Source organism: Cupressus sempervirens, chromosome 3, assembly GCF_028749045.1.
Source record: "Cupressus sempervirens isolate cs-2001-9-10 chromosome 3, ASM2874904v1, whole genome shotgun sequence".
Lineage (NCBI taxonomy): Eukaryota > Viridiplantae > Streptophyta > Pinopsida > Cupressales > Cupressaceae > Cupressus > Cupressus sempervirens.
Window position 1 is genome coordinate 11211118 of NC_143120.1, and position 72089 is coordinate 11283206.

The following is a 72089-nucleotide window of genomic DNA, read 5'->3' on the forward strand; positions in this document are numbered from 1 at the left end:
TGTTAAATTTGATAATGATATTCCATGTATTGTAAAAGGTAATGGTTTAATCCAATTGATTGATAAGTTCAAATGCAACAATGTTTACTAGGTTGAAGGACTTAACTATAATCTATTGAGTGTTTCATAGCTGAACAAATTAGGATACAAAGTTGAATTCCATCTTAGGAAGGCCAATATATATGATGCTAATGGTAAGCTAATTGGAAGTGGTGATCAAACAAGAGGTAACTTGTTCTATCTAGATTTATCTAATGAGACATATTTGTTTGCACAACAAGATGTTTGGTTATGGCACATGAGGTTATGTCATGTGAATTTTGACAATTTGATGAACATTAGTAAAATGAAAAAAGTAAGAGTGTTGCCTAAACTAAATAAACCTAAAAATACTATGTGTAAACAATGTCAATTCGGAAAATGACCAAGTCTAGTTTCAAGAGAAAAACATACACTTCTAGTGATATTTTAGAACTGGCTCATACTAACCTATGTGGACCCATTGATGTTCAAATCTATCATGGAGATAAGTATTTCATTCTATTTGTTATGACCATTCTAGGATGATGCTGTGATGTTCCTTAAAGTTAAATCTTATGCTTTTCAATTATCTAAGTGATATTTAGCCAGAGTTGAAAAAGAAATAGGAAAGAGTCAAATGTGTTTGAGATCTAATAGAGGTGGTGATTTCATTTCCAATTAGTTCAATACATTCTACAATGACAGAGGAATCAAAAGATAGATGTTAGAACCAAGGATCCCTCCTCAGAATGGGGTAGCTAAAAGAAGAAACAAATCAATAATGGATTGTGCATGAATATTTATGATGGAGAAGAATGTATAAAATAAATATTGGAGAGAAGCCATATGTATTGTTGTCTATACCCTGAATAGAGTACAAGTTATGAAAGGTTCAAATGCTACACCTTTTGAACTATGGTATGGATATGCTCCTAACGTGAAATGTTTCAAAATCTATGGAAGTAAATTCTATATACTCAAAGATAATAGGAATGAAAAACTTGATGCAAAATGTGATGAAGGTATGTTCTTAGGGTATTCCACTAAAAGTAGAGCATAAAAGTGTTTGAATTGTAACACTAACAAAGTTGTGGAAAGTGCAAATGTGAAAATTGATGAGTTTTTAGAAAGAAGTGACCTTACATGCAACGATGAATCTCAAGACTAGAGTACATTCATCTAGATTGAAGATGGTTCTCCCAACACTCTAAATGAAAAGACAAATCAAGCCACAATTTCCCAATACATAGGAATTTATGCAATTCAACAACAAGTTACTGAGCTATAGATCATGGGTGCCAAGAAATAGAATTAAGATGACGAGTCATAGATAGGAAATGCCAAAAATTAGAGAAATAATGCCAAGCATGCAGAGTTTGGACCAAAACTTGAACAAGATGAGCGTAAAATCATTTTTCAAGATAAGCCTATTGAAGAACAAAGAAGGAAACCACCTATGCTAGCCAATTTTGTAAGAAGACATTAAAAACCTAAACAAATCATTGGTGATGCTAAATCAAGTGTTATGACAAGAAAAAGACTCAAAGATGATACATGCTTTCTTTGTGAAATTGATTCCAAATTAGTAAAGGATCTTCTAGACAATGAAGATTGGATTCAAGGAATGAATAAGAAAATTGAACAAACTAAGAATAATAATACTTGGACCTTATTACTAAGACCTAAAGACAAGAATATTATCATAACAAAATGGGTTTTCAGAAATAAACTAAATGAAAATGGTGAAGTTACAAGGAAAGAGGCAAGACTGATATGTAAAGGATATGCTCAAGAAGAAGGATTTTACTATGGAGAAATCTTTGCTCCTATGGCAAGAATTGAAGGATTTAGAACCCTACTTGCATATTAAACGTACAAGGATGTTAAGGTAAATTAGATGGATGTTACATCTGCATTTCTAAATGGTATCCTTGAGGAAGAAGTATACGTTAAACAGTCTGAAGGATTTGTGGATCCAAAAAAGAATAATATGGTATGTAAATTGAATAAATCTCTTTATGGATTGAATCACACCCCAAGAACATGGTATGAAAGACTACATAATTATCTGGTGAAGCACGGTTTTGAAGGAACAAGTGACAACATTAATCTATATTCAAAGATTGGTAAGAACAATGAAGTATTGCTATCTGAAATTTTTGTTGATGGTATTATATTTGGCGGCAAAGAAGCATTTTGTAAGTCATTTGCTAATGAAATGAAGAAGGAATTTAAAATGTTTATGTTTGGTGAAATAAAATTCTTTGTTGGATTGCAAATATATCAAATGAAGTTTGGTATTTTCATTACTCAATCAAAATATATCAAGCAAATACAAAAAAAAAGTTTGGAATAGAAGAATCCAGACTAGTGAGCACACCTATGTCTACAAGACATAAGTTATCTAAGAATGATGAATCTGCTGATGGGAACCAAACATCATATAGATCAATGATTGGAAAATTGAAACATGTTTTTCATAGTAGACCTAATATTGCATTAGCAATTGGGATAGTTGCTAGATTTTCAACAAACCCTAAAGAAAATCACATGATGGTAGTGAAAATGATATTGAGATATCTAAAAGGTATAGAAGATTATGGATTATATTACAAGCAAAGTGATAGATTTGAACTAAAAGTATTCATTGACTCAAATTGGGAAAGAATAATTGATGACCAAAAATCCACTAGTGGAGGTGAATTCTTTCTAGGAAAGAGATTGGTGTCATTGACAAGCAAGAAACACAATTGTATTTCCCAATCAATAGCTGAAGTTGAGTATGTGGATTTTGTAGTCAACTATTGAAACATTATGTGGATCAAGAAATTATTGAAAAGAATGAAAGAAGAGATTATAAATCTAGTGGTTATCTATTGTGATAACACAAGTGCTATGAACATTTCAAAGAATCCAGTGATGCACACTAAGACCAAACACATTGCTATCAAGTATCACTACTAGAGAGAACTGGTTCAAGACAAATAAGTGATGTTGGAATATGTCCACACCAAAGAAAAAATTAATGACATATTCACTAAAGCCTTACCCAAAGGTGCTCATGAATATCGTAGAGGTAAATTAGGGGTGATTCCCCTAAACAAAGCAACTTAAAGAGTTAAGGTGCATTGTGTCAAATGTGCTAATTAAAATCTCCAACAGATTGATGTATGTCATTCTACTTTAGGAGATGCCTAAGGTAGTGAAGTTAAGAAGAAGATCAATATAATAGACTAGTCATAGATAGATGACAGAGAATTTAGCCAAACATGCAAATATCTACATAATTCAAATGTATGAAGTGATTGAACTTAAGAATGCTACGTGTCTTTGACATTGTTGTCAAAGAGGGAGAGATACACTATAAAAGAGGGAGAGATATACTAAAAAGACAAAGGGAGAGAATTCTATAAGAAGTTTTTGAGCTTGTAGAGATGAGAATCAGAATGAAACTAAGAAATTTTTTGTATTGCATGGTAAGAAAGAAGAAGATTGTATTCCTGCAAAGATATGAATTGTAAGATACATTAATATATTGAGGTGTTTCCATCAATACCAAAGAGGGAAATTGTTGGAAACTTACAATTGGAAAAATTATTGTTTTGTCATTGATGTCAATTCTATTTCTAAGACATGTTTCTATCTAATCTAAATGTCATATCTATCTGATTGATAAAGTGGATCTGAGAGTTTTCTCATAATAATAGCACCCAAGAGGAAAGGTTGAGTTATGAAAAGGAAGCTACAATGGACATTTGATTAGTTAGACTTTGATAATACAAATTGATTGTTAATATTAGAGATATAAATTTTATCTGAGAAAAAGAGTAAAAGATTAAGGAATGTCGAGTGATGCTAGTGTTAATCAAGTTTTAGTACAAGTCAAGAAAATCTAGTGTTCACTGAGAATCAATATTGACCAAGTAAGATAGTTGATGCCTAGCCAAAATTTATACAATAACCAAGTGATCAAGTGATGACCGAGTGTCACAACTTAGTGATTGTCAAGTAACAATATTTTGAATGTATTCGAGAAATCATGATTTCCAACCAACTCAGTTGATTTCTTGGGATGTGTAAACCATGTTGAGAATTAGATTGACAAGTTAGATCATTAAATTCAAAGAGAGGATTAGGTAAATACCTAATAGATGGATTCTAGAGAAGTTTCTAAAGGAAGATCAAGAAGGTGGATAGATACAATGAATCGTGTTTGTAAAACCCTAAGATCTATGGTGATTGTGGAAAATGACAAAGTAAGAATTACCTATTTAAGGAGGTATAGAGTTAAAGGAAGAGTGTGAGAGTGTGTGAAAAAGCATGAGTAAGAGAAAAGCAAGAGAAGGAATTGCTTGTGCAGATTCTATTGAAGTTGATAAGTGAATCTGAGTAGAAGGCTTAAGTTTGAGAGAAGATTCGCTACTTGAAGGGTTGCTAAGAAAGTTGAGGACAAAGATGGTAATGGGGAACTTATCAATGAACCAACACATGAACCAAATAGTGATGTGAACCTACAAAAGTGAGTTGTAATCATATAGATCAGACCTTACTATTTTCTTTCTAATAATTGTAAATAGTTTGCATTGAAATCCTTTTAATAGAGGTTTACCTAACAATCATTTGAAGGACTTAAGAGTCTATGTAAATTCTTTAGCAAGGTCACATTCTAAATGGAAAGGTCAAATTACACTAACAATAACACTCCTAATAGGGTGATTAAATCCTCTAACTAGGTCACATTTAACAGTGTGTTTTTTAACCTTTAATAGGTTGGCTCCTTATAGAGCTCACTTAAAAAGAGTGAAAAAGTAGTGACATGTTGTTGGTGGGTTTTCCCAAATTTGGTTTCCATGTAAAATTCCTAGTGTCAAAACTTGTGTTGAATGTTTTATCCCAATTTACATTTACAGCTTATATTCAACAAAGTATGTTATGTTTGAGACAATAATTTTATTTATCAGTACAATAGAGATTGAGCAACAACAAGATAAATAGAACAATGATGTTTTATTGTTCAAGTGAAACTTATGGACCTTAAGTAACTGATTCATCCCCACCACCCCCCCCCCCCCCCCCCCCCCCCTCCTTAGTTATTCTCAACATTTCTAACATACCCCAATTTGCTCCTCAATATGCTAGAACACACACTAACATACCCTACCGATGATGTCACTTGTGTAATCTACTAGGAGTTCAAGCAAAGTTTATATTCTTTGTGGGTACAAAATGATACTTCCATTGTGTCTAGTTGGGTAGGTTTACCCTAGGAGTGGTCCTATTTTTCCTCTAAACATGCTATAATACTTTTTGATATACCCTACCAACAAGATTCCCATGTGCCCTAAGTGCACAAAATTGGCAAATTTTGACATTATATTTCTTGCAAATTGGTGAACCTGTACATGATCTATTTGAACCTATGGGAACATGTTATATCTCCTTACACTATCCAACCTTGAGATTTGAAGAATCATATTCATTTTTGTAGGACATCAACTTTTATGTTGATATAAAATTTGTTAGATGCACTTAGTAAAAAGTGACTAGCTAGCTCATTTCACATTTTCCTTAATATAGGCATGAATTGACATTTTTATTGTATATGATTGAGAAATTTTACCTTACTTGTATGGTGTGAGTTTTCCTCTAGGCATGATATAATGCTCACCGACATACCCTACCAACAATGTCCCTTATATGCCCTAAGTGCAAAAAATTGCCAAACTTTGACATAGTATTTTTTGTGAACTAGGTCATCTATACATGGACCTATGAGGATTATGTTAAAACTATACTAACATTTTTGATGCAATTATCAAGGTGTTTGGGGACAATCATCCAAGTTATGTGCAAATTAGCTTGTGAAAGGTGCATGACAAGGAGCGACAAGTAATCAATTGAGAGATTTGTCAACATGATGGTTAATTTTTACGTTGTATTATGTTTAGATATGTTAGGGGCACAATGAGAAGTCATTTGGTTGGGTCTAGAACTGACTAGAGGCCTATTTTTGAAGAAGCACTATCTATTAAAGGCATAAATAGGGGTTTTCTTGAGTTAGACCCCTAAAAGGGCATGAATATGCAAAAAAATGTCATATCTTGAGGTTTGTAGTCAAACTATGATGTTTTGCAAGTTTTCAAAATTTGGTTGCAGGTTTGAAAGGTAGTTGCTTTCTAAAAGTGGCCTAATTAGGCCTAATTTTGTAGAAATCAACATTGGTGTGAACATATTGTCCAAAAAAGTCATATCCCATTTTCACATATTCCTTTTAATATAATCCAAAAGGGTATTTGCAACACCATTTTTTTGGGGAAAATTTGGAGAAAAGGGCAAAAATTAGGTTTTGTCATCCTTAGCACTATCATGTGCATTAATGAATGCTATGTGCATAAAGTTTTACACTTGTGTATAGTTTAGTACATTTGTTGCATTTCATTTTGAGGTTTTAGTCTACAAATTCAAAAATGTAAAAACTATACACAATAGTACCCAAGGGAAAAGTGTCATTACACAATGTGAATTGCCCATCTAACCATCTAGCTCTATGTGTATGATGCATGTACTATAAAATATCATCTTATAATAAATTCACCCATCATATTATTTACATATAGACTATCGACAATGAATTCTCTCGATGACTTAGGAGGTACTTATAGATGAAATTCTTGCAAAACATTATTAGTGTGCAAAGTGTAACATTTATAATGATAAATATCATAGTGCATAGAAAACATAACATGGACCATTCAAAACCATCTAATACGCGTATGATTTATTTTAACATAGAATGGTTTTATCATCTCAAAAAATATTTGGCTGATATTAATTTGAGCTTTTGAAAAACATTTCATAATTCTAATTCTCCTTTTCACAACATCCTTTTGGTTTGGTGAAGCCTTTGTGTTTCCACTCCAAAATTTTTAAATTAATATTCATAGTGTATCAATAACAACCTTATCCTTGTGCAAGGTTCTACTGAGAACGACCAAAGAGAATTATTATTAGGATACTTAATTTTCTCCCGCATCTCTAACACTCTGTGAAATTTTGTTCTACTTATCCTTAGTGACTTCTCCTTTTTCTTATTATATGAGATTTTACCATACACCCTCTCCTATTGTTATTGATGTGAGGAAAGATCGAGTGACATTCCAACATCTTTTGATGTGTTATTTTGAACCAATGGCTTATTGAAATATATAGATGCAATACACAAGAAGAAAATAGATAAGAGAAGAAGAACTAGCAACATGATATTATTGAATAATGGGAGCCTATTTATACAATAGAATGAATAACCTACATTCCTAAAATATTGTAAAAGAGATTGACAACAAACTATTAAGAGTTTGACAATGCATTTAGAGGATTTGACAAGACAACAAGAGTAATGTACAAGTGGAGTACTCTAGATAGCTAACAAGATCTAAGGGAAATATCTATGGTTATTCATTTGTTCAAACTAGAACTCTATAACAGGACTACAATTAAACTAGACTCTCTCAAACTTTAATTGCCACATGTGTAGCTAGTTATTCATTAGTCTAACATGGCTTGATTTATATCAAAGATATTTCTCACAAAGATTTTTTCACTACTATTTCTAGATGTTCTTATCCCCAAAATTCTCATTGTCTCTCTAAATTTTATAGTTTTAATCATTTCAACAACAACTTGACATCTTCCACTTTGATTTATTTTATCTAAATAGTTATTACAAATATTTTTAATATTTGTTCTACAATTTCTTTCAGACATTTTGTCATACATTTGCCTCAAAATATTTTCATCAATGTCAATTAGAAACTTTGGTTTTCTATGTATTATTCTAGGAGTTGTTAACATATGTGCCTTCTCACTCTTTTCATTACTTCCATTACATCCACTTATCACATCAAATTGAAATGTGATATTGGTTGAATTAGGTGTATTTGTCAAAATTATTTTAATTGATTTATGTTGAACATTTTTTATTTGTTGAATTAGGCACATTTCTCACATCAATATCAATTAGTGCATGCTATTGATTTACATTTTCTGTATTAGGTACATTCATCATATTAATTTGAATTTTTATATTTGTATCACTTACATTATGTCCATTTGATGATGTACCTTATTGTAATCTCCTCATATGCTCCCTTTGTTCTTCCTTTTCTACCTTTTATTTTTTAATCATTCCACTCTTGTTGTTTCCCAATGTATAGTGTTGATTGTCCTACAAACAATATCATGATCAACATATCCAATCAAATACAAAAAACAACAACTTTGCATCATTAAGTTACAATATAAGATGTAAATCAATAGTTTTCTTAAAATTTCAAGTTAAAACAATATAATAACATGAAGACACCAAAAAATAGACAAAATTATCATTTCCGAGAAAATGTGACAAAACATATGAAAATTGTCAAGCATAAAAATATGTGATACATCAGTGGGAACTTCAAGAAGACAAAATGATAGTTTTTGGGCCATTGGAACTTTGCAAAAGATTAAGTGGAATTTGTAAAATATTAAATATAACTATGTACTTTGTGCAACACACAAAAATAAATATATTATTTTTTTCTAAAACAATTAGGAGCAATTTTTCGTGTGTGTGGAGTTTGACCAACTTAATCTTATCCAGTATTTTTTTTTTAGTAGTTTAGAAACTACTTTCATGGTACTACAATTTTTATTTTTTACACATCTTGTCATTTTGAGTGGTGGACCCTCAAATGTCTCATCCAAGTTAAAGTTTACTTCATTTCAAAAAAAAGTGTCCACTTATACCTCATTTTTGTTCACCATCTTGGTGCACTTAACCCTCTAATGTATTTCAATTTATCAACCATAACATCCTTATGGTTATCATCTCCAAGGATGAGTTCCTACATTTTTTTGGATTCTTAGGCACAATTTATCACAATCTCTAGATAATTTAAGTGTTCATATGCCTTTTGAGTAGGTTTACCTTTGAAACTACTAATGGGATTCAATAACTCTTTAGCTGTAGGGCTCAAGTTCACAGTATAGCTAGCAATAGATTTATGAGGTCTATTGGCTTTACCTTTATTCCACAGAGGATAATTTTGTCTTCAATTGCCTTCTCTATGGTAGATGAAGAAAGCAACGAGGCCTGCAAGGATTTCAATTGGCAAAGAACCATATTCATCTTCCATATCAATTCTTAAAACTTTTTGGATATCAACTCCCATGGCTGACAACAATTAGAAGCCTAACATCCATGTGAGGAAGAAGGACATTGGACTCTTTGATTCTAATAAATTTGCCAATTATTTCTAGGGTTTTATGCATAAATTTTCACAAAAATGGGAGAACACATTTGATTGTGACCCATCTAGGGCATGAAAGTGCTAATATTTGTTCTTTGTTTGTATCTGAAGACTAAAATATTTCCCTAAAATTACATGGGTCTATATTCCAAAATTGGTGCTTCACAATTTCCTTAAGGGAATAAGGGCTCTTGGAAAAATCTATGAACAACACTCTTGAACCATCCTATAGAAGGAATATTGGAACCCTAGCCTCAAGTTCTATGTTTTATACAACTATTCATTGAAGAAGCCACCACAGGGAAATTTGGAAGTATCTTCGAGTGCAAAAAATATAAATGAATCTCTAAGTCTATATTTCTCAACATAGATTACTTTAAACATAAGCAAATTAGGTTTAACAAATAATTTACTAAGAGATGAGCCCTTACCTCATTCAAATAATCTACAATAGAAGAGGTCACACACAAAGAAGAGGTAGGAATGAAACTAGTACTCATTGTAATCGACAACTCCTCCACAATGACTTCTCTAAAGGATTTCCTATCACTAACACTACCTTCAAAATACCTTGCCACGATGAAATGATGTGATTGTAATGGCCGTCACCCATAGCTCCTTTACATGAAGGACAAATAATAGACAAGGTTGGCCTCCCTACTGGTCAAATGACCACTCACATACATGTATATGGAAGGCCTTCTTAGAAAAGATTTAATGACCTTGTTACAGAGTGAGTCAAAATATCTATATTTATTAATTACATAAAAATGAATCTCACAATAAATATTATTATAATAATTATAATAAAATTTATTTTCCTTTCTTGAAAAAATATCTCTCTTTAACTTAAAAATTCAAATAAAACCTCAACCATTCCTCTTGAATCAAATACTTGCACATTAAACTTATAATCCCTAGATCTAAGACTTTTAAATGATTTTTCTTTTGAAGAATAACCTCTCCAATTTTTATTTTTTTTAAATTGACGAACTTTTAGCATACAACTAACCTCCATCGAGAATTTCATTGGAATATGACGGTCGTAAAAGTGCAAAATAATTGGTCGTCACTATTAAAGTCAAAGATCAACTAAATTAAATCTATCGCCAACCATAAGGCATCATGGGAAAAAAATTAAAAAATCCAATGGCATATATCTCTTTTCATGGTGCCTGCCACCTTTTTATTCCTAAAACACCATTCTGAACTTCATATTTTTGTATTTCTCATCAATTTTGTCTCCATAGACTTGCAACCCCTACTTTAGTTCTGAACAACTTTAATGAGAGGAATTTTGGTAGGCAGCCCATCCAACTAAATAATTTATAAATTAAAAATTTGGGTAGAATACATTTGTCAAGGTCTTCTTAGTTAATCAATTTTAGAAAGAATAATTCTCACAATGCAGTATTTGTCGAAGGTCTTGCTAAATAGTTTGTGAGGAAGATTTTTGAAGGAAGTTGTTCTACCAGCCTCTTCTTAAATAAATTAGTTTCTAAATAAACAATGGGAGTAGAGAAAGTACTAGGACAAGGTCAAGATCATATGGAAAAAGTATTGTATACAATTGCAGGTGTGTTTGACAAATTGTCAAGCATCGTAAGTGATAATGATCTAAAGGTGCTTCAATTTGTGGAAGTTGTCTCTATGCTCTCAAAACTATATGGATGTTTGGGTGTGGCCTTTAAATTTGCGGCAAGGTGACTTGCATAACTTGGTTGTCTATGCTATGAATTTTATTTTATCAAATTTTTTTCAGTCTTTACAGCAAAGAGTTTTAACTTTTTAATACTTCTTTCGTTCAATAATTCATCCTTTTCATAAGTAGTTTTTTTAGAGGAATCAACTACTCTAACTTATATGTGGCCTATTTAGATTAGTTTATACCTGGGTTGTAGATATGACTACTTTAAATGTATTGAACCAGTGATGTTTTATTGTTCACGTGGTACTTGTGGATCTTTAGGAACTAATTCATCCCCCCTCTCAATTATTCTCAACATTTCTAACATACTACCAATTTGCTTTTCAATATGCCAGAACACACACTAACATACCTTACAAATGATGACACTTGTGCAATCTACTAGGAGTTCAAGCAATGTTTATATTGTTTGTGGGTACAAAATGATGCTTCCATTTTGTCTAGTTGGGTAGGTTTACTCTAGGAGCTGCCAAAAATTGGCAAAATTTGACATTATATTTCTTGCAAATTGGTGAACCTGTACATGATCTGTTTGAACCTATGGGGTCATGTTATATCCCCTTACACTATCCAACCTCGAGTTTTGAAGAATCATAGTAATTTTTGTAGGAAATCAACTTTTCTGTTGATATAAAATTTGTTAGATGCACTTAGTAAAAAGTGACTAGCTAGCTCATTTCACATTTTCCTCATCGTAGGCATGAATTGACATTTGTATTGCATATGATTGAGAAAGTTTACCTTACTTGTATGTTGTGAGTTTTCCTCCAGGCATGATATAATGCTCGCTAACATACCCTACTGATAATGTCCCTTATATGCCCTAAGTGTAAAAAATTGCCAAACTTTGACATAGTATTTCTTGTGAATTGGGTTATCTACACATGGACCTAGAAGGATTGTGTTAAAACTCTACTAACATTTTTTATGCAATTATCAAGGTGTTTGGGGATAATCATCCAAGTTATCTGCAAATTGGCCTTTGAAAGTTGCATGACAAGGAGGGACAACTAATTAATTGAGTGATTTGTCAACACGAGGATTAATTAGATATGTTAGGGACATGATGATAAGTCATTTGGTTGGTTCTAGAACTGACCAGAGACCTATTTTTGAAGAAGCCCTAGATCAAAGGCATAAATAGGGGTTTTTTTGAATTAGACCCCTAAATGGGCATGAATATTCAAAAAATGTCATATCCTGAGGTTTGTAGTCAAAATATGATGTTGCACAAGTTTTTAGAATTTTGTTGCAAGTTTGAAACGTAGTTGCTTTGCAAAAGTGGCCTAATTAGGCCTAATTTTGTAGAAATCAACATTGGTGTGAACATATTGTCCAAAAAAGTCATATCCCATTTTCACATATGTTTTTTAATAGAATCCAAAAGGGTATTTGCAACACCATGTTTTTGGGGAAAATTTGGAGAAAAGGGCAAAAATCAGGTTTTGTCATCCTTAGTGCTATCATGTGCATTAATGAATGTTGTGTGAATAAAGTTTGACACTTGTGTACAGTGCAGTACATTTTTTGCACTTTATTTTGAAGTTTTAGTGTACAAATTCAAAAATGTAAAAACTATACATAATAGTACCGAAGGGAAAAGTGTCATTACACAACTTGAATTGCCCATCTAAACATCTAGCTCTATGTGTATGATGCATGTACTATAAAATATCATCTTATAATAAGTTCACCCATCATATTATTTACATAGTATATTGACAATGAATTCTCTCAATGATTTAGGAGGTACTTATAGACCAAATTCTTGCAAAACATCGTTAGTGTGCAAAGTGCAACATATATAATGATAAATATCATATTGCATAGAAAATATAACATGGACCCTACAAAACCATGTAGTACATGTATGATTTATTTTAACATAGAATGGTTTTATCATCTCAAAAAATATTTGGCTGATTTTAATTTGAGCTTTGGAGAAACATTTCATAAAATTGTATTTGAGTTGTATCCAAACAATGTTTTTCATGCGGCTTGTGGTTTCTAATTCTAATTCTCCTTTTCACAACATCTTTTTGGTTTGGTGAAGCCTTTTTGTTGCCACTCCAATTTTTTTTAAATTAATATTCTTAGTGTATCAAAAAAAACCTCATCCTTTTGTGAGGTTCTATTGAGAATGACCAAAGAGAATTATTATTGGGATCCTTAATTTTCTTCCTTCTCTAACACTTTGTGTAATTTTGTTCTACTTATCCTTAGCAACTTCTTGTTTTTCTTTTTATATGAGATTTTACTATACATCCTCTCCTATTATTTTTGATGTGAGGAAAGATCGAGTGACATTCTAGAATCTTCTTGAAATCTAATTGAAAAGATCATTATTGAAGAAGGAAAATTGTTTGCAAAGAGGGAGATTATTGATAAAGAATGTTTTCAATCATTGTTTTGTTACTGATGTCAAACCTACTATTTGCTGGAATGACAATTGCTTATAAGATCTAAGTACTATCACTTAGTTTATTGATGAAGGGGATTTAATCAATAAGATGTAATAAAAGAACCTAAAGGAAAGGTTGAGTTATGGTTTTGTATTGAAGTACAAGGATCAGTTAAGACAATGGTAAAATGATGTATTGATAATATACTTGAAGATATAGAGGTTGGCTACACTTAGAAGAATAATTTGTAACAAAGCTGTCTAGAAAGCTTGACAAAGCTCATCAGTGAGTGCCAAGCAAGCTAATTCATGCTGAGAAAATTATCAGTAAGAGTTGAGAAAATGCAAAATCTAGTGTGTGCTGAGTGAAATAGAAGAAGCCGAGCAAGTTCAAGTGCTAAGCTAAGTAATAGGTGTCAAGCATCAGTAAAAACTTAGTTGATGTCGAGCATCAATAAAATACAGTAGGTGCAAAGTAACACAGTATGTGCCAAACATCAGAATTTCAATAGTGTCAAGCTACTAAATTATATGAAAGCTCAAAGATTTTCTAGATCTGAGCTGACAAGTTTGTTACCTTAAATTTTGTGAACCAGATGGAGGATAAGGATGATGAGCTGATGGTATAGAATTTTAGGTAAATCATTTTTGGGTGAATACACATGGATTCTTCATGATGTTTCTAGAAGAGATAAGATAAGGGGTAGATTCATTGAATCTTACCTAATCCATTTGAACCAAAATTAAGAACAGAAGGATTAGAGCAGGAAAAGTATTCCAGACTTCTATTTAAGGAGTTACAAGTCAAGAAGCAAGAGTCACCAAGTTGAGTGGTTGGTTGCATGTCAAGGTGAAGGCATTGAGAGGGAGGAATAGAGTATAGAGACTCCACTTCAATAGGTGACCATAGAGGTGAATGCACTGGTACATCGAGCATGGAGACTTAAGGAGATGAAGCTTAAAAGGAGCAAGTTGTTAGTGCTGAGGGACTAAAAGCCAGGCAAATTTGTGAGCTAAATTGAGATATGAAATCTGCAAGTTTGTTGTGAGTTGTGTCAAATCAAAAGCCCTTATTGTTACTCTCTAGCAATTGTATCAATTAGGGTAAAAATCCTATGGACTTAAGTTGGTTTAACGACCATTTGTAAATCTTTAATAGGGTGGCATTCCAAATGAATGTTCTAAATTCCTCTAACTAGGCCCACTTCTAATAGGGTGGTTGAAATCCTTTAACCAGATCACATTTAATAGTGTGTTGTACCCTTTAACAAGGCAAGCCTTTCATAAGACATCACTTCAGAAGAGTGAGAATTGAGTATCATGTTACTAGTGGTTTTTTCCAAATTGGGTTTCCACATAAATCACTATGTTATGTATTGATCTTTCATGTTTTATTCCTACATGTTGATTTTCAGTAACTTGCTAAGTAGAATGTTTAGCTTGGATGCATGATTAGTTAAATGGGCTTACTATAATTAGTGAAAAAAATTTTATCAGGACATTTGGACCTTGAATAACTAATTCACCCCCTGCCCACCCCCCGCACCCCCCCCGCCTCAGTTATTCTAAAGCATTTCTAACAATTGGTATTAGAGCCATTTTCTAATTTAGTTTAAAGGTAGTAGAAGTAGAAAGATCAAGATGTCCAAGAGAGAAGTTCCCAAGCTCAATAGAGATAACTTTGCTGCATGGCAAAGTCTAATGAAGCTACACCTTGGATCAATAAGTGATCATGCACAAACCTCAATTGAAGTGGAACATGTTGATCCAGTTGTCCCCACTATAGAAGATATGAAGAAAAAGAAGGAGCACAATCAGGCAATGCTGGAGATTGCCTCTGCCCTCAACTATGTTGAATTTGATGACATCAAGGGTTGTGACTCTACATTCAAGATGTGGAAAGCCTTGATAGATATTTATGGAGGAGATCAGAATTTCTAGAGAGCAAAAAGAGAAAGCCTCAAAGGAAAGTTTCATGACATGAGAATGGAGGAAGGTGAGAACATTGCTCAATATGCCTCTAGAATAAAGGAAGTAGTAAGTGCAATAAGAAATTTTGGTGGTCATCTAGATGATGAAACTATTAATAGAAAATTCTTAAGAACCTTGCTCCCCATCTATGTTATTAGAGTGTCATCAATCCAAGAGTTAAGATGTGTACTAGGAAACAAGTTAACCCTTGAAGGTATAGTGGGAAGACTCACTGCATTTGAGTTATCCAACTTTGATAACTACAAACTTAAGAATCTTGAATCTGCTTTCAAGGCCAAGCTATTGTTTAAAGACAATGAAGAGGTGCAACCAAAGAAGAAGAAAAAGGTAAAATATGCATCCAGTGACAACATAACAGATGAAAAAGATGTGGAACAATTGGAAGCATTGCTGGCTAGAAGATTTCATAGAGGAAAAGGTAAATTAAAAGGTAAGCTACCTATCATATGTTTCAATTGCATTGAAGCAGGACATATTGCTACAAGATGCACACAAAAAAAGAACTATAGAGAAGGCAAAAAGAACAAAAATAGAAGAGAAGATGATAGCAAAGATTACAAAGACAAAGGTAAAAAGTGCTACATTGTTGAAGAAGAGGATTCTAATAAAAATGATGATGAGGTAGTCTATGTAGCCATGAAGGATGAGTCAAATGAAGATGAGGCAACAACACTGGTAACCTATGTGAACAAAAATGATAGGTGGGTCATAGACAGTGGATGCTCACATCACATGACAAGAGACAAAAGTAAGTTTATTACCTTTACTCAGTATGATGGAAATAGCATTAGATTTGGAAATGATGCTCCATGTCTAATCAAAAGAAAAGGTTCTATTAAGCTTACAAAGAAAATTTCAAGTGACAATGAATACTATGTTGAAGGATTGAACTACAACCTGTTGAGTGTGTCACAATTAGGCAATATAGGATGCAAAGTAGAATTTGGAAACAAATCTGCCAAAATCTATGACACTGATGGAAATCTAATAGGAAAAGGAGAACAAACTAGGAGTAATATGTTTTACCTAGATATGGAAGATACATCCTATCTTATTGTTAGATCGTATGATGTGTGGCTACGACATAAAAGGCTATGTCATGTCAACTTTGATAATCTAATCAACATCAGCAAAATGAAGAAAGTTAGAGGTTTGCCTAAACTGAAGAAGCCTAACAATACAATGTGAAAATAGTTTCAACTAGGAAAGATGACCAAGTCAAGTTTCAAAAGAAAAACCTACACTTCCAAAGAAGTATTAGAGTTGGTCCATACAGATTTGTGTGGCCCAATAAAAGTGAAAAGCTACAAAGGAGACATATATATAATGTTGTTTGTTGATGACTACTCTAGGATGATGACTGCCTATTCTTAAAGAAAAAATATGATTCATTTCAAATGTTTAAGTGGTATTTGGCCAGGCTTGAGAAGGAAACAGGGAAGATCAGATAGAGGAGGAGAATTCACATCAAAAGAATTTGAGACATTTTGCAATGATAAAAGAATCAAGAGACAAACATTAGCACCTAGAACTGGCCCACAAAATGAAATTGCAAAAAGAAGGAATAGATCAGTGATAGATTATGCCACAACATTAATGATGGAGAAGCATGTTGCTCTAAAGTACTAGAGAGAAGCTGTTAGTATTGTTATCTACACCTTGAATCAAGTACAAGTCAAGAGAGGTACAAATGCAATACGTTTTGAATTATGGTATGGTCACTCACCCAATTGCAACATTTCAAAGTGTTTGGTTGTAAATGCTATATTCTTAAAGATACTAGAAATGGCAAGTTTGATGCAAAGAGTGATGAAGACATATTCCTTGGTTACTCAACTTGAAGTAAAGCATATAAGTGTTTGAATACTAACACTAAAAAATTGTAGAGAGTGCAAATGTAAATTTTGATGAGCATGCAGAAGTTTCAGTTGATGAAACCAAGAAACCAAAAGAGTATAGATCCTTTGTATACTTCTATGAAGGAATATCCGATGAAGAAGAAGCTACCAATCGAGTTGGGAATCAACAACAAGTTTTAGTATGAGCCAAGTCACAACTAATGAATGTTGAGCTGTATTCAAAAGCTGAGTTGCAGAATGAAGACATTGCACATTTTGATTCTAAAATCAATACACATGAAAGAGATGATGAGATACTTGAAAGAGATGTGCACAGTAACTCTGAAACTGAAGATCAAACTTGGAAATGAGGAAAGATCCAAGGCTATCTAAGTATGTGGAAAGACATCATCCTGCTAAAAAAATCATTAGTGATAAGGAAGCCAAACCAATGACCAAGAATAGACTAAGAAATGAATCATGTCTGCTAAACAAGATTGAACTCAAAACAATGAAAGATGCACTGCAAGATGATAATTGTTGTAAAGCTATGGAAGAAGAGATTGAGTAGATAGAGAAGGACAATACTTGGACTTTAGTTCCAAGACCAACTAATAAGAATGTGATTGGTACCAAGTGGGTATTTAGAAACAAGTTAGATGAAAATGGTGAAATCACAAGAAAAAAGCCAAACTAGTCTACAAAGGCTATGCATAAGAAGAAGGACTAGACTATGGAGAAACATTTTCCCCTGTTGCAAGGATGGAAGGAGTAAGAAATTTACTTGCATATGCTACTTACAAAGGTTTTTAAGTCTATCAAATGGATGTAAAGTCTACCTTTCTGAATGGTATACTAGAAGAGGAAGTCTACATATAACAACCAAAGGGATTTGTTGATGACAACAACAAGGATATGGTTTGTAAACTACATAAAGCACTCTATGGTTTGAAACAAGCACCTAGAGCATGGTATGAGAGGCTTCACAAATATCTAGTGAAGATAGGATTTGAGAGAATAGATGACAACAACAACCTATATATCAAGGAAGAAAAAGGTATAGAGATTTGGATATCTAAAATCTTTGTTAATGATATAATATTTGGAGGAAAAGATGCCCTATGCAAAGATTTTTTTGACTAGATGAAACATGAGTTTGAGATGTCAATGTTTGGGGAAATCAAATTCTTTGTTAGATTGCAAATAAATCAACTGAAACATGACATATTTGTGACCCAATCAAAATATATCAAGGAGATACTCAAGACATTTGGCTTAGAAGATTCAAAACTAGTCAGTACACCAATGGTAACAAGACATAAGTTATCCAAGAATGATGAATCAGCTGAAGTAAATCAAACAATGTACAGATCAATGATTGGAAAGTTGTAGTATGTTGTGCATATTAGACCAGACATTGCATTATCTGTTGGAATAGTGGCAAGATTTTCTACTAACCCAAGAAAAAATCACCTTATGGAAGTAAAGAGAATAATGAGGTATCTAAAAGGAACTGATGACTTTGGATTATACTACAAGAGGATTGAAAAGTTTGAATTGAAAGCCTACACTGATGTAGATTGGGGAGGTAATATTGATGATAGAAAAAGCACTAGTGGAGGAGCACTTTTCTTAGGTAAAAGATTGGTCACTTGGATTAGCAAAAATAAAAGTTGTACCTTACAATCCATAGCTAAAATTGAGTATGTTGTTGTTGCTATCAACTGCACCAATATTGTATGGATCAAACATCTGTTGTAAGGTATGAAGGAAGAGATGAATGAACCTATGATACTCTATTGTGATAACACAAGTGTCATCAACACATCAAAAAATCTTGTGATGCATGCCAAAACAAAGCACATTGCAATTAAGTATCACTATGTAAGATAATTGGTGGAAGAAAAACAAGTAAGGATGGAATATGTCAATTCAAAGGAACAAATTGCTGACATCTTCACAAAACTATTACCTAAAGATGCATTTGAATATCTTAGAGTTAAGTTAGGGGTGATACCCCTATCCAAGGCTATTTGAGCAACAACAAGACTACCCTGCATCAAATGAGTTGCTTGCTAAAATGATATAAATTGATGTAGAGGATACTTACTCTAGGTTTTTCCCTAAAGTAATTAAAATACTAAAATTCCAAATCAGTCACAAGCAAGGTAACAGAGGGAGAAATTGGAGTTCCTACAAATGCTACACTTGCATGACAAGATGCTCAAATAATGTGTCTTTAGCATTATTGTCAAAGAGGGAGAAATAGTAGAAATTGATCAAATCTACAAAATCAAACATGTAAAGGGAGAAATAGTAGCTAAGAGGAAGAGCAAACTAATCAAAGTGGTAAGCTACATAAAAGAGGGATTCATACAGAAATTGATCAAACATGTAGACGGAGAAATAGAGGAGAAAGGAAATAGCATCTCAGAGGGAGAAAACAATGCAGACAAGAATCAGTCGAGAGAGAGCAGAACAAAGAGGAGAAGACAATGTATCAAGAAAATAGAATATCCCTAATACTTTGAAAGAGGGAGTTACTTACAGAATTCAGAGGGAGTCACAATCTAGTTCAAAGTTGTTGATAGAATGAATAGTTTTGGATAAAGTTTTCTTTTTGGCATTTAATTTACTAACCTAGTTAGCATTTTGATAACTTGGTTGATCAATTTAGTTTTCCATCAATGCCAAAGAGGGAGATTTTTTTTGAAATTAAAAGCGACCAAAAACAAGGGGGTTGACCCTTAACAGTCAAAAGGCCGGTAACCAGCACATTACCAACCAGTAACAAAAATAGACAAAAAGAACAGGAGTACCAACAGTCAGAAACAAAAACCAAAAACTAGAGAGCTAGAACCAGAAAGGAACCCTAGCAACTGACCAAAGTCCAACAAGGCACCCAAGCCTTATAAAAACTTAAATACAATTGATAACCAACAAAACCATAACTACCATAATAGTATATAAAGTATTTGGATCCTTGGACCCCATAATTGAACATAATTAAAAAAAGACTTAGATTTCTTTTTTCCCTTTTCCTCTTACATGAAGAAGAATTTGGGCCCAGTCATCGGCAAGAAACTTAAAGAGTAATTTGTTGTCCTCCATGTCCAAGCCAACTTCCTCCTTCTCATGTGCCAGCAATTGGAGGGTAGTTGCAGCAACATGAGTAACTTTAAGTCCAAACTTGGAGAAGGTGAAAAACCCCTCCTCAAAAGCTTTGACCCTTTCCTCCAGGTTCATGTAATGCTCCTCCACCGTCACAGTCTCGTCTTTATGCTCCTCAACCTTCTTAGCAACAACCTCCTTCATTTTCTGTCCCTGTGGTTTATCCTACAGCACCCATGGGTTAGAAGAAATCTTCGAATTTTCCTTAACAAGGGAAGAAATGGTAATTGGGGAATTATCCTTTTTGCTCATATCATCACAAAAAGTAAAGGGTTTAAGTGAGAAGCTAGTTGAAACATGGGTTGTCTCAGTATTCCTTTCTTTGCCGTCCGACACTTGAGTTTGAGTGTCATCCATCAAAATGTTCCCAGAATTGAAACTTTTTTCCTCCTCCTCATTACCATCATCCTTTTTAGAGTTGGAAATACTTTCCTCCTCCCTTCTGTCACTATTATTGTCTGAGCTATCTTCTTCAACTTCCTCAACAGGGTATTTGATTGACTTTTGCTTACCCCTAGCTTGCAACTGAGCTAACCTACCAGACCTTCTTCTTTCTTTTCCCCCAATATCTTCACCAGAATCCTCTCCAACAACCTCAACCACCTTATCAACTTTAAATTTCTTTTTTCCCTTTTGTTCTAGGGCTATTGTTAAAATTTGATTGAAAAGATCATTATTGAAGAAGGAAAATTGTTTGCAAAGAGGGAGATTGTTGATAAAGAATGTTTTCAATCATTGTTTTGTCACTGATGTCAAACCTACTATTTTTTGGAATGATAATTGCTTATAAGGTCCAAGTACTATCACTTAGTTGATTGATGAAGGGGATTTAATCAATAAGATGTAACAAAAGCACCTAAAGGAAAGGTTGAGTTATGCTTTTGTAATGAAGTACAAGGATCAATTAAGACAATGGTAAAATGATGTATTGATAATATACTTGAAGATATAGAGGTTGGATACACTTAGAAGAATAATTTGTAACAAAGCTATCTGCAAAGCTTGACTAAGTTCATCAGTGAGTGTTGAGCAAGCTCGTTCATGCCAAGCAAATTATCAATAAGAGTTGAGCAAATGCAAAATCTAGTGTGCACTGAGTGAAACAAAAGAAGCCAAGAAAGTTTAGGTGTTGAGCATCAACAAAAAATTAGTTGATGCCGAGCATCAGTAGTAAAACATAGTAGGTGCCAAGTAATATAGTATGTGTTGAGCATCAAAATTTCAATAGTGCCGAGTTGCTGCATTATTTGAAAGGTCAAAGATTCACCAAATCTGAGTTGACAAGTTTGTTACCTTGAATTTTGTGAACCAGATGGAGGATAAAGATGATGAGATGGTGGCACAGAATTTTAGGTAAACCATTTTTGGGCTAATACACGTGGATTCTTCATGATGTTTCTAGAAGAAAAAAGATAAGGGGTAGATTCATTAAATCTTACCTAATCCATTTGAACCAAAATTAAGAATGGAAGGATTAGAGTGGGAAAAGTATTCTAGACTTCTATTTAAGGAGCTACAAGTCAAGAAGCAAGAGTTTCCAAGTTGAGTGGTTGGTTGGATGTTAAGTTGAAGGCATTGAGAGGGAGGAATACAGTATATAGACTCTACTTCGATAGTTGACCATAGAGGTGATTGCACTAATACATTGAGCATGGAGACTCAAGGAAACAAAGCTCAAAAGGAGGACAAGCCATTAGTGTCGCAGAGACTGAAAGCCAAGAAAAATTGTGAGCTAAATTAAGATCTGAATTCTACAATTTATGTTGTGAGTTGTGTCAGATCAAAAGCCTTTATTATTACTCTCTAGAAATTATATCAGTTAGGGTAAAAGTCTTATCCAGACTTAGGTTGGTTTAACAGCCATTTGTAAATCCTTTAACAGGGTGGCATTCTAAGTGAATGTTCTAAAGTCCTCTAACTAGGCCCACTTCTAATAGGGTGGTTGAAATCCTTTAACTAGGTCACATTTGACAGTGTGTTGTAGCCTTTAACAAGGTAGGCCTTTCATACAACATCACTTTAGAAGAGTGAGAATTGAGTAGCATGTTACTAGTGGTTTTTTCCAAATTGAGTTTCCACATAAATCACTGTGTTATGTGTTGATATTTCATGTTTTATTCCTACATGTTGATTTTTAGTAACTTTCTACATAGAATGTTTAGCTTGGATGCATGATTAGTTAAATGGGATCACTATAATTAGTGAAAAAGTTTTATCAGGTCATTTGGACCTTGAATAATTGATTCACCCTCCCCCCCCTCTCAGTTATTCTAAATCATTTCTAACACATCTTTGATGTGTTATTTTGAACCAATGGCTTATTGAAATATATAGATGCAATACACAAGAAGAAAATAGATAAGAGACAAAGAACTAGCAACATGATATTATTGAATAATGGGAGCCTATTTATACAACTAAATGAACAACTCACATTCCTAAAATATTGTAAAAGAGGTTGACAAAAAACTATTAATAGTTTGACAATGCACTCAGAGGATTTGACTAGACAACAAGAGTAATGCAAAAGTGGACTACTCTAGACAACTAACAAGATCTAAGAGAAAGATCTACAATTATTCATTTGTTCAAACTAGAACTCTATGATACAACTATAATTAAACTAGACTCTTGCTTTTGACAACTCAAACTTGAGTTGTGTTCAGCTGTTGTTTTGCATGATGCTTAAGGGCAAGAATTCTTTTGAACTCTTCTCTTGAAAAGCTAATTTGAGGATCAACTCCAAGGTTCTAAGTGATCTTGTGACCTACTAGAATCCACTCAGTTGAAGATAAATGTGTTTGTTCATGAGGAGGCCTTTTCTAGTTCAAGCCAATTTCAGATCAAATGATCAATCTGCTTGTTGTTTCAAAATCAACCACAAAAGAGATATATATTTTTGGTATTTTCTATTTTTTAATGAATGCAATCTAACAATGCAACTATATGAATTCTTAAATTAACCAGGGGTTAGCAAAGAAAACAACAAAGATAAGGCAACAAGAAGTTTAACCAAATAACATGAAAGGGAAATTCCTAACAGACATAAGCCACGAAAACAACGCGTCTGCAAGTTAAGCTTTCAAAAAGATCGGTAGGTAACCAATGAAAATAGGAGCAGCACTTCCTTAATTCCATTGATGCAATTGTTGATGGGAATTCAATAACCATAAGATGTTTCACTTTTCATCAAATCCCAAGGCCATGGAAAGTGCACTCATGTGAGAATAAAAGTTATGCAGGAACAATATGATGATCTCTTCTTGAACTAAGTATGTCAACAGAATTTGTAAACATGTAGAAAATACTAGAATTAAAAGATCGTACAACCAAAAATAACATAATAAAATTTCAGCTCAATTACATTCCATGAATGTAAATCCACAAAATATAACACACTTAGGCAAGAATCACTACACTCCAAATGCAAGCACCAAAAGCATATATTATTGCAAATAATGGTGGCGACCTAGAATACAAATTACATTCTTGAATATATAAGAAGTATTCTCCTCAATTTTTATTGAGAGTGAGAGATATCTTTATGCAAACATATGCTTCTAAACTAATAAAACAAATCTATTTATGTACAAACCAACCTCTCTAACTAGTGGTTAGTAGGACTCCACCCTTGTTTATATCATTGAATGGTTGCAAGAGCCTTTACATGTTTAAAAAAAAAGAAAGCATAAGAAAATAAGAAGAAGAAAGTCATTAGATGATGTAGGAGTTTCTAGAATTGCCAAAAATAGAAGCTCCATCCTTACTAGGTGTTTGTAGGAGTTAAACTGCCATTGGTTTTGCATTTCTGATGCATGGAAAGCTCTAAATTTGGAACTGGCAGTTAACTATCAGCGCACCTCTGACTTCTTCAAAATCTTCAAAAACATTATTGAAAAAGTGCACCTATGCACTTGGCACACCTCTAAATTCCTCAAAATCTTCCATGACATTACTAGAAAGACACACTTGTGCACCTGGTGCACCTGTGCAACAATGCACCTCAAAAGCTCAATTTGCCAAAAAATCAAAGTTCTTAGTTTTGAAAACAATTTTTTGGTTTTTCTCATACGAGGTTTGGGAGCACTTTAGTGTACTTGTTTTGCCCCTTTTTGATGATTTATACTCTCTTTATGGCCAAAAAATTTCATACATTTAAACTCCTTCTACTTCTATCTAAAATCCCAAGGCACCCGTGTTGAATTTTGTCATTAATAACTGCATAAGATGAAGAACCTATTCTAGTTCATGTGTCCAACCTCTGTATCTTTTGTATATGGGGTGTGCAGTAGCACACCTCATGGGGTGCACTGATATGCACCCTTATCTTAACTTAGGTGCAAAGAGGTGAAAGAAAATTGAGGTGCACAGTAGCACACCTAATTAGGTGCACTAATGCACACCCCTTTTGAATTTGTATTTTACTTTTTTTTGTAGGGGGGTGAAGGGAGTAAGGGGGTACGTAGCTACATACTTACCTTTTGAAAGTGCTTTCTACATGTTTTGGCACACTAGTGCTCCTAGAGAGGTATGCTAGTGCACTTTTATCTTTTTCAAAATGACTTCTTCCCTCAGAAACTTAACTTTTAGAGACTAGGTTTTTGAACTAGGACCCAGATTAGGTCAAAAAACACTAGAAAAAGACTCAGACCCTAGACTAGGGATCCGAAAAGCCAAAACTAGAGTATGGGGTCCCCATTTTTAGAAGAAATGGAGCATACGTTGTGAAACCACAACAACTTGCTACATGTGTAGCTAGCTATTCATTATTCTAACATGGCCTGATATATATCAAAGATATTTTTCACAATATTTTTTTCACTACTATTTCTAGATGTTTGTAACCCCAAAATTCTCCTTGTCTCTCTAAATTTTATATTTTTAATCATTTCAACAACAACTTGACATCTTCCACTTTGATTTAATATATCTAAATAGTTATTACAAATATTTTTAATATTTTTTCTACAATTTATTTCAAACATTTTATCATACATTAGCCTCAAAATATTTTCATCAAAGTCAATTAGAAAATTTGGTTTTCTATTAATTATTCTAGGAGCTATTAACATAGGTGCATTCTCATTCTTTTAATTACTTTCATTATATCCACTTATCACATCAAATTGAAATGTGATATTAGTTGAATTAGGTGTATTTGTCAAAATTATTTTAATTGATTTATGTTGAACATTTTTTATTTGTTGAATTAGGCACATTTCTCACATCAATATCTGTAAGAATTTGGTATAGCTTTGATACCATGTAAGAATTTTCTTAAGGCAATAATTCAATGCCAAGATCAAGAAGCTTAGTAGATAGCACAAGAGAGACAAATGATGATCAAATGAGAATGGATATCATATGATTGGATATCAGATAATTGGATGAATACACTATAGGATTGCCTTATATATAAAGGCAACTGATATGACTAGGAGTCACCAAAGAGATAAACATAAAAACTAAGCACATGTCCACCAAGAGTCGATTAACCTCCATTGTGTATGAATGTGCATGCAACAATGAGAGGATAAGAATGAAAAGGTATTTTTCATAAAGAGATGTAGTAGACAACATGTGCTCAGTTAGAGTGCAAACTACTGTGTTGTCTACATGACAACTCATATGAATATGCAAACTCCTAGGTATCTACATGAAAACTAATATGCTAATGCATTAACCTAAGTAAACTTAAGTAAAATGTAATTAGTAAATACTTAATTACACCAACACCCCTCCTTAAGTGAAACTTAGGGGAATCCACTTAAGCTCACAAAAGCTAGATGATAATGTAATATGGGTCCCAACTACTAGGCCATGTTAGGTATCCATGTACAAACTACAAGTGCAAATGATATGCAATGCAATCTCTCATAAAGTAGAGAAAGAGGGAAAACCACATGGGAAAAACACTCACCCAAAAAGAGAGAAGAAAAATAAAGTAAGATGCATGTATGGATGGAGTAATCAAGACCCCCCTATTATGACATACATCATGCATATACAATAGAGAATCCCTCTATAAGAAGGAAATAAGGAGAAATGAAATTCCCCCCATAGTGAATGGTCTCCTACAAGAATGATGAGTGATTGAAGACAAAAGAGAATCCAATGCCTACAAACAACATTTCTCCCTTTAGGAAGAAGATACACCAAATACAAATGAAAGAAGGCTTCCCATTGTGGATAAGAAGATGGAAAGGGAATCCATATGAAGTATGCTGCCTCTGAAATTTGAAGATGTGTCACCATATCCTTGAATAATGAAGGTGTCATGAACCAATCAAGATCACGTCCAATAGAATAAGGTTACAGACAAGGAACCAATGGTAAATGCTCCATATAGGAATGTCGATCAAACTCCAAAGACCAAGATGCCTCCTCAACAAAAGTAGGAAGAGAAACAAAGAAGCCCCCCCCCCTCCTCAATGTAGAATATGAACCCATGAAATATGCTCCTAGATCAATGTAGAAGCTGCACCATAAAAACTAAATGATATTTCTCCCTTGAGGAAGAAATGGTGGCATGGGTGTACAAAAGAATCTTCCCCAATCAATAGGAAGAACTCTTATAATGTAATTTGTCTTAGGATACTGCATAGGAATCTACAACATATTAGTTTGATAAACCATGTAATCTAACATCTCAAGTGAAGTTTGAAATCCATGTAAAACAATGTCCAAAGACTCAAATGTCTTCTTTGAAGAGAAAGGGACCTTCTACAAATTTGTAAGAAAGTATCCACAATCATGTCAAATTTGAAAGAGAGATCAAGTGGAGAATCACGAGGGTTAGAGTGTTCCCTTGCAACAATTGAAGAAGGATCATCCTCAATAAAGAGAAGATGCATATCATCAATAGTGTCTCCCATATCCTCAATGTAGGACTCTACAAACAAACTTGCAATATCTATCAAGAAGTCATCCCAAGGAACTGAGTCTAGAAGACAATGAATATCTTGCTACATTGAATCATGTGAATCCATGACTATGTGAATAAAAGCATCATCAAGAGAAATAATAGATGAAATATCAATAGGAGAATAAGTAGGTGCAATTGGAGGTAAAAGATCTTTTGGGAATGGAGGAACATGTGGATCTCCATACCTCTCCCAAAGATAGATCCAAATATCATAAAAATCAATTGACTTCATGTCATCAAGTGAATCCATAACCTCTATATCCATATGTAGAAAGAGTGCACGACAAATGATTATTATAGTGTCACCATTGTATGAAAGTCCTTCCACATATGACAATGCATTATGCTCACTAAGATAAGTGAGAACTAATTCACTCCATTGCTTATAGTTTTGTGTTGTCAAGGTAATTAAATCTTCCTCATCCATGATGTACTAATCAATGCAACCCCCCCAAAATAGATTTTTGGCACTTTATATGTAGTGCGAATACAATTGACCACTTGCCAATTTGGGCCAAAGTGGAACTCTAATTTTTTATATTTAAAAATGAAAATATGAATCTATATACGACTCAAAAAGAGAAGACAAAAGACCTCTTAAGGATCTAATTAATTACAAGCGCCAAAATAGGCCAAAAATGACCAAATACTGAAAGTAATATGTCCACTCAAAATTACTCCAAACTGATACCAGATCTGAAAAGTAGACGAAAATTATGCACTTTCAAAAAAAATAGGACCTAAATATGTGTCCATATGAGACCAAACGAAGCCTCTGAAGGTGTAAAAGTTAGGATTGACAATTTTCAAAAAAATTCAAGAACATAGATCACAAACAACCTACACCAATGTGTATATCACAAAATTTTACCCTAAAACAAAAAAAATTGTTGGAAAAAAGGAGTCTGTATGAGGGAGATATCGCTGTTTGAAAATTTCCTCTATAATTATTTTTCCTAAATCACCACTGTCGCACCTCCTGAATGTGATACCAATATCTGATTTGCACCAACAAGCTCCAATCTTGACCTGCAAAAAAAAATCTCTCCAATGGCTATGCAATGAAACTCCTATGGCTCTGATACCATGTAAGAATTTGGTATAGCTCTGATACCATGTAAAAAATTTCCTAAGGCAATAATTCAACACGAAGATCAAGAAGCTTAGTAGATAGCATAAGAGAGACAAATGATGATCAAATGAGAATGGATATCAAATAATTGGATATCAAATAATTGGATGAATACATTATAGAAGTGCCTTGTATAAAAAGGCAACTGATATGACTAGGAGTTAGCAAAGAGATAAACATAACAACTAAGCACATGTCCACCAAGAGTGGATTATCCTCTATTGTGCATGAATGTATGTGCAACAATGAGAGGATAAGAATGCAAAGGTGTATCTCATAAAGAGATGTAGTAGACAACATGTGCTCGATTGGAGTACAAACTACTGTGTTGTCTACATGACAACTCATATGAATATGCAAACTCCTAGGTGTATACATGACAACTAATATGCTAATGCATTAACCTAAGTAAACTTAAGTAAAGTGTAATTAGTAAATACTTAGTTACACCAACAATATCAATTGATGCATGCTATTGATTTTCATTTGTTGTATTAGGTGCATTCATCATATCAATTTGAAATTTTATATTTGCATCACTTGTACATTATGTGCATTTGATGATGTACCTTCATGTAATCTCCTTAGATACTCCCTTTGTTTTTTCTTTTCCACCTTTTAGTTTTTAATCGTTCTACTCTTGTTCTTTCCCACTGTATAGTGTTGATTGTCCTACAAACAATATCATGATCAACATACCCAATCAAATACAAAAAATAACAACTTTGCATCATTAAGTTATAAAATAAGACAAATCAATGATTTTCTTAAAATGTCAAGTTAAAATGATATAATAACATGAAGACACCAAAAAAAAGACAAAATCAACATTTCCAAGAAAATGTGACAAAACATATGAAAACCGTTGCATAAAAATATGTCATACATTAGTGGGAACTTCAACAAGACAAAATAATAGTTTTTAGGCCATTGGGACTTTGCGAAAACTTAAATGGAATTTGCAAAATATTAAATATAACTATGTATTTTGTGCAGCACACAAAACTAAATATGTTTCTTTTTTCTAAAACAATGAGGAACATTTTTTGTGTGTGTGTGTGGAGTTTGACCCACTTAATCTTATCCAATAATTTTTTTTTAGTAGTTTAGAAACTAAATTCATAGTACTACAATTTTTATTTTTTACACATCTTGTCATTTTGAGTGGGTGACCCTCAAATGTCTCATCCAAGTCAAAGTTTGCTTGATTTCAGAAAAAAGTGTCCACTTATACCTCATTTTTAATCACCATCTTGGTACACTTAACCCTTTAATCTGTTTCAATTTATCAACCATAACATCCTTATGGTTATCATCTCCAAGGATGAGTTTCTACATATTTTTGGATTCTTAGGCACAATTTATCACAATCTTTAGATAATATAAGCGTTCAGATGCCTTTTGAGTAGGTTTACCTTTAAAACTATTGATGGGATTCAACAACTCTTTAGTTGTAGGATTCGAGTTCGTAATGTGGCTAGCAATAGATTTATGAGGTCTATTGGCTTTACCTTTATTCAATAGAGGACAATTCTATCTTCAATTGCCTTCTCTATGGTAGATAAAGAAAGAAACAAGTCCCCCAAGGATTTCAATAGGCTAAGAACCATATTCATCTTCCATATCAATTCTTAAAACTTTTTGGATATCAATCCTGTGGCTGACAACAATTAGAAGCCTAACATCCATGTGGAGAAGAAGGGGATTGGACTCTTTGATTCTAATAACTTTGCCAATCATTTCTAAGGTTTAATGCATAAATTTTCACAAAAATGGGAGAGCACATTTGATTGTGACCCATCTCGAGCATGAAAGTGCTAATATTTGTTCTTTGTTTGTATCTGAAGACTAAAATATTTCCTTAAAATTACATGGGTCTATATTCCAAAATTGGTGCTCCACAATTTCCTTAAAGGAATTAGGGCTCTTGGAAAAAACTATGAACAACACTCTTGAACCATCCTATAGAAGGAATATTGGAACCCTAGCCTCAAGTTCTATGTTTTATACAACTATTCATTCAAGAAGCTACAAGAGGGCAATTTGGAAGTATCTTGGAGTGCCAAGAATATAAATGAATCTCTAAGTTTATATTTCTCAACATAGATTACTTTAAACATAAGCAAATTAGGTTTAACAAATAATTTACTAAGAGACGAGCCCTTACCTCATTCAAATCATCTACAATAGAAGAGGTCACACACAGAGAAGAGGTAGGAATGGAACTAGTATTCATTGGAATCAACAACTCCTCCATAATGACTTCTCTAAAGGATTTCCTATCACCGACACTGCCTTCAAAATACCTTGACATGATGAAATGACGTGATTGTGATGGCCTTCACCCATAGCTCCCTTGCATGAAGGACAAACAATAAACAAGTTCAGCTCCCCTACTGGTCTAATGGGAGGCCTACTCAGAGAAGATTTAATGACCTAGTTATAATATGAGTCAATATATCTATATTTATTAATTATATAAAAATGAATCTCACAATAAATATTATTATAATAATTGTAATAAAATTTATTTTCCTTACTTGAAAAAATACTCCTTCTTTAACTTAATAATTGAAATAAAACCTCAACCATTCCTTTCGAATCAAATACTTGCACATTATACTTATAATCCCTAGATCTAAGACTTTTAAATGATTTTTCTTTTGAAGAATCACCTCTCCAAATTAAAAAATAAAAATAAAAAAAATCGACAAACTTTGAGCATACAACTAACCTCCATCGAGAATTTCTTTGGAATATGACGCTCGTAAAAGTGCAAGATAATTGGCCGTCACTATTGAAGTCAGAAACCGACTAAATTAAATCTATCGCCGACCATAAGGCATCATGGAAAAAATAGGAAAAGCGAAAGGCATATATCTCTTTTCATGGTGCCTGCCACCTTTTTATTCCCAAAACACCATTCTGAACTTCGTATTTTGGTATTTCTCATAAATTCCGTCTCTATAGACTTGCATCCCCTGCTTTAGTTCTGAACAACTTTAAAGCGAGGATTTTTGTGCAGGAAGCCCATCCGACTAAATAATCTTTAAATTCAAAATTTGGGCAGAATACATTTGTCAAAGTCTTCTTAGTCAATCAATTTTAGAACAGATTTTTTCTTTTCTTTACAACACCGCATTTGTTGAAGGTCCTGCTAATTAGTTTGCGAGGAAGATTTTTGAAGGAAGTTGTTTGTCCGGCCTCTTCTTAAATCAATTAGTTTCTCAATAAACAATGGGGGTAGAGAAAGTACAAGGACAAGGTCAAGATCATATGGAGAAAGTACTGCATACAATTGCGGATGTGTTTGAGAAATTGTCAAGCATTGTGAGTGATAATGATCTGAAGGTGCTTCAATTTGTGGAAGCTGTCTCTACGCTCTCAAAACTATATGGGTGTTTGGGTGCGGCCTTTAAATTTGCAGAGATAGATTCTAATGCCAAGGTAACTTTCATAACTTGGTTGTCTATGCTATGAATTGTATTTTATCAAACTTTCTTCAGTCTTTACAGCAAAGAGTTTTTAACTTTTTAATGCTTCTTTCCTTCAATAATCCGTCCTTTTCATAAGTAGTTTTTTAGAGGAATCATCTATTCTGACTTTTATATATATATATGGCCTATTCAGATTAGTTTATATTTGGGTTGTAGATATGACTGCTTTAAATGTCTTGAACTATGCAGTGCAGCCGCTTGGAAGTCAGGCCCCTTTTAATGAGGATTGTCTTTTTCCGAAAACAACTCAAACAAATTTAACCAGTTATTTATTATTCTGAGCGTAATGTTATATGATGATAATATAGAATTTTCCCTACAGATATGGATTGTCAGGATTACCTGATTAACAATAAAAAATATTTGAGAGAAATTAAATATGAAAGTTAGACTAGATGAAGGTGACTACTACGAAATAAAAAAATTGTGAGGCCTTGTTGCAAACTTTCAGGCACTCTCTCCGAGACTAGAAATATTTCTCCATAAATGTGGTCGACCTGAATTTACCGGTTATCCTTAGAAATGTTTATGAAGATTATGGCAAAATTTAACAGATAACCATACTTGAGGGTGAGACGACATTATCAGGTCTCAAAGCATCTTAATAGGCTTCTGAGAATAATCCTTGCAGTAAATGCAAGACTTTGGTGACATAAATAAGGATAATATCAGATTGAGAAAGAACCCTCGTCATAATTATGAGCTTTTAAGGATGTGAAAAACAGTATGTTAGTATATATATAGTAAACTAAACGATTTTTTTGTGTGTGATTTTATGATACCATGGGCTTTTTTGGCCTGGAGGCGAAAAATGTTTTGGAGAAAGCTAAAAAGGTATGACTTATGAACGATCAATATATTGATTTGAAACCTATTTGATCGATATGAGCTGCACCATCTAGTCATAAAAACACCCAGCTAGTGATGGAGGCTTGTACAAAGTCAGGAAGCTGTAAAAGATGAACATCTTTATTTGATATTCCACTAAAAGACCTTGTCAATTAGTGTGGACCATTTCTTTGAATTGATGATGGTTTTTGCACTAATGATCACCAGCATACCGACGCTTCATAATTCATAATGATTAAGAAAGCATATAATTGAATAGGCATCTATACAATTTACATGGTAGATGGCGAACTCAGAGTTATTACCAATTGGTATTCTCCATTTTAGAGTCCTGAGCAAGAATTAATGATTTATATTATACCACCATACAATGTGGTATACGAAAAGTTATCTGACACGTAAATCTTTCCGTTACAAGTAATGAACAATAATTAACTTTGAATCTTGGGGCTTTGATATTGGGCTGTGGTCAACAATCCTTTTGTTGGCATATTATATTCTACAATGGGTTCATCCAAGCGTATCTGATATCACACAGTTCTTGTGAGGTGTGTTCTTGTTGTGTGGATATGAATATATCTCCAAATCCCTTAAGAACTTTTAAATTCTTGAACTAGTATTTTGTATCAGGCTCTTGATAACTTATTTGAGCTACTCCTTGAAGGATAGCCCTAAATTCTTTAAACATGAGTCTTGCATTGACTAGACTCTGGAACTTTGGCACAAATTCTCTAGGAAATTTACATTCAGCTCCATCTGCATTTAGCATACCAGGTTAAAAAGATGTGTTGGCATGCCTACTGAACAAGACAAGCCATAACTGTCATGACCGCAAAGGTATATAAAGTTTTCCCTTAGTGCCTCCAAGTCCTGTTATCCCTGAATTTTGGAAATGACATTATCTTCGGTGTTATTGCAGGGCTAAGTCCTCTCTGTACTCTCACTGGAGACTTCATTTTATTGCCATACTATATTTTTGAGGAAATGAAAAACAAATACATAAGAGCTCAATTTCTGAATAGTTAACAGAATTCTACAGAAAAAACACAAGTTAGCTGATATTTTTTAAACTTGGGATGTATCCACCCTGTTTTGTCAGAGAGGTAAAAATACCAAGACTTCAGAAAGATAATTACTATCTAAATTGTTGACGAAACTTATTAGTGATTTCAAAAAAAAGTTAGAATTGATTTGTTAGGTTCCATTGTATAGAACACTGTCGCTTCAAGATAGACATTTTGAAATTATCAAACTGAATCCCAATAGGATAAGCAAAACTCACAAGAAAAGGAAATTGCAAAATGAATCACCTAAATTCTAATCCATTCCATATTTTTCAAAACTCTTCAAAATGGTTCCAAGGGCAAAGCCTTGAAACAGTCATCTTCATCTTGTGTTAGAAACCTGCAAAAGAAGTTTCTTTTGGAAAGGATCAGCTGCAGAACATTTTTCACTTCACATTGCATTTTATTTTTCCAACCTCCTCATCCTGGTTGGCAACCTCATTCTCGATTGTCTTTGCCAAGTCATTTTTCTAGTTGTCGTCTGTTTACTAGGCAACTTCTTGTTTGGTTGCTTCATAGCCACTCGAATTAATTACATGACAAAGTTCTTAGGACCTCCTCGCTTACATATCATATATCAATTACAGTCAATAAATGCTTGTAATGTTATAATCTGGGGTAGTTTCTTCTGAAGAGATTCTAGTTTGTAGACATCAGCAGCATGTTGGGGACTTTAAAGCATAAATGGTGTCAAGTGTATGTGACATGAATGTTTGCTTCAAAGTTTATCTTCAGGAATACCTTCATCATGATCTCATATTTCTATCTTTATCATAAATCCAAGTTCATTTACTCCTTTGCCAATTCACTCCTTATCAACAATGTTTCAATTGATAGATCCATCCTCAACTGGAGGACAAAACACATCTCTGTATGAAACATCCCCTTCTTCAAATTCTGTTTCCCCAACCTCCTATAAATAATCTGACCACCACTTAGCTTCTATGTCCCTTTTGATGCTTTTCACTTGATTGAATTACTCACTACGCCCTTGATTAAATGCCTTTCATTTTATCTTTGAAGTATTCTAAAACAACATGGAACATCCAAATGTGAATGACTTTAATTCGCTGCTGATAGGTTTTCTGAACATAATCTTTTAGATGCCTCCCATAAGCTGTAAGATCATTGATCTTAGAAATCATATCATCATTATCTTGATCCTCAAATGAGGTAGCTGTATGGATATTTGTACGGTGACAAAGACTAAGGCCAAGTATCATGACACCAAAGTTTCATTGATAACTTTCAGCCTCTCAATCGTCTCACCATCTTTAACACACCAAGTCACATTTGCTTCCCTGCTATAATGATAAGAAGTGACTTTCTGTTGAAGCCATAATCATCTCTGGTCATATTAAACTTGCTTTTTCAACTTTTAGGGTATCCACTTAAGATTACAAATTATTCTTTTTGCATTTAATATCCATAATTGCCTTCACTTTCTTAAGTGATTTTTCTACCAGCAAATAGGCAAGATCAGGTTCTAGTCACCTTTGCTTTCTGATGATTGTACTGCCCATAAATAGGCAGGATCAGCTTTAATTCACCTTCGTTTTCCAACTATTTTCTGCCAGAAAAGAAGTATGCTAAGATGTTTTAAAGAAGTTTATCTGTCGAACTGAATCACCTAAATTCTAATCCATTCCATATTTTTCAAAACTCTTCAAAATGGTTACAAGGGCAGAGCCTTGAAACAGTCATCTTCATCTCGTGTCACAAACCTGCAAAAGAAGTTTCTTTTGGAAAGGATCAGGTGCAGAACATTTTTCACTTCACATTGTATTTTATTTTTCCATCCTAATCCTGGTTGGCAACCTCATTCTCAATCGTCTTTGCCAAGTCATCTTTCTACTTGTCATCTGCTTACTAGGCAACTTCTTGTTTGGTTGCTTCATAGCCGCTCAAATTAACTAAATGACAAAGTTCTTAAGACCTCCCCGCTTACATATCATATACCAATTACAGTCAATAAACGCTTTTAATGTCATAATCTGGGGTAGTTTCTTTCTGAAGAGATCCTAGTTTGTAGACATCAGCAGCAAGCTGGGGACTTTAAAGCATAAATGGTTTCAAGTGTCTGTGACATGAATGTTTGCTTCAAAGTTTATCTTCAGGAATACCTTCATCATGATCTTATAGTTCTATCTTTATCATAAATCCAAGCTCATTTCTCCTTTGCCAATTCACTCCTTATCAACAATTTTTCAATTGATAGATCCATCCTCAACTGGAGGACAAAACACATATTTGTAGAACCATCTTCTTCAAATTCTGCTTCCCCGACCTCCTATAAATAATCTGACCACCACTTAGCCTCTATGTCCCTTTTGATGTTTTTCAGTTGATTGAATTACTCACTACACCTTTGATTAAATGCCTTTCATATTATCTTTAAAGTATTCTAAAACACCACAGAACACCCAAAATGTGAATGACTTTAATTCACTGCTGATAGGCTTTCTGAACATAATCTTTTGGATGCCTCCCATAAGCTGCAAGATCATTGATCTTAGAAATCATATCATCGTTATATTGATTCTCAAATGAGGTAACTGTATGGATACTTGTACAGTGACAAAGACTAAGGCCAAGTATCATGACACCAAAGTTTCATTGATAACTTTCAGCCTCTCAATCGTCTCACGATCTTTAATGCACCAAGTCACATTTACTTCCCTGCTATAATGATACAAAGTGACTTTCTGTTGAAGCCATAATCATCCTTGGTTGTGTTGAACTTGTTTTTTCAACTTTTAGGGTTCCCACTTAAGATTCCAAATTATTCTTTTTGTGTTTAATATCCATAATTGTCTTCACTTTCTCGATTAATTTTTCTACTAGCAAATAGGCAAGATAAGGTTCTAATAACCTTTGCTTTCTGGTGATTGTGCTGCCTGTAAATAGGCAGGATCAGCTTTAACTCATCTCTGCTTTCTGGCTATTTTTCTGCCAGCAAAGAAGTACGCTAAGATGTTTTAATTTAGTTTATCTGTCAAACTATTTTCCTATAGAATTCTTCTCTACTGTAGCTGCCTTTACTTTTGAGCTTTGACCCACGTTTGCCCATCTGTGCTCAATATTAAATATGATTTTATTTGTGTTTTTCATTTTTCTCTTGAACTAAAAATGTTAATGGCATCTCATTAGCACGGCATTATAGTACTGTAATTTTTTTAATCTGCAGAGCTGGGTTATTTCATGAAATTAATTAATTGCACTTACAAAGCTTTCAAATTTCAAGAAAATTGACCAAGTGGAAATCACTATAGCTTCAGGATTTAAGGGATGCAGCGCAATCCTCTGAAACATTTCAAGATTTGCTGGATCGTGATGTAAAGCGGAAGAGTGTGAGGAAGACAGGAAGTCATTCACGTAATTTGCTAAGACTAAAGCAGGGGATTGAATTTGTCAAAGTGTTCTTTGAACAAATACTTTCAACAGAGTATGCGGGATTATTTTCTCCACTTGAAGTGATGTTTCTTGTTCAAACAATTGTCATCTTCTTCCTAGATATATGCTCAGCAGTTTCATCTCTTCTTTCTTTAAGGAGCTTAAATTTTTGGTTGACTAAACTAAATTTTTTATCATGTCTAAAGATTTCATTGATCTTTTGGCAGGGAAAACTCTTTGAAGGAATCAGCTTCGATTGCTTATTCACAGGTACTTGCTCCATCACATGGTTGGGCTGTTAGAAAAGCTGTGGCAGCTGGATTGTATGCCATTCCAACAAGGTCACAGCTTTTCAAAAATCTAAATGAAGATGGTGAGTTTCCATTTTTCCTTTTGGAAAATATACTTACTCTAAATATATTTGATGGCTGAAGAGACATTAGAACATAGTGAACTTTATTGATTGTACAGTCAGCTTCCTTGACTATGGGCATCTTACTGGTTTCCATTCGAGATACTAGAATCTTAAATTTACCTTTGTCATAAATTATATTATGAAAGAAATGAAATAGATTGTACCATGTTGAGTAATGATCATAAAATGCACTTCCACAGGATTTTCCCCTTCAGTTTAAAGAATATAACACCCCCTTTCCTAAACTGCGCCAGATTTCTTATGGAAAACTCAATATGGCATGTGAAGAGCGTAGGCCTGACTAAAATAGTTTATGCCTAAGTGGACCCAGAAACCAAGTCTTGGAGATATCTCTCTTCCCTGATAGTGGTATAATCAGGCTCCCAGCTTGCAGTTAATCTAAAGCCACCCAATTGAAATACAATGTTAACTGATCCCCCCATCATGCCCATCTAGAAACCACAGATCTCTTCCCCCAACTTAAGCATATCACAAAAATTCAAACTTAGGAATGGAATGCAATAATTGGAACAATCCAAATTACATCATTAAACCCAAATTAACAATCCTCCAATAACATATTTCATTAAAATGATTGGATTTTTCCTTTTAATAGGTTGCAAGTCCTTATTAGTTAAAATTCTTAGGAAGACCATGGAAATTGTGTGCACTATATATCTATTCATAGACGTCAAATGCATTAGTTTGAAAGACTTGTTAACTCTCATTTTCCAAAACTGTTGGATACTTGGAATGAGGAACCTAGGGAATTGGCTCAAGGCCATACTTTACCAAGATAGGACCACTCACATTGCTTAAAGAAAATATTTATTTCATTAAAATTTTGAATAACATTTATATCTCTGTCCATTTTAATTTTTTAGTGACAGTTTACCTTAGTGATGCAAAATTTAGCACATTATCATATGAGATACCAGAGGAAATAAGTAGACAATGAGAAACACTAGTAAGAAAAGTGCCAGAAAATTAGTAGTCTAGCATGTAAATGAAAGTCTCTTGATGAAGGTTGGGTAAAGATAAAATTTGATGGGATGAGCAAAGGTAATCTAGGCTTGGTGAGTGTAGGATGAATTATCAAAGATCATGGATGTTGTCATATGATGATGATGGGTTCAGCATCAAGTTTTGTGATTGATGCCAAAGAACTATACATGATGAAGTTAGCCTAATAGGTCTAGAAAGAAAGATAATAGGTAAGCAGTGATATACTATCGGAAAACAGAGTATACTATCAAAGACAAGGAAAAAAGTTAGAGAGTTATTGGATAACCAGATGATTATCATTACAAAGGAAATGCAAAAGTCTAATCAGAATAAAGGAATCAGTTAATGGAAATCAAGAAAGTCATGAAAAGGTAAAGAACTTTGAGTCGACGACAATGAAGATCAAGCTTGTTATGTTAAAGTCAAATTCATTGAATATGATCAATTGCAAAATGTCTTACATAGGAGAATAAGAAAAAAACAATGCATGGAAATTGATATTGAAGATCAAGGTGCAGATCACGAGGAGAACTCGACAAATAACATGACACCTTGGAAATGTATAAAGGATTGCAATAGGGATCAAGGGAAAAATGGTTTATGGAGCATTTAAACCCAAGCCAATAAAAACCCTAATTAGGTTACAAAGATCAAGAAAGCTATAAGGAGAAGATATCTGAATAGAGTGAAGGTTATCAATGAAGAAGGAGCATAACAAGTTGATGCAAGATTGAAAATAATGAAGTACAGAGAGGAAGTTGAGTATAAGGGGTTTGATAAGTTTTGGAAGGAAATCAGTTACAGATCATTTACTATCTTGTAAGGATTCCTAATAGTTTCTACAAAGTATTGTCAATTCCTTAACCGGGCAATCTTTAACATGACTTAGAAGTTCTATATTGAACTTATTGTAAATCATTTAACAAGGTGAACACCATATGGGTGGGCTAGAATCTCTGAACAAAGTAGTTCCTAGCATAATTTTTAGATACATCTAACAATGTATCTGTCACTCTTAAGCGGGTGAGTCACCTAGATAGTGACATATGTAAGCTCTTAACTGGGCACCTCTTTTTGTAGCAGTAAAAAGTTGTGGGTACCATCCCCACCATAGTTTTTCCCTCTAACCAAGGGTTTTTGCGAGACCAAAAATTATTGTGTTATGGTTTACTGTTATTTACTTTATTATTCACAGTTATAGCATATTGGTAAACTAGCTACAATGAAGTACTATCGATTAACATAAATTGAAGTTATATGTTTATGGTTCAAAGTTTGAATTAATAGAAGTTTATAAGTACTAATTCATCCCCCTCTCAATACTTACCTTTCCAATAATTGGTATCAAATCTCAGTTCTCTAGAGGGAAAGTTTAATAACTTGAGAGTAGGTATGGGATTATGGAGACGTATAGGAGAGAAAAATTGTTGAAAGAAGCTTTGGATGAAACTCATGGCGAAATATAGGATCTGAAGAAGAAACTGAAAGCATCATTTGCAAAAAGGAAATAATTGTCAGAATGATTGCAAATAAGCCTGGACAACCTTGAAGAACTATTTGAAAATAGTGCAATGTTTGAAGAAACTGATGCATCAATTGAGGAATTGATGTAAAAGAATACAACCCTAGAGAGAGAGCTAATTGAAGCCAAGAAGGGACTTGAGAGTCAAGCCTGAAGAATGACTGAAGTACTTGAAAGGATAATAAAAATTGAAGATGGCAAAGAAAGTCTTGAAATGGATAAGAGGAATCTTGAAAGAACAATTAAAGATAAGGATGCAAGAGGAGAATAACACACTAAATGGTACTAGTGAATAAAACATGTAGACTTATTGAAAATGAAAATCTAAGAGAAGTTGAAAATATGAGGGCCAATCTAAAAGTTGAGAAAGAAATCAATGAAAGACTCACAAGGTTTGGTCTAAGCATGAAAAAGATTGATGAATAATTGAAAAATCAAAGAAGACCGAGAGATACAACCAAACTAGGATATACCGATAACAACAAATTTGAAAGTGGAGGATCTTCTAAATTGGTAGCAAAGAAACCATTGCAAGAACCAAAGGATCCTATCAGCACACAAGGTAAGAAACCTACTAAACCTACTTGTTACAATTGTGGAAAGCATGGTCATACATCAAATGTTTGTAGAAGTAGATTAGTTAATGTTCCAAGAGGTACACCATTCAATGGATATAGCTATAATTGCAACAAGTTTGGACATTGAGAAAAGGAATGCATAAGTATGGATACTTAGCATGAAATTGTAGATACCAAAAAGCCAATAATGCAGGGAAAAAATGGAAAAATGGTGGTTAATAATGAACAAGTGATGAATGATATGAAGAAAATTTGGGTTAAGGAGGAAATCAATGTACCAACAAGTAACCCTCCATCCTCTAGTCAAGAGGATTTGTCATCAAACTAAGCAAGTAAGTTTTGCTTAGGGACCTAAAAGAAATTGCAATTTTTATTTGTCCCTTACAAAGATGAATTTAAGAAGTACTTCATTTTGAGAGAATGAAGAAATTATGATTGTCTGAAGCTAGACGTGCTATAATATATCCTTCCATTGGCTTGAGCAAGTCGCGGCCTTGATCGTCCGCTTGCTCAAGAAGACAGTTTTTCCAAGAACATCGGTTTCAAATTTGCTGAGTTAAAAGGTGGTGCTAAGTGTACATGGTCGCCTCTAATGGAGGGATATAAGTTTGAATTTTTAAAAAGTTCCTTTTTTAAAACACTTTTATATATATATATATAATTTTTAAATGATTCCATCATGCTGTTATTACATCTAAGGTCGCACCCATTAAACTATGTATATCTATATACATACATAGTTCAGAGAAATATGGTTTATTTCTAACATCATATCCTCTTGCTATTTGCACATGTATATATATATATATATACACACACACACACACACACACACACACACACACATATTAACAAGTATGAACTATAGATATTACCTTAATATCATGGTGGCATCGTACATATATATATATATATATATATATATATATATATATATATATGCTGATAAAAGAAATAGAGACGACATCATGAAACAACAAAGGTAATGGTTCTAAACATGAATTTTCTGATAATGATAGTTATATATTTTTTATATGTTTGTCCAAGTAGCTCATGACTGTCTAGTGGTGTACTCTATTACGAAGTCACTAAATCTTTATCAAGGTAGTTAGAGGTCATACTTGGCAATTGAACAAATGGACTAGAATGGTGCCCCATTCGTCAAATCCCATTTAGCAATGTTTTCTCCCCTTTGTCTACTCCTGTAACCAGTCGTGCAAAAATTCCAAAATAATAACAAGTTCTTCCATTTAAATCAATATTAGAATATATCACAGATTACTGTAACAATGGTTAACTACCATTAACAAGTAAATATAATAAATCAACGAATAATTACCATTTTCAATAAACAAGTAAACATAATAATCGTTTACCGACTCCATTATAACAACCATTTCCACATGAAATAAATTGTTATTGGTGAAGATGAAGGAGAAGAATGAGTTGATGTGAGATTGAAAAGAACAAAGTACAAAGACGAAGCTGAGCATAAGGGATGTGATAAGCTTTGGAAGGAAAGTAGTTATAGGTTATTTACTATCTTGTAAGGATTCCTAACAATTTCTACAATGTATGGTAAATCCCTTAACCAATTAGTCTTTAACAAGACTTAGAAGTTCTAGATTGAACTTATTGTAAATTCTTTTACAGGGTGAACACCATATAGGTGGGATAGAATCTCTTAACAAAGTAGTTCCTAGCAGAACTGTTAGATACATCTAACAATGTATCAGTCACTCTTAACAGGGCGAGTCACCTAGAAAGTAACATATGTAAGCTCTTAACTAGGCACCTCTTTCTGCAGTAGTGAAGAGTTGTGGGTATCATCCCTACCGCAATTTTCCCTATAACCAAGGGTTTTTTTGAGACTAAAACTCATTGTGTTATGTATGGTTGAATTGTGTTATGGTTTACTATTATTTACTTTATTATTTATAGTTATAGCATATTGGTAAACTAGCTACATTGCAGTACTATTGGTTAACATGAATTGAAGTTATATGTTTATGGTTAAAAGTTTGAATTGATAGAAGTTTATAAGTACTGATTCATCCCCCTCCTTTTTACATATCTTTCTAATAACGGACATGGAATCTTGAAACTACTAGGAAAGAAGTTAGGTGGATGCACTAATGATGAAGAAAAAATTCAAGCTGCCTTAATGGTAATGAAGGTCAAAAGAAGACTGGGTTTTCACAAGATCCATATAGGAGACTTACTAATAATTATCAATGCTTCAAGTGGGAAGAATCCCAAATTGGAAATTGGATGGTTGGCTTAGACATATTGACATATTTTGGAGATTATCACTTCCTTTGATAATTTCATTGTTTCACATATAATCTAAGGCAATGATGTGGCTGATGAGTGCCCAAAATCTTGGCTGATATACCAGCAATCGAGGCAAAGGAAAATTCAACTATTTCTTAGCATGAATCTTATAGTCACATTAAGAGAAGTCTTTTGATTCACAAGCCTATAATTGAGAGACAAGAAGGATGATACCATGGAAAATGCATTCATTCAATAAATGCGATTGTCAGTCTACTCGCTTATCATCACAACCATTATTTAAAAAGAGACGAAGTGGAGAATGTTGTGTTTTAACAATAAGCTCTAATTATAGATATCAACATATATCTTAGCGCTAGGAAATGACAAATGCATTTTTCAGAGACATTCTAAGAAATGGTTAATGGAGGTGTTTAAATACCAAAATAGGGGTTGTTTTGGATGTTGTAATAATGGTTCAAAGGACAACTACATAAGAGGAATTGGTAGTATTAATTGAGTTATGATCTCACCTTGATGTTCTTGGATACGTTGTTAGACTTAGGTAGCTGGAGCACACAAGGAGCTAATTTGATTGAAATGGTGTGGTGGAATGAAGGCTTAACTAGCAAGACATATCCCTAGTCATGGCCTAACATCGGATGATGGGAGGCAACCAAAGTTGGGTAAAGAGGATGAAAACTCACTACGAATTCTTGTTGTGTGGGGTTTGGGAATGAAGGTGTTAGTCTAAGGAATCAAGTGTGGGTAGCAAACAATTTCTTGAAAGGATGTTTAGAAGGGCTGGTGGCGAGAGCTGGTGACTCGGCCTCTATGTTGGTGAATGAGGAAGAAGATGTGGCACCTTAAGAGACCAAGAATGTAGAAGAAGATGGAGGAACATGGGATTGTTGTGGGCTATGTTGGTTTTTTTTAATGGTGTCCATTTTCTTGTTCTGGGTTGTAATTTGCTTCTGGTAATGGCCCTATTAAGTTTGTTCATAGTATATGGTATAACATATTATGTAATGTTGGTGTGGGCCAATTTTGTAGTATGGCTACCTTATATACAAATAGTTTTTGATCTCCGTTTACTTGATAGGATGAGTGGTAGTCCAAGTCTCCCAATTTTGCAATTTGGTCAACATAGAAGTAACTGAAATCTCTTCCTAGAAAAGGGTTTTGGCTGTATTTCTCCTTTTTGAAGTTTAATATATGGGCATGACCCTTGAAAGTGCTACATTTACCAATAAGAAAAAAAATTGCATCTTACTCCAATATTGTTCATGTAAAATGTTGTCTTAATATTAATTTTAATTCACAAACCCATTTCTTAGAGTAAGAACATTGAAGTTGAGTGGGATAGTTATGCCAACAATCAATGTTCTTACTCCAATTGATCCAAATGTCTAGGAAGAAAAAATTTGTGCAAGAAAAACTAACAAGTACACTTTCTATTTGTGGATTCTCAAATACAAAAGTATTCATTTTATAAACCTTAGATATTTTGAACCACTCAATATAACAAAAGCACTTGAAAAGAGCATAATTTGCATTTTAATTCCAGGAATGTTTTCTATTGTGCAACTAACTAGGTGAGAATTTCTTTCATGCCAGATTTATTAGCTTGATTCAACAGCCAAGTGATAGAAGAGAAATGTGAATCAAATTCCTATAGAAATTTTCCAAACCCAAATAACTGCAAGGTTCTATAAGATTTTTCAGTATAGGCCCTACTTTTATGGTGTGAAGCTTAACCAAATCCACCTGTAATCCATCTGCATCAAAGTGATTCACTTCCTACATGGCGACTCTCCATGTTGACATACATGTTTTTCTATCACAAATTGTTGAGAACTTTTTGAGTCTAGCTCAGAATTTTTACCCATGAATTGTTGAAATTGGGAATTATATCAACAATGACTGAAGTTATGATTGATCAAGAATGTCATTTGTCACCTCAAGAATATCAAATCTGTGTTAATTGCCTTTGAGAGTTTTTTCCAAAATTTGAGCTTCAATGTGTATTTGATGGTACCCTGACTTGAGATCAATCTTATTGAAACATTTTGCAACAATAAGCTAGTCCAATAGATCAGGAATCCTAGGAAGAGAGTAGTGATTCTTTATAATATTCTTGTTGAGTGATTTGTAGTCATTATGCAACTTAAAATTCGATTTGTCACATGGTAAACATTAGGAATGAATGGTTTTATGCATGGAAAGGTATTAGGAATAGGTAGACATGGAATAATATCAATAGTATGTTTCACTATACAATATTTAAGTACTCCATTTGGTGGCATAAATACAGCCTTAGAAAATTCCAACATGTTCAACTATCAATTTGATAATAGAGTTGTGGCTTTAACTTGTGTCTCATGGTTATTTTCATTCAATTAATGTCATTTGTATTTGAAAAGGAAGATGACAAAATATTGGCAGTTGCTACCATGGCACATAACTCACAGTCCATGATCTTGTGCTGTTTTGGGTAGAATTATGTGTGTTGATATATGCAAAATAAACTTGTTGAGCAGGGAAATTCATTTGTCTAAGTGTCCATTGGGGCTTATGTACTATTTACACATTCTGGTCTTCAATGATTTCCATTGTTGTTCACATAGCATAATCCTTATGGAATATGAAGGAGCTCCTTAACACGCTTTAGATTTTGTTTGGATTAGACATATAGCTTTAATTGTGCAATTTATGGTACTTGGATTCTTTGTCATTCGACATATGCCTAGTTTATGTTTAATTTGCAAGCACACTTACACGATTCTCCTAACAGTGTAATATGGAGTGGATCCACATTACCTTGGATATAAGGTTTTAAGGCTTATATCTACTTCCAAAACAATGTTTAGAATTGTTCAACTTGCAATTCAAATAATTGAATATATCAATTTATTGTTCAATATACTAATATAACTTTGGTGAGATTGAGAATACTTGAGTAATGCCACCTCATGGAGAGTGGATAGTTTTTCCACCATTTCTCAACAAACAAGGAAACTATCACAAGAGAACATGTATCTTTTCATACTAAAATTCCTGAACTTCATGATAGGAGCAATGATATTAACCCAGTTATCTACCTAAAAAGAACATCTATAAAAGAGGTGTATTATCTAATAGTTACTAGATATAACAATGGTATAGAACAAGAAAGTAATTCAAGAAGTGCAAGTGATTTTAAAAGTCAATGATACATATTGATAGTCAATATTGTCTTAAGGTGATGTCAATGAGTGATGACGATTGGTAAGACGTTAAATCTCAGATAGGCGGGAAAATATCAGAAAAGGCTGACTATGATGAATGAATATATGACAATATTTCAGATATAAACACCATTTAACATGGTATTCCAGTCATTTCAATGTGAAGACATTTTATGCGCAATATATGTCAAGGGAAGTAGAAAACTTTTCTAATCTATTGGATCTTATTTTTCGACATATATTTGTCTAAGGGTATTGATTCCTTAAACTTATTTTGTATCATTTGTTTCCTGTATAAATTTATAGTGAAGGAGCTTCACATTATACCTCATTTCACAGTTGTACTTTGCTGATTGTAAAATATTTTCTTGTTTGCAGAGGAATCTGCTCGAGCTCAAATGCACAGGTTTACTATATCATCAGCTCCAGTTATAGAATACGTAAATCGACTCTTCCTTGACAGAAACATAGGCATAGATTGGTGAATTGTTGTACTAACAAGTACAGTAGATTTACCAGTTACTGTAAAAGAGTTTGCAGGGCTCGTTCAGACCTGAATGTGGAACAGTAATATCATTGCTAGGTTTTAAAAAAATCATAACAAAACCTTCTTGGCACATTCCATTTTCTTTTTCTAATATTATTTAGCTATCATGGACCCCTTCATGTTTGTCATTTTTAATGATGAGGAGATGCAAAAGCCTCTTGATTTGGAGTACAAACATAAATTAAGGTCCAAACATCTTAAGGAGCATGCACACACAGCTGTTTGCATATTAGTACATGATTTTGTATGAATCCTAACACAATAAAATGATAAGTAGTGATTTACATTTTTATTTGGAGGTACTTGATTATGAAATCTTCATTCAGTAGAAGTTGACTGCAAGACACAGGCACTTATAAATTCATAAACTGGTAACAAAATTCAAATGATCAACTTGAAAACCTTTTTTGAAAAGAACCTGGCTGAAACATTCTTTAATAGGTCCAAGTGCAAGTACCAAAGGATGGTATGTTGTGTTATAGTGCTGTGGTGGAAGAGAGTACCATAAAAGGGATTGTTTTTCGTTGAAAATTGAAATTAAAGGTAGAAGTTAGATCTCGAAATTCAAATGGAAATGTGAACCCGAGTCAATCAAAGGTGAAGATTGGGCCTAAAGATTCACTGATCAGAGACAACAAAAACAAAGGATAGCTCTTGAGAAGGTCTTAGCCTTTAAAGGCAACAAGGTGTTAAACACTTACAGCAAGTAAAATCCAGGGAAAAATAATTGAAACCTAACTTATCCCAGGTAAAAGAAGTAAATGGTTAAGATATAAATTGAATCTATGCATCCAACTGATGGAATGCTCAGGTGAGAACTGGACCGAAGACTGTGCGTGACATATCCTTTATCATGCAATTTTGAACCAGCGGAAGTTAATTTTATTGGATGAAGAAAGTACCTTTAAAAGGGATTGTTTTCCATTGAAAATTGAAATTTAAGGTAGAAGTTAGATCTCAAAAATTCAAATGGAAATGTGAACTCGAGTCAATCAAAGGTTAAGATTGGGCCTAAAGATTCACTGATTAGAGACAACAAAAACAAAGAACTGCTCTTGAGAAGGTCTCAGCCTTCAAAGGCAAGAAGGTGTAAAACACATAGAGCAAGTAAAATCCAGGGAAAAAGAATTGAAACCTAACTTATCCCTAGGTAAAAGAAGTAAATGGTTAAGATATAAATTAAATCTATACATCCAACTGATGGAATGCTACGGTGAGAACTGTACCCAAGACTGTGCTGTGACCATCCTTTATCATGCAATTTTGAACCAGTGGAAGTTAATTTTATTGGATGAAGAGAGTACCATTAAAAGGGATTGTTTTCCATTGAAAATTGAAATTAAAGGTAGATATCAAAAATTCAAATGGAAATGTGAACCTGAGTCAATCAACGGTGAAGATTGGGCCTAAAGATTCACCAATCAGAGACAACAAAAACAAAGAACTGCTCTTGAGAAGGTCTCAGCCTTTAAAGGCAACAAGGCGTAAAACACTTAGAGCAAGTAAAATCCAGGGAAAAAGAATTGAAACCTAACTTATCCCTAGGTAAAAGAAGTAAATGGTTAAGAAATAAATTGAATCTATGCATCCAACTGATGGAATGCTACAGTGAGAACTGGACCCAAGACTGTTCTGTGACCATCCTTTATCATGCAATTTTGTACAAGCAGAAGTTAATTTTTTTGGAAGAAAAACTTGATTCCAGAGTCAATAAAGAGCCTCACTGTTTTTTCAATGTTACCAATTCACACAGGTACAAGCATTTGTGCAGTGTCTACTGTGATAAGTGTGTCATCGAATTCATGTTTAATGTTTCTATATTAAGCTCTCAAACATCTGGGGTGAGTATCCCTAAGAATTTAGTTTAAAGTTTTAAACTATTAACACAAAAAATGATCACTAAAAGACTTCTAAGATACACTTGCCTCTCAGCTTTTCCCATTTACACTGACTTCTATCAAAATTACATTTATCAATATTATCATCATTCCTCTCTGCTCAGCTTTTTCTCATCTATGAAAACTTCTAATCTCATGTTAAAAGCTTTCTGTTGAGTGTTTTACATGCAAAATGTTTACTCATTCTATTTTAGAATTACAGTGAGCGTGATAGTTTGTTATTTGGTTACGTCATTGACTGAAACGAAATAGCCAATAAACAATGTATAGCAAAAGATTATTTTTGATATTCTATATCAACAAGAAACAAGCAGTATATAGAAAAAGCCTCTCCAAAATCCATTATCACTGCCAACCAATACTATCCTATGAAGATCAAAACACGTCATGTCTTCGGTTTCTAAATTCTTGGAAGTGAAAAAGTCCAAATATGGGATTTAACTCAAACAAGTATCATGGAACACAAGAGAAGCATCAAAATATGAAACACAATATCACTGCCAAGCCTCTAAATGTGATTTGTAGCTAGGACTTTGCAGCTGAATTCCACACTAGAAAGGCTAAAGAAAATGAGGAGAAAAATGTTGGCAGTTGGATAGTCAAGAATGCATGGGGCCTAATCTATAGAAATATACAATCTGATCCATCTCCTTGTGAATGCATTAACATAAGCTATATTGACAGGGTAAGAAGGAACAAGTTCATGTTTCATAATGCAAAGTCTTGGGATTTAACTGGACCAGACATCACTAAGCCAGATGCTCCAAAGAACTTTTAAAAATAATGGTATTGCACCTGGATAGGCCCGGTTTACACAAAATACTTAGCATTTCACCAAATTCCAAAACTTGCAGGTTAAATTGATTATTCAAACTTGCTCACAAGATATAGAGTTGGAGATTCAACAAAACTCTGCTGAGTTAAATAAGATTAGATAAGGCAATAAGCCAATGAAATAGAGGAATATTTGTTTGACAATGCAATGCATGTCGAAGTGCATAACCAATGACAACATGGTCTATCCCATTAGCACTATTATTCAAAGTGGTATGGTCTTTTTGCTTCTGTATACTGATTGTGTAAGAATTTTTGAATCAATGTTTTGGGTCACTCTTTTTGACCCATCATTGGTACAAAAGAGAGCTCAAAGAGATAGAAAAATATATTAAGCTTTCTTTTGTCCTAATGATGGTTAACAAAATGTGACCCAAAATATTGATTAAAAAATTCTTACCTGATGAAGAGGTTTTGAATAGAAAACCCTCCAATAGATCAATCTTAAGGTTTATACAACTATCCCTCAAAACCGTCAAGGTCACTAGGCTTTTCCTTCACCAAAAAAATATATTAAGCTTTCTTTTGTTCTAATGATGGTTAACAAAATGTGACCCAAAATATTGATTAAAAAATTCTTACCTGATGAAGAGGTTTTGAATAGAAAACCCTCCAATAGATCAATCTTAAGGTTTATACAACTATCCCTCAAAACCGTCAAGGTCACTAGGCTTTTCCTTCACCAATCTACACCAAAATGCTCCAATTATGTTCCAACTTCCCACACTCAAACTGACACCTTCTAGAGTCTTCTCTCATCCTATTTCACTTGTCTCAATCAACAACACTTGCCCACTTTTACTGAACAACTCTAAACCCTCATACTTGGGTGTGCTCTAGGACTTTCCTAGTATCCATGCCTGGCTGGTTTTTTCAACTTTACTCCAAACCCTTCAAAGACTATGCACAAAAAAATGACTAATTCAGACACCCTTTTAGGACTTTCACAACATATGTAAAACTCAGGTAAGGTTACTTTGGACCAAATACTCCAACCAGTACCCAATTAGGCCTAATTCCTTTACAAAGCAACTACCCACAAATGGACTTTCCAAGACTCAAACCCAATTGAAAGAGTTCTATTTAGATTCCAATAAATAGATCTTGGCACTCATTTAATTAGCCATGGCCATCTTATTGTCAAACCACCAAACCCTCACCTTTAGAGTGCTAAATCTAGGGCTTCTTCAAAAATACCCTTCTACTCACTTCCAAATCTGAACATTTATTTATTTCACCATCTACACAACATTTTCAAACAAAATCAACCATAAAATGATGCCCTTGTCGACAAATTGTTCAAACTAATTCCTGTTCCCACTTTGCATGTACCTTTCACACGCAAACTCTCCTGCAAACTTGGTGATCACCCTCTAAAACTCTTCAGAACTGCACAAATCCAGTTGGTGTGTATTACACCGATCTAGGTCCATCCCACAAGTAACAGTAAACACATAGCGTGGGGATGGCCTCGCTCCATCAAAAATTTACAAGATTTCAAGATAACTGTTAATGCTGTCTCAGGACAGTCAACTAGATTCAAGGAAAATGTGCAATAAATGAATTCAGAACTCTTCTTAAAGTACCGAGAAACAGTATTCAATCATGTATAAGGGTTTACAAGACAAGTTGGAAAGAATACAAGTCAAAATGGCAATCAAAACTGTCAAAACTCCTTATTCATTAATCATTTGCTCTAACAGTCCGTACAAATAGATTCTAGATTCTCAAAGAGACTTTCTCTCCTCACTCTCAGGCATTTAACATGCCTTATAAACAACTACAAACCTTCCCAAACCAAATTCAACTGTCCATTACATTAACAAACAATCAAAACTCTAATTAGACCAACTAGCTGTTCGAGTTTGAATTTAAATTTGTGATTTTCCCTATACCCTTTTAATGACTTCCAAGGCAACCAAAAGCCTTGTTAATGACCAATATGATTGAATACACCTAACTGAAGAATTCTAGACCCAAAACTCACATATTCCTATCATTTGGTCATATTGACCCTTATTACATCTTTTCAGGATATTTAGGTCCTTTAACCCTATTATCAAACTCATTACAATTTATGCCTTATAAGGCTTGAATACATTATGTTTAGGTCCATAAGACCCTTGAGAAATATTTAACCCGATTACCAAACTCATTACAATTTATGCCATATAAGGCTTGAATACATCATGTTTAGGTCCATAAGACCCTTGATTACATTTCTCATGCCAATATGGCTTCTTTGTCTTCCAATGCTCATTGGGTGCTCCTGCACCATTACCCAATCAGTATCCAGGAGCAAAAAGATCTTACCATTATGGATCATGGAAATCTGCTAGCACTTAGTCAAATGGTATTTCCATTCTGAGTAACTTCAATATCAATTCACAGGTCTGAATTGCAAGAACCCAGGTTACAAATTCATATAGCCTGCATATGAAACTTTCAGCCTCAGCATTAATCTGAAATATCGAGAAGGAAACCTAATTAAACATTGTGTAAATTTCTTTCCATGATGTCTCTATGATTCGTAAGCTATGATGTCTAGAAAACTCGTGAATTGATCAGAACACACCCTTTATCTAATTTTCCAGTCTTCCATTGGGCTAAATATCCAGGGGTTAAACTACAACCAATATGTCAAAGCTAAGACTTTCGTTTGTGCTCTGTTTTCCTAGATAGATCTCTTACCACTTCAATTGTTCATTCCCTAAATCAAATAAAGGGAGACATTAAAAAAGATATTTGTGATGAAAGCTTGTGCAGGATTATACATAAAACTTAACTTAGTTCACATGAACTTCATAGAAAAACTCCCTAGATGTAGATTTACAAATGCTAAACATGCTATGCAGGTTTTAGTTACATTGAATCAAATTTATCCAGATAAATCAAGAGAATACACTCCCAGACATGTTTTGGCATTTTAATTTCTCTCTTTCAAGGCAATGCAAACTGGAACAGTATGTGACGTAAATTCTCAATTCAAATTATAAGGGGAAGCTTCCTGAGTTAGAAATTAACTCTTAGACACTAAGCTATATACAAAATATTTCATTATTCACACTGCAATGCTTCTTCAGGGGCTTTTGTATAAAACTATTAACTAGCTGCTTGATTATTTGCCTTAACTACTAGCACAATACTGGAAACAACTCGCCTTACAAGTGAGATTTTACAGATTTTAGGTAAGTGAGCAACCAATCTAAATGTACAAACAACAATACATTCCTAACATATACAGCACAGACCAGCAATCAATGTACTCAATATTTGAAAATAAATATCTACTTCAGCATCCAACAATACATGATTTTGTGAACTAATTAGATAAGCCATATACAAAGCTAGCCCTTAAATCTATATAAAAAATCTAAGTAAAAAGGTTGACGTCAAGCTCTGTTGTAACCTCTTCTTTATCCTCTTCATTCTCAGTTGCAAGCTCTTCTTCACCACCCTTTGCTGCCACTTCTTTTACCACTTATTCCATCGCTTCAATAAGAAATGTTGATACTGCCATATTGTCCTTTTCTTCTTCATTGTCTTGCACAAGAAATTCTTCTTCATATTTTCTGGCACACACAAGTTCATCTACAAGTAAATCATTATTAAAAAAATTAGTGTCTCAACTTTAGCCATTTTCTTCTCTTGTCCTTTCTACTAGTGTACAATCATAGTCTTTGTATTTTACAATAATGTATTTGATGATGCTGAAAATGGAGATCTAAATCAGAGATTCAGATTTGTCTCAACATCACGACAATGAATTCTTTCCCCCAAATGCAAATAATATCCACATCGAACAAAGCTAATGGATTAAATGAAAAACTACTCCATTGCCCTCCTATCAAAAAAGTCTAGTGTTTAAAGTATTTTGCTCTCAAAGCACCTTGCAGAAGAGTTTATGAAGAATGGAGAAATTTAAAGAGATGAATGCAAACTCAAATTGTAATTTATGTGGAGATATGTCTGAATTTTCACAGATTCAAATGAGAAAAAAAAAAATGAAGTAGCACGATGATTAAATTAGCAATAGTCCAGAAGTAAAAAAACAATGTGCAAGTGAACAAAAGATTAAAGATGCAAGAACACTTTGAATGTGAGAGGAAAAATGGATTTATGGTCATCCCCAAAGGGAAGTGAGTTGACGGAGAGATGTAAGATAAAGAAAAGACGGTTGTAAGTTGTCGAAGAAAATTTATCCCGCATTTGGTAAGTAGGTATAATTGTTGGGTTTGGAAGGAGTTATAAGTGGAGACTCTCAAAGATGTTTATGAAAAAAGGATTTTAGTGATCAGACATATTAGAAATATTAGATGAATTTAACACGGCGATATGATTAAATGATCTTTAACAGAAGGAAGTGATTAATAAATCAATTAAGTAGAATATAATATTCATTTAATCAATAGACAATTTTTAATGAGGATATTTTTGTATTTTTACATGATGAATACTCTTTCTCATTACAAAAACTAAAGTTTCTAAAGTCATTTCCCAGAAAAACTTCTTCTTCTTTCATTTTTCTATTTTCATTCACATACAACTTGCACAATTTGCCACTTGCAACAAAACAATCAAACAATCACAAATACCCTAAGCACCAAAAAACATTACTATTAAGTTTTCTTGATGATAAAAAATCGTTTACACAATCAAATCTAGAAAACTGAATAGTAATATGATGGATTGTGGAAATCTGATAGCTCTAACCAAAAAACGTTATCAAAGATGCACCTCTTAAAATCCCTTCAATCCACATTTTCATAGTGGAAGACATTTACATTGTCTACCAAGGTCTGATTTTTGTTATAGGACAACCAACTATATGCATACCCTCAATCTATGACCCTAGTGTAAATTATCTCATCTTTCACATTAAGTGACCTATTTACGCACTCAAGAGCAAGGTACTTCCCTCAACAAGTGATATCAAGTGATACAAGGTACTCCCAAAACACACATTCTCATAACAATAAACTAAAATCTCCATTAAGGTTGCTTTTCCCCATTCACACTAAAAAAATCAACAAAATTTTGGAAGCAAAAATATTCAAATCACCAGCTTCTTTATATATTCTTCAAACATATAACTTAAACCAACAAACTCAACTACATGGATTAGTAGGACCTCTTATTGTAGTAGCATGGGGTACATTACACCATTAAGTCTAGGAAACCATAACACTTATAAAAACATATGAGTTTAAATTGGGACAACAATTACAACTATGCTTCAATGACACCCTTTGAAGACATGACTTCATCTTGGATGTCTAGTCTTAATTTCTTCCACATTCATCCATGAACATATACTAGCACTTGCACCTTGCACCTTTGAAAGGAGCAAGTTTTATGCCGATAGTGTTAGATATTAAATGATGTTACATATTGTTGAGGAAAAACTTTTCTCATAACATTTTGTGTGCACAACAAAACATTTGGTAGGATACTTTCACTTTTATTGTTTTTTCTTCCTTGGTACCAATGAAATACCTTGTTAGACTTTTCCTTTGTTGAAGCTCATCCCTTTTTTTCTCTTCTTTCTTGGTGGGCATTTTGGGCTAAGAAAGAGATGCCATGCTTTTATAATTTCATTTTTATATGTTCTAAAGAAAATTATATTTTTGCCTTCTACTATCTCATGTAATACCTAAAGATATCATTAGTGTATTCATTTCACGATTCTAGTAAAAGTCTTCTCTGAATATAATAAAGATAGATAATGAGATTTAGTGAATACTGTATATGGGTAGGTTTCATTTTATTCAAACCTATGTATAAACCGTAAACATTTCATTTCAAAAAAGAATAATGGTATGTTCAACTATTTTGCAATGATTTGAACATTTGCATAAATTATAGAATTCATTCAAATATAACCCTAGAAATTTTGAAGAAGATCAGTTCTAGAATTCATTCAAACATAACCTTGCATAGGATGCATAAGATGAATTGGCATTACTATACATGTAAATAATAGAATCACCTCTTGGAGTATAGGAGACAAATAGTTGCACTGTGACTTTACTTGAGGTGGTGGTTAATACAGTTTTGAGCTCTACCATGCTTACATGCATGTTTAGATAGACTAGAGCATTGCATCGTAAATTACCCTTGTGACAAGTTTTTAGCACCCACTAATGCCAGTATAAGTAGTTAACGTCAGATAAAGAAATGATAAGTTTGAAAGAAGTTATGTAAGTTTTGGGGATGTATATTCTAAGATAGAGTTTATAGAGGCATGCTCTAGTAAACTTGTTATATCTCTTAGCAAAGTTGTTATTCTGAGAATCGAGGTTGAGGATGTGAAGAAGACATGTTGGTGATGACATTGATAAGTTCGCTCGTCATAATATTACATGTACGGAAATTTATTTAAGTTGCAAGGTAGAAGATTAATGTTATCACTAAGTGTAATGTGTTCTTAATGCTATCCTATAATGATTACTTGAGAAGGTCTAATAGCTGACTGAGGGAATTGTTTTATGGACTCAGTATAAAGGAAGGGAATTTTTCTTTATCATATGAGATGGAATAATGACATGAAGAAGTGATTGTAGGCAACAAAGAGAGCAGAATGCGAAGTTGAGTAGAGAAGAGTGGAAGAGAAGGTAACTTCATTGCCAAGGTTTTGCTAAGTGATCCAAGGTTTGATATTTGGATCCTAGGTTTGTGACCTAGTCTACAAAGTCTAATAGTGATTGGTTCGGTTAACAGAACAAAGGAAAGAGGAACATAACAATAAATTACATGTTTGAGTAGTAAGCTCTTCTTGTAGTTAAAATTGCATGTTTGGGCAATGGGCTCATCTTGCATACATTGTACTACAACTCCTAATAGGGTTGGAATCTCCTAATAGGGATTCAAAGTCTCCTAACAAGGACTCATATGTACTAAATTTTGTAATAGACTCCTAACAGGGTCCATCCTCTAACAAGGAATATTTATATTAGTACATCATCTTATGGGCATCATTCCCATTGGGGTTTTCCCTCTAATCAAGGGTTTCCCTAGTTAACATATCTGGTGTAATTGCCTATGTGCTCCTTACTTTGGTTGAATGGTTAAGTTTATTTAAAGAAGATAAATATTTTAATTATTGGATAACTGATTCACACCCCACACCCCCCTCCCCCTCTCAATTATCTCGGTGGACTATTGTTTCTAACAATTGGTATCAAAGCATCAGGTCCTTGAAGATAAAGTTTAACAAATTTGGGAGGTCCATGGTGAGCATGTTTAGGAAAGATAGTTCAAAGTTTGATGGAACAAATTATGATAGCTGGAAGGAAAATATGAAGACACATCTATTGTATATGGGTTCGAGATATTGGATCTTGACAAAATCAGTGAAGACAATCATTGTTGAAAAGGATTTGGGAAATTGTACCAAGGATGAAAGAGATCTTTTTATGTGCAACATGAGAGCTAGAGAAGAACTATTGACTGCACTTCCTGAAATTAAATATAATCAGGTAAAATAACTTGTTACTTCACATTTGATTTGGAAAGCTTTGAAGGTGATGCACATTCTAAGAAGTTGAGGCTACAAAGTTGGATTTGTGCATTTCAAGATGCTAAAATGATGGACGATGAATTTGTAAGAACATCTATAGGTAAGATATCATAAATTACTACAGATATTAAATCTCAATGAAAAAACAAAGAAGATGATGGGGTTATATGGAAGATATTGAAGACTTTAACACCACTGTTTAAGTCAACAACTCAAATGATACAATTATTGATATCTTGTACTAAAGATTTCACAAAGGAGACATTTCTTGGAAGACTTGAAGCAGTTGAGAATGAGCTTAGACAATCTAGAGAATTGACCATAATAGAGAAAGCTTTTAGTGCCTTGAATATTTGACCTAGTTTATCAAGAAGCACAAGTGCTAGAGGAGATTTTGCTAGCTATAGAAGATCTTATGAGGGCCAAAAGATTGAAGGACTAACCCTTCTAGAAAGAAGAGAAAAAGGCGGTAAGAAAATATTTAAATGTTGGACTTGTGATGAATATGGTCATTATGCATCTAAGTGTCCTAAAAGAGAGAAAAAGTATAAAAGAAATTACAAACCTAGAAGAGATATAGAGTGTTTGTATGCAAATGAAGAAAATGATTTTGACGAATAAGCAGTAAGTGTTAGTGATGATGAAATAGGATTTGTGGCAATTAAAGAAGAAATTTTGGAGAAAGTAGCTTTAGTGTCATAGGTTAAAAAGAAATCTAGTTGGATAATTAATGTAGTGGTTGTTCACATCATATGGCTGGTGATATGAACAAGTTTCTTGACTTCAAAAATTAGGATGGAGGCATTGTCAGAGTTGGAAACAATGCAACATGCCAAGTTAAAAGTATTGGATCAGTAACTCTTGATGGTAAAAATAACGTTGAGGATGTATATTTTGTTGATGGTTTGAAGAAAAATCTTTTAAGTGTTGGACAACTAGTGGACAAAGGTTATGAGTTGCAGTTCATAGAGAAGACATTCATGATTAGAGACAAGGATGGAAAGGTAATTGGAAAAGAAACCGAATCTAGAGGTAATGTATTTCAGTTGAATCCTACTAAAATGACATGTTTGGTTGCAAAGGTAGATGATAGCTAGTTATGGCATAAGAGATTTTGTTATATAAAATTTAATAGTATTGTGAAGACTAATAGTATGTTTGCAGTTAGAGATTTGCCCAAGACTGTAAAACCTACTAACACAATTTGCAAGGCGTGTGTTTTGGCAAAGCATAATAGTTGTTCTTTTCCTAGAAAGAAATTTACTACTACAACAAAATTGGATCTTATACACATAGATCTCAACTGTCTTTCAAAGACTAAAGAATTCTATGGTGAAATGTATTTTATGATTCTAGTTGATTAATTTTCTATAATGATGTGGGTTGCATTTCTTAAAGAGAAATTTGAGGCATTTGATAAGTTCAAGATATTCAAGAATAGAGCCAAGAATGAATATGGTATGAAGATTAAATGCTTAAGATCAGATAGAGGAGGATAATTTATCTCAAATGAGTTTAACATGTTTTGTGAAGAAAATAGAATCAAAAGACAATTATCAACTCTGAGAACCCCTGAATAGAATGACATTGCAAAAGAGAAGAAAAAGGAATTTGAGATGAGTATGATAGGAGAAATGAAATATTTTCTAGGATTAAAAATTGTGTAGAATAAAGAAGGAATCTTTATTTCTTAGACTAAGTAATTGAAGGATTTACTAAAAAAATTTGGTTTGGAAACATGTAAACCCATTGGAACACTTATGGTAACTAGACACAAGTTATCTACAAAGGATGAGACACCTACTATTGAGCAGAAGAAGTGCAGATCTATGATTAGAGGATTGCAATATCTGACTCACACAAGTCCAGATATAGAAAATACAGTTGGAATTGTTGCAAGATTCCAAGTTGATCCCAAAGAAGCACATTATGCAGTAGTCAAAAGGATATTTAGATATCTAAATGGAACATCGGAGTTTAGATTGTGGTATTATAGATCTAATAATTTTATTCTAAGTTCTTATATCGATGTTGATTGGGCAGGAAGTATGGATGACAGAAAGAGCACCAGTGGTGGAACCTTCTTTTTTGGAGGAAGATTGGTTTCTTGGCTAAGCAAGAAGTAGTATTGTACCTCACAAAGTACAATAGAAGTAGAATATGTTGCAGCAGAAAACAATTACAATCAAGTTGTTTGGATGAAGCAAATGTTAAAGGATATAAGGATAGAAATCAATGAACCTGTTATCATACATTGTGACAACACAAGTACAATAAATATGTCTAAGAATATCTAGTGTTTCATTCGAGGACCAAGCACATTTCTATTAAGTATCACATGTTGAGAGAGAAAATTGTAGAAAATGAAATTAGATTGGAGTATGTGAGCACTAAAGAGAAGATTGCAAATATATTCACTAAGCCTCTTCCCAAAGAGACTTTTGAGTATTTGTGACGTATGTTGGGAGTTATGCCCCTTCCTACATCAGAGTAGAAGATGCAAGAGTGCATTGGTCCAATGTAATAGAGCACTATTTTTTGTCTAGATTGAATGTTGATACTTCTTGTATGGGGCAGTATCTGTGATGGATAGAGTCATCTAAGACTCTTATTGGATGTTGTTTTGAATAATGTCTTTAGGCACTTGAGCTAGTAAGAATCAATTGTTGCTGAGTTTGATGGTTTTTGAAACCTTTGACATTGATGTTAATGGGGGAGAAGTATGACATGAAAAACATCATATGGGAGAAGAAAATGGTCATGAGGATGAACATCATGAGGAGAAGACAAGCAAGAACAAGTATAGTATGTTCGAAAGAAGTACAACATGGAATGAAAGTTTGATAGAAAGCAATTTGAGGCATATCAATGGGGAGAATGATTGATGAAGAGGATTTGAAAAGAAAGATTAATAGTCCTTTGTTGGTATTCTTGGAACTAGATGTTTTTCATCTATGTTACCATCAATGCCAAAGGGGGAGATTGTTAGAAGTATGAATGTTGATGATATTCCTATTGGAGAATATTGTAGATATGTTACTATGATGATATGTTACATTCATGACTGAGTTTGTCATGAATGTCAACATAATAGTCCTCTATGGCATATGATAGCAGAACAACAAAAAGATCAAGTTGTTATGGACCACTAGTTGAGTATTTTCACTATTTGAGGTTATGAGAGATATGTCTAAGCATCTAGTATATGCAGTTGATGTTGGATGATGAAATGATAAGTCTAAAAGAAGTTATGTAAGTTTTGGTGATGTCTATTCAGAGATAGAGTTTACAGAGGCATGTTCTGGTAAACGTGTTATATCTCTTAGAAAAGTTGTTATTCTGAGAATTAAGGTTGAGGATGTGAAGAAGATATGTTGGTGATAATGTGGCTATGTTTGTTAATCATAATATTACATGTATAGAAAATTATTTAAGTTGCAAGGAGGAAGATTAATGTTATCGCTAAGAGTAACATGTTGTTAATGTGGTCCTATAATGATTAATTGAGAATATCTAACAACCAACTTAGGGAATTGTTTTATGGACTCAGTATAAAGGAAGGACATTTTCCCTTATCATATGAGATGGAATAATGACATGAAGAAGTGATTGTAAGCAGAAGAGAGAGTGGAATGTGAAGTTGAGCAGAGAAGAGTAGAAGTGAAGGAAACTTCATTGTCAAGGTTTTTTTGAGTGATCTGAGGTTTGATATTTGGATATGAGGTTTGTGACTTGGTCTACAAGGTCTAGCAATGATAAGTTTTGTTGATAGAACAAAGGAAAGATGAACATAATAGTAAATTACATGTTTGAGTTGTGACCTCTTCTTGTAGTTGAAATTGCATGTTTGGAAAGTGGGCTCATCTTGCATACATTGTACTACAACTTGTAATAGGGTTGGAATCTCCTAATAGGGATTCAAAGTATCTTAATAGTGACTCATATGTACTAAATTTTGTAATAGACTCGTAACAAGGTCCATCCTCTAACAAAGAATATTTATATTAGTGCATCATCTTGTGGGCATCATTCCCACTAGGGTTTTCCCTCTAATCAAGGGTTTCCCTAGTTAACATATCTGGTGTAATTACTTATGTGCATCTTATTATGGTTTTCATTTACTTCGGTTGAATGGTTAAGTTTATATAAAGAAGATAAATGTTTTAGTTGTTGGATAACTAGTTCATCCCCTCTCTTAGTTATCTTGGTGGAGTATTGTTAAAACACTTTTAACCTCATGAAGATGCAAAGAAGGATTTTTGCTACTTCACTAGTTTAATCATGGGTTAACCTTAACCTTGTGTGAAGGTATGACTACCCTAAACTTTAATTGCCATATTAACGCTTCGCATCATCACAACTAAAGATTTTTCAATCTAGAAATAATCCACAATCATGTGATATCCATTGAATCATTCATTTGCAACCTTGATTTTGTAGTTACCATTAACATTTGCAATGTCGCAATGACCCTTTGATTGAGTGTTTTGCACCCTCACAGTTGCAAAGTCAGTTAGAAATAAAAATGGGGTGATGTTGTGACCAAGGCAATTTCACAACATCGTAATTTAAAACATTATAGATGCACAAACATATAATATGAAAAATAGCCAAGGAACCTAGGGATATGGAAATTAAACTAATAACCATGGTTTTGATGTATCCCTATTATACTTGCATGTCAATTTATGAATAATTCATAAGAATCACAAGACATGACTATTTTCTAGCATTTTTATGAGGAAAGACACATTTTCAAAAATCCTAAGCAATAAAACACATTTTCTTCCTGATTTTCACAAGATATTTAAATTTTTTTAGGAGGGTGAAAAATTAGGTGAACAGTTTGCATATTAATTTATTTGAAAACCACCTTTTATACCTTTGGCATAGTTGTTGGGAAGACCAGCCGGGCAATTGCACAATAAATTTCAGAATTCATAGAATAGCTAGGTGATAATTTTGATTCTATAATGATAAGCTACTTTGAGGATTTCAAAAAATCCATGAAATAGAGGTTAAGGATCCTTGTATCACTTGTGGAGAAACATTATGATGATGTTTTCTTCCTAGTGGATGCAAACTACACATCTACGCAAGAAGCCATACCCCTGGTCAGATGGCTGAAGTTCTTTCCATATGAGATAAATGTAGATGAGGCCTCTGCAGCTATTACAACTTTATTAGAAGAAGAAATTGACAAGAGTGCCACCTCATTTGGAAATTATGAGGAAGCCAAATCAAGGATAACAATAGACTTGAAAAAAACTATTGCTCTTCAGAAGAAGAAAAATGTTGTGAAAATGTTGAAAGAAAGATTTGGTGAAGAAGAAGAAGAAGAAGCTGATGATGATGAAGAAGAAGAAGAGTAAGAACAAGGCCAAACCCCATTGGCATTAACTCAAGGTCAAGGAGAGGATCAGGAAGATGATACAGAAGGTGCCAAGGGAGAAGAAGCCAAGCAAGCACCTTAACCAGCTAAGAATAAGAGAAAGGCAAAAGATCAAATAGTGGAGAAACCTAAGAAGCCTATGAAGAAGCCACAAAAGAAGCCTGTATTACCTACTACTAGGTCTAGCACGAGGGCAACCAATGTTCAAGTAAAATATGTTGTAAAGCCAAAAGGAAAAAGGAGACCTGACATAGTAGAGTTGAGTGAGCTTGTTAAGAAATCATACAAGAGATTGAAGAAGAAGTTAGTACCTCAACCTGAGTCAGATGAGGATAAAACATAGTTAGATGACATGAGTCAATTCAAAGTGGTAAGCCAAAATCCCTCCTCTGATTTAGACAATTTGTGTGATAATATCAAGTCAAATGTAGATTTATATAGTTTCACACACATTGACTTTGACAAGCTAGGGAAAGTTGAATAAAATATTATTGAAAAATCCATATATTTCATGATGGCTACGTTCAAATCAACTCCTCTAGAAATTTCCAACTCACTAACAAAGAGTTTATATGACTGAGTTGAGAAGAAATGACAATATAGCTTGCAAATTGAAAGACATATTAGGGAATCAACATTAGCCCAAGTTATGGCAGAGTTAGATAAAAGAAAGATTGTTAAAGATATGGAAAAGAACAAGTCTAAGTTTGCCCCAAATATAGAGCTTTCCATATCTTGAATAAGAATATTGAGGACATGGTTAACAAAAGCACAATTTGGAAATTAATATATGGCTCATCCACTCTAGTAATTAAAGATAAAGGTGATCTAGCAATGCAAGATCCTAAGAGAAGTGAACAAGCCAAAACAAAGACTACAAAAGAGGTTCTAGTCAAGGATGGCAATGTGGAAGGTAGTGAGGAGACAAAAGAAAAACAGGTCACAACTAAGGAACAACGACAAGATACACAAGATGTTCAAGATGAATGAGTGTTGAGTGCTAGTCCTCCACATGTAGACCAAGTTAGTCAATATGACTTAGTACACATAAAGGATGTTCCTAATAATTTAGCTTAGAACATTAATCCTTTGATTGAAGAAGACTTGCAAAAGATATTGAAGGATTCTACCAAGGCAACACAATTATATACAAATTCTATATTGGTGAGAATGGATGAGACTAAAGGAAGAACTTGCATCTATAGGGGAGAAACCACAAGAGAAATCCAATGTGCCCCCCCAATCTACTAAGGTAAATGAGATAGATTCACAAGATAATCAAGAAAAACCAAGTTTAAACCAAGGAAAGCAAGATGCAAAACACCATATACCATCTATTATGCCTACTATTGTATTTGAATTGAAAGAACTAGAAGCACAAAATGTCACAACACTAGTGCCAAGTCTGAACAGTTCTAGTTTACAAGCTTTGGTAAAAATTGAGAAAGATGGAAGTAAAGTAATATTTGGTTAGGAAGCAAGTCCTATACTTATATCACAATCACAAGGTGAAGCACAATAGGTAGAGAGTAAAAATGATAAGCCTGAAGAGTTGCAGGTGACTACTACACTAGAGGAACAAATTACCATACAGATCTAGTTATGCTACCAATTTCTGTTACTCCTCCCAATAGTCAAGCTCTTTAGAGGATGAGCACACATATTACACCACTACAAATAACAAGGCCAAGTGCTAGTACATCAAGGAGAAAAGATGATACATCCTTTGGTAATGTCAGTTTAGATGAGGTGATTAATTTTCCCAAGTTTGATATTACAACAATCACAATTGAAGAGATGAGCATTCTATAGGAAGCTCTGTAGAGGAAGAAGGCACAAGAAATGATGGGAAGGGAGTATAAGAAAAAGATTCTTTTGCACGAGATAAAAGACATATTTTATGATTCTTTCAGTCTCTATAAGATGAATGAAGATGAGCCCATCATTAAACAACTTGTCACTATTGTTGACAACATTAAGGATGAAGACATGGACACAAATCCTAAACTTTTAGAATGGTCTAAAAGGAAATTTCACACTAAGGTACTTGAGAAGTTATCTAGTGCTATTGCACTAAGACAGGTTGATCTAGCAACCGAAATGGGGAGTGTAAAGAAGGTGTTAGAGAATATTTTCTCTCTATACACCAAGCTATATGATGTGAACCTTTTCACATAGGAAGTGTAGAGGGCTATTAACCAACTGCAAGGAGATTTACAAACTACAAGTACTACTCTTAAGTTATCTCTTGGTCAAAGCCAAGCTCATTTTCAAAGATTACTATCCACTCAAGGTATGCTTACTAAGATGACATCACAAGATGTAAACATTTGAGTTACTGTTGATTAATATTCAATCCATGTTTACCCCACTCATGATGGCTTAGCTGACCTTGTTGCCCAACCAAATATTCAATATCAATCTCTATAGGTAGCATGCAATAATTGGGATGCAACCTTGAAGATTATAATGGAGATCCATAAATCATTTTTGGATAAATACACTATCAGTGTACCAACCATGACATAAGTGTCAAAAAAGGGTGATTATGGTTTTGGATTATGAAGTTTTGAGTAAGGAGGAGTAATAATGCAGAAATAGGGAACAAAAAATCTACCTAGCAGGATTATCATATTCAGATATTGAAAGGAAATATTTATTCAAGGGGAGTAATGGAGAAACAAGGTATGGTAGTTAGTCATTCATTTTGCAAAATATTAAAATTTTGAAACTTTGTATGAGAGTCGAGTCACAAATATTTATTTTCTAAGTTATGCTCATAATAAGGATTGTATATGCATGACAAAGTACTTTTTCCGCTCATGTCAAAGGGGGAGATTGTTAATCTCATATTGGTTTTGACAAAGAAGTGACAAAACACTTAGTCATTATCTATCAATATTTCAGTGCATGCCAAGTGATCAAAGCAAGTTGAGAAATTAGTGTGAGTTGAGTGATCAAAGCATGTTGAGCATCAATTATCAGACAATACATGTTGAGAAGATATTATGTGTTGAGTCACTCATGAGCTGAGTAATCCATATATGCCGAGTGATTTAAGAGTCAAGTAAATAGTGTATGTTGAGCCATTTAGAAGCTAAGTTATAACATTGAGAATGTAGTGATGGTCGAGCATAATAGCCTTCAGATGCTAAGTGAACAACTTTGGACATAGTTGTTTGTAATGGCAAAAACTTCTATGTAAACTATTTGTGGGCTGACTTAACGATTATTTTATGATTCTAGAAGATATGTATGGAGGTATATTATGAATCCCTATGTAGTACATGCAACCAATCAAATTAAGGGATGTTTTAAGTGGCAATATGGATCAACCTCAATCATTGATTCTTACCTAACCTTAGCCCACCTATGTTTACTTAAGAAGACAAACCAAAAGGAATTGTAGATGAGTGAATGCACGGAAGGTGGAGAATTCTAAGTGTAGAGAGAGAATTCATGGTGTCTATGGAGGTTGTGATAATGATCTGAATTGTAGAATCAGTTAGAGAGAACAAAGGAAAAATAAAGAGAGGATAGATGAGACATATTTGACCAAAAGGATCAAGGATTCATCAGGAAATAGAAGATCTAAAATCTAGCAATAGAGTGCTAACTAAAAGATCATGGTGATGAATCATTTTAATAGGTGATGTAGAGTAAATATCCTAACACAGTATTCTTGATAGACTTGTCTAAATCTCTTAACCGAGTGTTTTCTTTATTGTAATTTTAAGTCCTCTAACAAGGAGCACTTTTAGCAAGGTGTTGAAATCTTTTAATAGGGTGAGAGCTAACAGTATTTGTAAGCCTTTAATAGGGTAGACCCCTCACAAGGTAAATCATAGTTTATGGTCAAACTTATTGCAACCTTAATTGGATACACTTTACAGCTGTAGTAGTGAAGATTTGTGGGTGTCATCCCCACTCCAGTTTTACCTTCTCATTAGAGGCTTTCTGGGTAACAAATTTATTGTGTCAGGTGTTTTTTTTTATGCTATGTATGAACATTTGTAGTTAGCTATTTCAGTTTACAAGCTAAATTGTGAGATGGATGTGTGGTGAATGTTTTATAGTTAAAGTTTTGAAGTGTTGATTCACCTCCCCCTCTTAGAGTTTACTTTCCCATTGTTATTTCCAACACTTACATTCTAGGATTAAAAGAAGCTAAAATAATATTGCAAGAGTTAACCGAGATTCTAGTGGTCTCACTATTGCAAAGAAGCTCTCATGAATAGAATATTATTGGCCTACAATGGAACACAATTCTTATCACTTTTTCAAGAAATGTATCACATTTCAATAACACAACGACTTTGTAATATGTAATGTCTCGTTTTAGGACATTTTATGATTTGTCTCTAATTTGTATAGGTTTTAAATTATTTCCCTTTGATGCCCTTACCAATTTTATTATTCCGTATATATATATAGAAAGAGTCACATCCTTTCGTTATTAATTATATTATATTATTAATAATAATATAATTATAGTATAACATATATATTACTTTAATAATATATCAACTATATCTATTATATTATATTATAATACTTCATTAATATAGTATTGCTATATTAAAGTATATCTTAATCATAATATCATTATTTATTATATTATATTATTATTTTATTCATATTTTCCTATTACTATTATAATACGATATATATAATATGATATTAGTATATGAATACAATATTACTTATAAAATATTATTATTATTAATATTACTTTTTATATATAATACTTATTTATTATTTAAATTATATGTCAAAATGTGGACATCACAGTCCTCCCCTCTCAAATTTGCTTGTCCTCGAGCAAAATCTTTCATACACAAGCTCTATCATAGACACAAAACATATTTGCATTCAAAAGAACAAAAAGATTTATGAAATATACATGAATGAAAACACAAAGCATACACGATGTAGACAAATAAAGACACAAAGTATACATGATGTAAACACACAATACACATGTTATGCAATTCCTTGGTTGTGAACCTGCATCATCAAAATCATTAGTACACATTTACATATAAATTTTTCCCTTTTAGGATTTCCTTATATTAAAACCCTGGCAAGGTATTTATACTCTTAATTCTAGAGAATAAAAAGTGATTTTGTTAGATCAACATAATAAGAAATCATTCAAAAATATAATTCATCATTTGATACAATGTTAAATATTTAATCTATCATTCCTTAAGTGTAGGAGAAGAAACCATAATAGGGTGCCCTGTTACTCAGTCATGGGCCTCACCATTCTCCCTTATTATTGTTATCTCTCTCCGATCATCATCTCTAAGATAATGCCTTTGTATGATGTACCCTGGGTATTTGCTCCACCATAGGCCTTACCTAGTACCCTTGGATGATGTATCCCAATGCCCATCTCATTGCAAGCCTTACCTAGTACCTTTGAGTGGTGTCACCCACCCCATTCCACCGTAGACTTTATCTTATCTTGAAAGATGATGATTTTAATCAATTTTACCTAACAACTTTATTTGTGATAACTCTTGAAAACTAATCTCACTTAGAATTCAAAAATGATACATTCCAATATTTTCCCTGTATTAAATATTAATATGATTTGGAAATTAATTCTACATTTGAATTTAATATAATATTAAAACATTCAACAGATAAAATGAAGATCTAATTGAAATGTATGGTTTGAGTACACACACACACACACATGTTTTCTCATTATCATTAGCAAATACATTGAATAATCTATTTAAATTATATATTCATAATGAAATAGACAAATAGTACTTACCTCAACATTACCTTTAACTTCTCTATGCATGCGGTCCATGGAGAATATTCACAAATACATATTAGCACCTTCTAAATTATTTCTTTGTGTTATATAAACTTCACATTTTAATTTCAATATATACCTATATATTGAATTCACTTTCGATCTTCCTTTTGTTTGATCCTTTTTAGATGAGGGAAGTACCTTAAAATTATGAGCTACTTTTCTACATAGAATTCTTAATATCTCATTTTGAATGTACTTCAAATCGCTCTTAGTTCCTAATTTAATAGCTTCAAGTATTCATTCCTTAATGTCAAATTTTCTAATGTTTCTTAGATATTTACTTCTTTATTAAATTTTTTTTGCACACCAATCAGATTTTGAATGATTTAATGGCAATCTTGATGCGAAAAAGGCATGCACAGGTGCATTGAGACTTCATAAACAATATTTGTGTAAGGTAAATTTTGAGATGCTATATAGTTTTTAGATACTCATGCTTAGTTGGCAGCGATCTATTTCGACAATGAAAACCAAAATTTGACACACCTCTAATATTTTTTAAATTTTTTTTCAGGTAAAGAACAATAATTAGCTAATGTGAATGTTAATTGCTTGGAAATGTTGAAACTGCCCTTGTGCATCTGTATTATAGTCAATACATCTCTTTCTTTGGTTTTTCACTATCTCAGACTTGTAAAAGGAGTGTGTATTTGATTGGTCGTATCAAAGATAAATCAATTCAAATACGCTTAAACACACTCTACTGCACAAGGGTCTTTTTATAGCTAGCGTGTTTGCAATATCAAAGTGTAATGATGGTATTATCTGTTGACGTGAGGCATCGATTTGTGTATGACTTGGAATAGAGTTTCTAAACGACGTGCTTTGTAACCGATTCTGATTTGCTCTACATCTTCCATGTTAGTGTCCACGTGAAAACCTGATGATGATCCTTGTGCTTGTCATGGTGTTAATCCTTATATTCTCCTCATTCCATGCCTCTAATTGCGAATGGGATTTGCTGTTGTTCCTTACATGTTATCACTGCTACTTTGAAACTTTGTATTGGTTTCAATTTCGATATGAATAACCTCTGACGAATTTGACACCGCTTATTTATTTATTGGTTTTAAAATGGGATCAATGGTAGAGTGAGATAATCAATAATTCCAATTTGAATTGATCAATTGAAGGTATGTTATATTCAGACGTGTATGTTTAGTTTTGAGATTACACCTTTATAACTATACAGTTATGATATTACTGTAATTTAATGCAGAATATAAATACTGAGTTGATTGTTATGATGGAGGATATAATCCTATTGCTGTAGATAAATAACATGTTGTGTATTGTGCATCACAGATTAGATACAAAGATGTTCTGGATTATCTCATGCTATTATAAACTTTTCAGGAAATACTGATTTCATTAGATGTGAATATGTAAATTATAGATAATGATGATAATGAGTTTTATATGAGAACTAACCAGTTTTGTTGTAGGACAAGAAAACCATGAAAACATGAAGGGGTTGTTTGCAAAGCATGTCAGATGTATAGTGGGGTAGTGAAGTAGCAAGAAGTGGAATGTGGGGAAAACAAAAATATGACCACTAGAATCTTTATATTTTTAGTATTTTAGTGATCTAATTGATTAAAAAGGAAGTGTAATGTCTGCCAGTAATATGTAATCTATAAAGGGTTTGATACTTTCATCATTTTATTGTCTTTCCAGCATATCTCCCATTACTATTTATATATATTAATCCTCCATTAATGTTGTCTGTGAAGATCTTTTTCTTTTAATCCCTACCTTTTTTATTGTTTTGGCAGATCTAATATTCATGATATTAGCCGCTAACCCTCTCACTATATTTATGATCCTCCTAACATTGTAAGGATGATGAGTATCTTGTACAGTTCTCTAACTCAATCTCCACCCCAATGTCCATGGCCAATCCTCTATTTTTTGCTATAAAATGACTCTATTTCAATTATGATCTCTGAAAAATGATTTTTCCTACACATACATTTCTTGTCGTCTTTATAGATCATTATCATCAGGGAGGTTGCATAATATTTTTCTCATACACAAACAGAATCACTGCTCTGATACCACTTGTAATGTCACGTTTCAAGACATTTTTTGATTTGTCTCTAATTTGTATAGGTTTTATATTATTTCCCTCTGATACCCTTACCAACATTATTATTCCATATCTATTATTATATTATAAACTTTATTAATATAGTATTGCTATATTACAATATATCTTAATCATAATATCATTATTTATTTTATTAGATTATTATTTTATTTGTATTTTCATATTACTATTATAATATGATATATATAATACATGTTATTAGTATATGAATATAACATTACTTATAAAATATTATTATTTTTAAAATTATTATTAATATTACTTTTTAATTATAATACTTATTTATTATTTAAATTATATGTCAAAATGGGGACATCACATAATACTCGTCTCTTTGCTATCACTATAAATTGTATTGTTAAAACCATACCAAAGCATTTATGTGATATGTTAGTTCTCTAGCTATATTAGAAATGAAATACCTTGATATATAATATATTTGATTCTATCGTGTTAGTGGATAGCGATGATTACTTTCTTATGATAATGTTATATTGTGTGCTTTCAGTTGAAGTTAGAGATATTTTCATAATGATGTTAGACTATGTAATGTTAATTGATAATTACAGTTATCTTCATGATAATGGAATTCATATGTTATTAAATTATTATTTTCATATTCATAGATTAATAGTTGTACATACCCCATTCTTGCATGTGTATGGTGTGCATGTCTAATTTACGTTTTTGATTGATGTGTCTAATGTGATTTGATGGGAGGGATTCATAGTCACTTGCAAGTTGGGAAATACACGATGTACCACTCCCCATGATTGCATGTTTGATTATATTTATATTAGTACAAGCTCATGTTTTATACAAGTTTGTAGATATTGAGCATCAACTTCCATGAATTGTCAATATGATCATACCCTATTCCAATACTTCATTGGTAAGAGAGGGGAGATAATGTTCAAGCTCAAATCCATACCTAAGCATATTGTTATCTTGAGAAGGAGAACAATATCAGAATTTGTCAAGGTGAGATAAATTTGTGAACTTACCCCTTGAGTATGTTTTGGCTTTTTGGATTTTGTTAAAGAAAAAATCTAGTTGTGCATCATTTATATTGTTGAAGAATTTTTTTTTAGGTTGGCTATGAAAATTAATTTTAATATTAATCAAAAGTTGAAATTATTATATTTTGTAGAATAAAAAAGTTAAAATACAAGAATATTTAATCAACTAAATATATTTATGTAATTTAGAAACTTAATTTATAAGGCAAATTGTAAAAGTGGATAGATTAATAAAATAATAAAGATAAGTAAGCAATTTATGCCTAATTAATATATGTAATCATTAACTATGAGTTACATATAATTAGTATGTTATGGATATTAATTATGGATTAAAATAATACTGTACAAGTTAAAAGTACATGTAAAGATAAAGTGAAATTAAAAACTAAATTAGTAATTATTAAACATGTAAGTGATGCACAACAATTGAGAGAATCAATTTGGAAGTTCCAAATCTAAATGGAGTTAAATAACTTGACTAAAGAATAATCATTAAATAAATTTATATAAATTAGTTATTGTGCATGAGGGAGGAATTAATTTAATTAAAATAATGATTTTTTAATTTTAAGTTGGGTTTTCCTTTTTAGGTTTTAGAGGCTTGAAATCCTAAAGGGATAGGTTTTGTT

At 33.2% G+C, this 72089-nt stretch overlaps 1 protein-coding gene across 2 annotated transcripts; it reads left to right on the forward strand.

Moving 5' to 3' along the window:
- Positions 1-31388: 31388 nt before the first annotated feature.
- LOC149564471 (accelerated cell death 11-like) lies at positions 31389-46972 on the forward strand. 2 transcript variants are annotated; one of them, XM_089818019.1, is made up of 4 exons: positions 31389-31925; positions 37167-37333; positions 37509-37654; positions 46681-46972. In XM_089818019.1, the coding sequence occupies exons 1-4, from the start codon at positions 31716-31718 to the stop codon at positions 46785-46787; spliced, it is 630 nt and encodes a 209-aa protein (XP_089674145.1). In that variant the 5' UTR covers positions 31389-31715; the 3' UTR covers positions 46788-46972. The 2 variants fall into 2 exon arrangements, with proteins under 2 accessions (XP_089674145.1, XP_089674144.1); XM_089818018.1 differs by having other exon boundaries at positions 31399-31925; positions 37161-37333.
- The last annotated feature ends 25117 nt before the right edge of the window (positions 46973-72089 follow it).

Coding starts and splice junctions, on each gene's coding strand:
- LOC149564471 (XM_089818018.1), top strand. CDS start 31,716: ATGGGGGTAGAGAAAGTACAAGGACAAGGTCAAGATCATATGGAGAAA. Junction 31,926..37,160: donor AGATAGATTCTAATGCCAAG/GTAACTTTCATA, acceptor AAATCACTATAG/CTTCAGGATTTAAGGGATGC. Junction 37,655..46,680: donor CAAAAATCTAAATGAAGATG/GTGAGTTTCCAT, acceptor TCTTGTTTGCAG/AGGAATCTGCTCGAGCTCAA.